The sequence below is a fragment of the Lissotriton helveticus genome, chromosome 1_1 (genome assembly GCF_964261635.1).
Source record: "Lissotriton helveticus chromosome 1_1, aLisHel1.1, whole genome shotgun sequence".
NCBI lineage: Eukaryota > Metazoa > Chordata > Amphibia > Caudata > Salamandridae > Lissotriton > Lissotriton helveticus.
In genome coordinates this window covers 588,632,186-588,704,274 of record NC_136057.1, presented here as the reverse complement: position 1 = coordinate 588,704,274, position 72,089 = coordinate 588,632,186, and positions in this window count along the sequence as shown.

Below are 72,089 nucleotides of genomic sequence, written 5' to 3'. Positions count from 1 at the left end.
GCGTTCTTTGTGTGTTTGATATAGATGCGGCCATGCCTGGTCGCGAGGAAGCCCGCTGCATCTCCAGCAGACCTAGCGCTCTGAAAACTCGGAAGCGCGGTGGAGCGGAAAAGCCGCTTGGAGGACGTATTATTGGAGCAGCGCATTGCAGATAATGTCATCCCTTGCCTACTTAGGATTTTATTTGGACTACTACATGCAGAAGATATCAGCACCCACAAGGGGAATACGATGGGGAACTACCGGCTCCAGCATGCACAGCAGCACTCAACAATGGAGGCGGAGCCAGGTAAACTTAAAAAGGTGTGTTCCCGATCAACTGCTGCCATATCTGCTCCCTGTGCCCGTGACCAAGAACACTTGTTGTTTGAAACGCGTTGGGCTTTTGAACTGAACCAGAGAGACAGTGTGTCTGTACTACGCTGCCACAATCCTGCAAATTAAAGGCTGTTAATTTTCGCTGAGGCTCCTCAAGCTGGCGTTCTTTGTGTGTTTGATATAGATGCGGCCATGCCTGGTCGCGAGGAAGCCCGCTGCATCTCCAGCAGACCTAGCGCTCTGAAAACTCGGAAGCGCGGTGGAGCGGAAAAGCCGCTTGGAGGACGTATTATTGGAGCAGCGCATTGCAGATAATGTCATCCCTTGCCTACTTAGGATTTTATTTGGACTACTACATGCAGAAGATATCAGCACCCACAAGGGGAATACGATGGGGAACTACCGGCTCCAGCATGCACAGCAGCACTCAACAATGGAGGCGGAGCCAGGTAAACTTAAAAAGGTGTGTTCCCGATCAACTGCTGCCATATCTGCTCCCTGTGCCCGTGACCAAGAACACTTGTTGTTTGAAACGCGTTGGGCTTTTGAACTGAACCAGAGAGACAGTGTGTCTGTACTACGCTGCCACAATCCTGCAAATTAAAGGCTGTTAATTTTCGCTGAGGCTCCTCAAGCTGGCGTTCTTTGTGTGTTTGATATAGATGCGGCCATGCCTGGTCGCGAGGAAGCCCGCTGCATCTCCAGCAGACCTAGCGCTCTGAAAACTCGGAAGCGCGGTGGAGCGGAAAAGCCGCTTGGAGGACGTATTATTGGAGCAGCGCATTGCAGATAATGTCATCCCTTGCCTACTTAGGATTTTATTTGGACTACTACATGCAGAAGATATCAGCACCCACAAGGGGAATACGATGGGGAACTACCGGCTCCAGCATGCACAGCAGCACTCAACAATGGAGGCGGAGCCAGGTAAACTTAAAAAGGTGTGTTCCCGATCAACTGCTGCCATATCTGCTCCCTGTGCCCGTGACCAAGAACACTTGTTGTTTGAAACGCGTTGGGCTTTTGAACTGAACCAGAGAGACAGTGTGTCTGTACTACGCTGCCACAATCCTGCAAATTAAAGGCTGTTAATTTTTGCTGAGGCTCCTCAAGCTGGCGTTCTTTGTGTGTTTGATATAGATGCGGCCATGCCTGGTCGCGAGGAAGCCCGCTGCATCTCCAGCAGACCTAGCGCTCTGAAAACTCGGAAGCGCGGTGGAGCGGAAAAGCCGCTTGGAGGACGTATTATTGGAGCAGCGCATTGCAGATAATGTCATCCCTTGCCTACTTAGGATTTTATTTGCACTACTACATGCAGAAGATATCAGCACCCACAAGGGGAATACGATGGGGAACTACCGGCTCCAGCATGCACAGCAGCACTCAACAATGGAGGCGGAGCCAGGTAAACTTAAAAAGGTGTGTTCCCAATCAACTGCTGCCAGATCTGCTCCCTGTGCCCGTGACCAAGAACACTTGTTGTTTGAAACGCGTTGGGCTTTTGAACTGAACCAGAGAGACAGTGTGTCTGTACTACGCTGCCACAATCCTGCAAATTAAAGGCTGTTAATTTTCGCTGAGGCTCCTCAAGCTGGCGTTCTTTGTGTGTTTGATATAGATGCGGCCATGCCTGGTCGCGAGGAAGCCCGCTGCATCTCCAGCAGACCTAGCGCTCTGAAAACTCGGAAGCGCGGTGGAGCGGAAAAGCCGCTTGGAGGACGTATTATTGGAGCAGCGCATTGCAGATAATGTCATCCCTTGCCTACTTAGGATTTTATTTGGACTACTACATGCAGAAGATATCAGCACCCACAAGGGGAATACGATGGGGAACTACCGGCTCCAGCATGCACAGCAGCACTCAACAATGGAGGCGGAGCCAGGTAAACTTAAAAAGGTGTGTTCCCGATCAACTGCTGCCATATCTGCTCCCTGTGCCCGTGACCAAGAACACTTGTTGTTTGAAACGCGTTGGGCTTTTGAACTGAACCAGAGAGACAGTGTGTCTGTACTACGCTGCCACAATCCTGCAAATTAAAGGCTGTTAATTTTCGCTGAGGCTCCTCAAGCTGGCGTACTTTGTGTGTTTGATATATATATATATATATATATATATATATATATATATATATATATATATATATATATATATATATATATATATATATATATTTATTTCGCTCCACTCCTTTTGTTTTCAAAAAGAAGATATCGCACTCCTGGGGTGATATTCAAAGGTTTATTTCGTGACCCACAACAGACGCGTTTCGGCGGAAATGCCTTTTTCGATGTTTCCTTAAACATTTCGTAAGCACTTTGCAACTCTCATGTCACATTTTTAGAATGTCGTTTTTAGTATTTCATCATTATTAACACATCGGGAGAACATTCATAATTTCATATATCATTTCAATTATCAAGATTCAGCTTCAATGCCCTTTATACAATTACTATTTACAATCACTTATTTCAGTAAAACAAGCAGCTGGATCTGCAGCTTGCCATCTCCGTAAACCAATTATATCTGTCAGACACCATATCATCAGCCTATGTGCACAGATACTTCTTCTCCACTGTTTAAACCTCGTGGATGTTTGGTGAGCAAATCTATTATATAACGCGACTCAAGTCTGCGCAACTTGTTGACTCTATCACCCCCCGCACACTCAAGGTGACGTGATCTAGACCATAGAACTGTAGCTGATTGCGGTCACTTTCATATGTCTCAGCAAAGTGATGCGCCACTGGGTACGGTTGATCAATTTTGTCAATGGCCCTCATATGCTCCGATATCCTGATTTTTAATTGGTTGACCGTACTGCCTATATAACGAAGCCTGCAAGGGCAGGTAAGGCAGTAAACTGCATAGGGCATACTACATGTGATGAATTTATTGATTTTTCTCATTCTGTCTATGTCTGGAATTGTGTATGATAGGACCCTCCTGCTATTGGCACATGCCTTGCATTTACTGCAGGGAGAAAAGCCCATCATTTGTTTCAGAGTGCTCACTGTTGGTGGTATTCTCTCTAAGTGACTTCTCACTAGCATGTCCCGAAGAGACCTATCCTTCTAAAAAGTCACCAATGGTGATTGAGGAATATCATCACTAATGCTAATGTCTGTTTTAAGAATATGCCAATTCTTCTTTAGCATATTCTTTAAATGGTTAGCTTCAGCAGAATAGGGAGTCACCATCCGGAACTTGCCCTTATCTACTTTGGATTTCTCTTTGTTAAGTAGCAATTGATTTCTCTGGATGCCTCTCACTTTCTGTAATGTGGCATTAGGTGCTATTGGATTATAGCCCCTTACAATAAAGCTGGCTATACTTTCGGAAGCAGCCGCTTCGAACTCTCCTTCCTTGGAACTGTTTCTTTTCAACCTAAGTAATTCGCCATAAGGAATACTCTGGACGAGTTTAGAGGGGTGACTACTGGTTGCAAAAATTATCGAATTGCCCACAGTAGATTTAAGGTACAGAGCTGTTTGCATTTTCCCCTCTTCCACATATACCCTCACGTCCAGGTAGTCCACTGCCACTGGACTCACTGTACCCGAAAATCTCAGATTTACTTCGTTATGGTTGAGGAGATCGATATATCTATGAGACGAATCCACCGTTCCCTGCCACACAATTAACAGGTCATCGATATATCGATACCACTCTATTACTTGGCCATGCGCAGTTCCACTTTGGTAAGATTTGGGCACCTGCTCCTCCCACCAGCCAACGAACAAGTTTGCATAGCAGGTGCCCATCGCTGTACCAGTCAACTGTTTGTAATGTTGATCCTCAAATAGAAAGATGTTATTTCTGAAACAGAATTCTATTAACATTTTGTTGTGTTCAGAATACGGCAATTGGCATTTTTCTAGGTAAAACCTTACTGCTTTGACCCCATCCTCATGGTTTATGCAGGTGTAGAAACTAGTGATGTCAAGGACCATTAATTGATAAGTGGGATCCCATTCCACGTACATGATCCTGTTAAAAAAATCTTTCGTGCCCCTTACACATGAATCCAGCTGTGCCACAAACAGAAACAAATAATGATCTTTTTTATGTGGAAACAAAGAGAGGACATATATCTATATCTATATCTATATCTTTATATATATATATATATATATATATATATATATATATATATATATATATATATATAGATAGATATATAGATATATCGATATATCTATCTATCTATCTATCTATCTATCTATCTATCTATCTAGCTATCTATCTATCTCCTCTTTCTCCAGGCAAACAAGTGTTGGATATATATATATATATACATATATATATATATATGAAACCAACAGTCCTGTTCCGACACTGAAAGTCGGAGTTCCTTCAGGTGCGGACCTCGCACAAACCTCATACAGCCAATCCAAAAGAAAGTTCAAATCCTCAAAAGTGTAGAAGAATAATGATTTATTTTTCAAGAAAATAAAGGACAAATGTCCATCCGATGACGCGTTTCACTCCTCAAGGGAGCTTGTTCACATGACGCGCTCAAAGGGAACAGACAATTGATAGTAAACATAATAGTGGGACTAATCAAGGAAGTGCACAATCACACAGTGAAAATAGCAAACATAAAAGACAGACCAATGCAAAACGTACGTTTGTGAAATACAAACAGACTCCATTGTTACATCACTATAAAAACCAAGAATTCAATTGATGTTTTCCAAAAACTAAATATGGAATTATAGGAGGCAACATATTTTAGGAAAAAATTAGATTAGAGGCAAAACAGTTAATAAATGAATAATAATATAAAGTGTTATGTAAACATGCTTGCAATGAATGAAAAATAATTGTAATGACGACATAGTGTCCTTATAAAATTCATAACTGCAAACACAAATACAATCCTTTGACAAATGTCTCTCAATAATATATACATATCAATAAGTTCATTATAACTGTCCTGCAATCTATAAACCTCCAGAGTTGCCTGTTATATATGTTAAGGTCATATTAATAGTACATTTTTATAGCCGTAATTCATTCGTAGGGTATGTCAGTATTAGTGCTCATAAAGTGCTAATTCAAAAAGAAAAAAATCTTTTTGACTGTTTAAAGTTAACACCCATAAGTGAAATTAAAATAATGCTCACAGCCGAGTGAACAGTAAGGACAGTTATGTAAAGCTTGCAGTTTTTTTTAAAAGAAAGAAAATAATATATATCAAACTATGAAAATATGATTATGTCAAAATAATGATCATCAGCCGATGACCCCAAATTGTGCAAATTCATTCCACAAAAAGAATGTGCAGATATCTTAGACAATAACTAAGACACTATTAAATCAGACAACTAACATGACAGGATTTACAAAAAGTTATTAAGGTCTTCCGTTAAATTTAACCCGTTAGGGGCCTTAGTATCCAATGCTAATATAAAGTGCGTTTCCTTTTGTCGTAACAGTTTTTCCCTATCCCCACCCCGTCCGGACTGGGGCACTGAACACAAGACAGTATATTCCAGATCTTTTAGCAATTTATTGTGAACAGATCGAAAATGTCTTGCCACAGGGTAATTTTCATCACTGTTGACAATTGCTCGTATGTGCTGCAGAATGCGTTTATGCACCGGAAGTTTCGTGCTGCCAATGCATTCGAGATTACAGGTACATCTTAGTTTATAGATCACATATTCAGACCTGCAAGTTAAATGTTCCCGAATTGGCACAGGGACCTCACTAAATGCAGTCATGTAGTGGGTAGTGTTTTTTGCAAACGTGCAAGCACGACAGGAAGTGCACTTAAAAAATCTTGTTTTATGGAACCAAGGTTTTTTTGGAAGAATCTCAGGCGATGGTTTGTCCAATGCATCACGCATGGAAGGAGCCCTCCTGAAAGTAATATCAGGGATGGCAGGTAGAATGGGACCCAGAATGATATCGGTCAAGACAATAGGCCATTCCTTGCAAATAATGCGCCTTATCTTGCGTTCTTGTACACAGAAGGTTGTAATTAATCTTACTGAGCATTCTGAAATGACATTATCAGAATTCCTCGGAGCAAGTAGGGATTTACGATCTAGTGACCTAGCTCTAATTAATGCTTGGTCCAAGATTTGTTCAGTGTAACCCCTATTCAAAAATCTGCGTTTGGACTCCATTAAACACTCATCAAGTGATGTAGCATCACTGCAAATTCTACAGATGTGAATGAATTCCCCATATGGGATACTTTTGATGGTGTGTCGGGGATGAGCGCTTCGGGCATGCAAGATCGAATTACCCGCTGTAGATTTGCGATGCAATCGGGTCTCTAATTTGGAATTTTTTATGTACAGCTGTACATCTAAAAATTCTGCCAAGTCTGAGGTGATGGAAGCAGTAAATCTGAGATTTAAAGTATTGGCATTGATATCAGATACAAACGATAACGCCTCATTAGCTGTCCCCCTCCAGATTATACAAACATCATCTATATAGCGCCAATAATTGACAATGTTACTTGACCAGTGCCCGTGCGTGGTTTTGAGCTCGTGCTCCTCCCACCAACCCACATTTAAACATGAGTAGCTGGGGGAAAAGCACGAGCCCATTGCCACACCACGCAGCTGTTGGTAGATGTCACCATGGAAGCGGAAAAAATTGGCAGTGAGGCATATTCTGATCATTTCCATCAACATTACATTATGATCACGGAAACATATATCACGCTTACTTAGATAGAAATTGCAAGCATTGATACCCTGCTGGTGATTAATAGATGTATATAAAGACTCAATGTCCATTACAAGAAATAGATAATTGTCACACCATTCTACATTTGCAATTTTTGCCAAGAAGTCTGTAGTGTCCTTTAGGTAAGATGTTAGGTTGATCATGTGAGGTTGCAAAAAAAAGTCTACATATTTGGACATGTTTTCGTTCATACTCCCAATCGCAGATATAATAGGGCGACCGGGAGTAGGCATCACCTGTTTGTGGATTTTAGGGAGGAAATATAAATTCGGAGTAATGGGATGGTCATTCATTAAAAATTTACTCTCATCTTTAGATAGCAAGCCAAGTCTTTTCCAATTGGAAATTTGTTTCCGGGTTTTTTCATGACTTTGAACCATGATGGACTGTGTAGATTTTGAATAACACGAAGTGTCAGATAAATGTCTCTCGGCCTCAGTCATGTAATCTTTTAGCTGCCATAAGACTGTATTTCCTCCCTTGTCCGCATTTTTTATTATCACATCCTTATTGTTTTGGAGTTTTTTTACAAGTAGATGGTATTGGTTATTATTATAATCTCGTTGTTTACTTTGAATCATGACCTGTCTGTTTAAACTTTTCAGTTCTGTGATGACTTTGTCACTGAACACATCTACCGCGTCTCTTGGCATCAGTGGTAGAAATGTGGATTTAGGACGAAAAGGACTAGTAACTGGACAATTCACAGTGATAGTTTGACTTACTCTCGGTGGAAGCTGTGAATCGTCATTAAATGCCAAATCATAGAGGTTTTGTAAGCCTGTGATATCTTGTACTTGAAGAACAGGTGTCGAGTCTTTACAAGTGGGCACATTGACTGTTTTTATTCGCTTGGATTCCAATTGGAAATGTTTAATCAATTTTATCTTGCGAATAAATTTAAAAACCTCAATTCTCGTTTGATTGTATGAAAACCTATTTGGCGGACAGTAAGATAGTCCTAATGAAAGTAATTGTTCCTCAGCTTTAGACAGGACAAGATCAGTGAGATTAATTACGGTGTTTTCCACTGTACTTGTTACTTTTTCCAAATCTTTTTTGCTTTTTTGTGAAAAGTATTTTTGTTTACAGATCCGCTTTCTTGCGCGCCTGCGTTGACTGCTTGATTTCCTTGCTTTAATAGAGGATTCCGGGAGCGCAGGGAATAACGTCGGTCCTCACTTACAAAATTTAGTTCCTCCACTAGAGAGTAATATATATATTCAATGAAAAAACAATAGGTTTTGGGAACATTAGTTAGTTGGACATTTCACTCATATAAAACCAGAGAAATGTATCTGTTATAGTTAGTAGAGCTATCTATAACTCGTGCCCCTGCAATGCACTGCTGATGACGTCACATACATCACTTATGACATGCTCAGTGACATCACTATGTTTTTTCAGTGAATTTCAAAGGTTTTTTAAATGCTAATTTCCAAGTATAACATAGCAGTGTCGTTTGCAGAGTGAAGGAGAAAGGTGAGTGTGGCCTCTGAACAACTTTTAGCAATTCCTCTGTGTGGGATTTACTGGAGGTAACAGGAGGGGTAGTTAGCCCCCCATGTCAACATCTTACCTCCAATATGTCCCACACAGCAGGATTTCTAATTTCTCATACCAGGCCATGCCGCTGCTTTCTCCATTGCTCTGCAAACGTGCCCCCTGGTGCATTGATAGTTGGGGAATTAATTCCACTTGAATATTGAGGGTCCCTGGGGCCAACTAGCCCACCAGATACCTCCAGTAAGAACCACTGAGCTAGATTGCAGAGTGGTGGTCCGAGGCCATGCCATGCCCCTTTTTACACCACTCTGCAAATGCGGCTCCTGAAGCACTGCTGCTCGAGGATGAAGCCCACTTGTGTCCTGAGGTCCTCAGGACACAAGAGGACCTCATCTCCCCACCAGCAGTAGAGGCGAGTTTGCAGAGTGGTGTAAAAAGGGTGGTGGTCTCTGGGGCAGTGTGGGGGAAGTAGGAGCCCTGCCACACTTCATTTCCTTTATTTTAAGCCCCAGGGAGGGGGTGGTCCCCAGGGCTGCAGGGGGGCCACGTGCCCCCGCATAAACTATTAAGCCCCGGGGAGGTGGTGGTCCCCAGGGCTGTGGGGACCCTGTGGGCCCCCACTACATAAATAAGCATTGCCCCTGGGACTTGGCCCACCCGGGGGACCTCCCTTTTCTCAGCCCCCCTTGACCAGTCACCCCGAATCTTTCAAAACAGGAGCTGACCTGAGTGAACAATTAGTTTTGAAAATTTCGTGAAGATTCGTCTAACAAGTCCAAAGTTACTGACAAATCAACGCTTTTCCTAAGGAAACTAGGTTCTCACTATAACTACCTACTAGCGACTGCAAGTAGGTAATATATATATTGGCGTACCATGGGGAAAAAAGAATGACAGAGTTTTAAAAAAAATTCGCATTTTCTTATAAATTGGAGGTAGTTCTAAAAAGAACTGTTTTTTTTATTCTTTTTGTTGTTTTATATTTTTTTATTGTTTTTTGAACATTTTTTACTTTTTTTGGCTTTTCTGAACAGTTTTATATTTTTTTGTATTTTTTATGGGGAGAAACAAAAAACAGGGAATTGTAAACGGCTCAACTGGAGCAAAAAAAAATCTGGAAAAAATTAAGGTTTCTTTGGGCACTTGTGGTTATCACCAGCAAGGTTGATGAGTGTAATACTTTGCTCACCATAGGTAATTGTTTTTCCACAAAATATAGAAACGATTTTGTATCTACCAAACTTGGTTTGTATGTTTGGGACCATCTCCCTTGCCTCTGGACCCGATGTAGTGGGTTCTTTGCTTGTTGAGGTTCTTGAAGAAGATTGGGGAAGGTTACTTTTGCCGCATTGACTTTCTTGTGGCCTCTCGGGAATTTAAAAAACTCCCACACAATGTGCTCTCTCGGTTTGTAAGGGGGATTGTCTTCAGGTAGGAAAGTCCTCCTCTCTTCCTCCTCCTCCTCTTCCTCCTCTTCTTCTTCACCACCAATGTGGTGTTGTGGTGGTCCTTTTGGTGGTGGTGGTGCAGATGCTCCTGCTACTGCTACTGTAGCCATTTCTCAATCAATGGAAACAGGTCTTCCTCACTCAAAGAACAAAGTGAGAATGAGGAAAAAAGGTGGGGGCTTTCATCATTTGGAAAACAAAACTGTCCTGAACCAATGAAAAGTGTTATTTTCAGGTCACATGACCCGGGCTTTCATCATTTGGAAACCAAAACTGTTCTGAACCAATGAAAAGTGATATTTTCAGGTCACATGACCCGACATGCTTACGCTACGCGCCCCGGGGCGCGCCCAGTTGCGCGCCCGGCTGCACGCCCGGGTACGCGCCCGGGGGCGCTTACGTAGCGCGTATGCGTTAGGGCGCTTCCGGATGCGCTTACGCCGTGCGTCATAAGACGCATCACGCGGCTACGCAATACGTCACGATGATGTTTTCGTTCGCGGCAATAGCGCTAATGGGACGCTCACCGGTACGCGCACCGGGGCGCGCCGCAACACTGCGCTTACCGGTGCGCTCACCGGTACGCGCACCGGGAGCGCACCAAGGCAAATAAAAAATAAAAAAAAATAAAATAAAAATAGTATTACATAAATATACAATATAGGATTCATTATAAAATAAAAATTAGCTATTAAAAAACCTATGAAATTCACTGAAAAACCCATAGGTTTCACACCAGTTATAGTTAGGAATTAGCATTTAAAAAACCTATTAAATTCACTGAAAAAAACATATATATATATATATATATATATATATATAAAAACAAACTTCTCCACAGAAAGAAGAACAGCAGCCACACGGGGGAATCCTTTGGAAGCAACTTTAATCACATTTCGATGGCGAATGCATTTCGGCAATTTTTGCCTTCATCAGCACCCAAGACGTGTTGCACGCGCTTCCAATCTTGCTGAATGTTCAAGCCAGCCGCCCCCTCTTGATAAAGCGAGCGGCCACGCCCCCTGATAGCATGTCACGCACCTGTTGCACTTCCTTGCATGCTACGGAACTGCAACTCCCATAATACAGTTCGGGATTCCAGGTAGGTAGCGTAGTAAAGTTTTAACACAGTGGTTTGGGGCATCAGTGTGACTGGCGAAAAAAGGGAACTTTGGAGTGCAGTCTTGGAAAAATTAAACAAAGTTCTCCCTCGGGTCTACACACGCCTCAGCCAGTCAGTCCAAGTGTTCATAGTCGCAGGGGCAAGTCTGTCAAACATCTCACCCGACGTCAGGTCCAATACCTGAACACTGCTCCATTTCGTCCTGGACGTCTTGACGGGCTACGGAGCAAACCAATACCTTGGATCAAAAACAATGTGCCGAAGCTTTTGCCAGTATCCTCCTAGCCACTTTGGAAGGCGGGGCCACTGTGATTGCATCTCTGGCTAACGCAAATTGAGTGAAAACAAACTTCGCCACAGAAAGAAGAACAGCAGCCACACGGGGGAATCCTTTGGAAGCAACTTTATTCACATTTCGATGGCGAATGCATTTCGGCAATTTGTGCCTTCATCAGCGCCCAAGATGTGTTGCACGCGCTTCCAATCTCGCTGAATGTTCAAGCCAGCTGCCCCCTCTTGATAAAGCGAGCGGCCATGCCCCCTGATAGCATGTCGCGCACCTGTTGCACTTCCTTGCATGCTACGGAACTGCAACTCCCAGAATACAGTTCGGGAATCCAGGTAGGTAGCGTAGTAAGGTTTTAACACATATATATATATATATTTATAGGGTGGGCGGAAGTCACATGCTTTCACTCTGTAGAATTTTGCAGAGTTACATAAAAAGTAGAGATTCTGAGATTCGAGATGAATTTACTGCTGCGCAAGTGGAAAATCCACTCAAGAAGCAGGCCTCTGACCACGACCACCTACGTTAGAGAATCTCTCTAGGGGACAACAAATCTTGCTCATACTCGCATCCTCCAAGTGTGGATGTTAGTGAAGGGAATGAGACAGAAATGAAGGGACAGAGGTCAAGAGCAGGAGAAAGTGTTCTATGTTAACAAAGCAACCTACATCTTGAAGAACGGACATATGGGGTATGGGTGAGCAGAAAACTCTGTCTCCCCTTTCTGAACATGGAGCAAACCTGGCATTGTAGCTTTAGCCTTCCCTGCAGAATAATGAAAGTATGGTATTTTGAGGATGGCTAGTCCGCCCTACAATATTGCACCTGGAGACAAAGAGAAAGACAGCTTCTTGATTTAGTCTTGTGAAATGCAGGAGAAATGGATGAAAATATAAAATGATTGTGAAGAGGTGTGGCGCAGGAGCCAGTGTACCTGAGTCCAGACCATGGGGTTCGTGGTTCGATCCCCGGTGCTGGCACGCAGGGTTGCCCTGCACCATGTGACTCTGGGCAATAGCTTGCGTAATCTTCCCGACGGACCCAGAGCCTTGACATCCTCGGGTAATTGTGAGCTTACAAATACTGGATTTCATTTAGTTTCATATCAAAAATCAAAATGAGTGTTTTAAAAACAGATGTTTAGTGCATTTCCCCCCAAGAATCATTTTAATCTGTGCAAGGATTTTATTTATTTTTTATTGATTTATAAAGTTTTATATAGCGCGAACAAGATCCCGAGGGATATCAGAGGGCTTTACAATAGGATGAGAGGACGGACATAGATGCAAAATCAACATCAAGTAGGAGTAGAAAACAGGAATGATCGCATATTCAGGGACAGTTGCACAAAAAAAGAACCATAACAAATGATAGTCCAATGGAAGTAAGAACAATGTCTTCGAGCAGGTGTGCCTAGCCCAATTAGGGATAAATTTAGTCATAAAGAATTTGATGTTGAAGCAGAATCCTCGGTTTTGTTTTTGTGGTCTAGAGGCATACGTGTTGTTAGTGCAGTGCCTACAACCTAAAAGCATAAACATTGTTAGTAAACAGTGAGCAGTGTAAAAGGACACATTTTGCAAAGTTTGATAAATTAACAAAGGTAGTTACTTAGGGCCAGATGTACCAATGGGTTTTACCCATTCTGTGTCTATGAATAAATAAATAAATATCCACATTTGTAAAGCGCACAATCACCCGTTAGGGTCTCTAGGCGCTGGGGGCCGTCAGGAAGATTAAGCAAGATATTGCCCAGAGTCACATGGTGCTGGGCTAATCTGCCGCCAGTGCCGGGGATCGAACTGTGATCCCCAGATTCCGGAGTCAGTCGCCCTGGCCGCGGCGCCACACCTCTTCCTATGGGAAAATGTGTTCTTACATATGGCCCATAGATACTAATGTATCCATTGTTGTGTAGCAGGAAGGTGTCTCACATATGCGCAGACATCACCAATATGTGTCACGTATGGACAGCGCTTTAAATGGAAATATAGAAGTGCAGGCACTTAATATTTAGAGTATCTGTTCGCTCCTGAGAAGGGCCGGTAATCTTCCATTAAATGTATTGCAGCAGTGCTTACGTGTTCAACATTATCACTGTTCCGCTGAGACAGCACAGCTCCAAGACCCCTCCCTCAGTCAACAGTATTGATAATAATAACATTCTGAGGGCCAAACCATTGTAGGGGGATGGTACTGCAAAAAGTTTTTTATACTGTTAAAACAATGTTGATGAATATCATCCCAAACAAATGTTTCTTACATTTTTTCAATAACTGTCTGATTTAAAATGTTTTGGTTGCAAAATCCTTAAACTATTGATTTAAATTCAGCATTCCTACAAAATATCTAACATCCTCCTTCAAGCAAGGAGATTTCAGTTTCAGTTTATTGGTTATTGTTATTAGTTAATAAAAACTGTTTAAACAGCAAGGAGATGGAACATCAATGTTGGCTTCCACTAATTCCTTCTTTGGAAAAATGCCCCTCTCTCTGATCTCATGTCCCAGAAAAGTTACTGAATTCAGAGCAAATTTACATTTCTTAAATTTTACAGTGAGGCCTTTAGCACTGAATATGTTTAGGACATTCTTTTGTCTGGATGTTCTCTAGGCTCTTGAACAATTGATACATCAAATGCTGAAAACAGTGCCAGCAAACGCCAGGCCAAATGGCATGCAAGTAAACTGAAAGCAACCATAAGGAGTGATAAATGTAGTAAGGCATTTACTATCAGGATGCAATGTAATCGGATGGTATGCCAATGCTGGGTCCTAGATGGTGACCCACTTAACTCCCTTCATCATGGTAAACATCTAACTAATTTTGAGAAGCAGAAACGCAGGGACCTCTATATCCAGTCACCTTTGTCCTTTTACTCCTAATCCCCTCCATTCAGCCTTATATTGCACCATCCTACTCCTGCGTACCACCATCCAAATTCCTAGAATGTCTTTTAATTATTCCACCTCTCAATTCCAACTTGTGTACTCTTACTCTGTTTCCCTTCATTCAAACTCAGTGTGCCCACTTATTCCTGTGCCTATCCAGCTCACCTCATATTGTGTCTTTTTACTCCTTTGCCCATCTATTCAAACCTATTGCGAGTCCTCTTACTTCTGTGCTGCTCCTGTCAACCTCATATTGCATCCTTGTGCCCCTCCATTCTAACTCACTGTGTCCTCTTAATCCTGTGCCTCTCCATCCAAACTTGTTGTGTCCTCTAAACAGTGTCCTCTTACTGCTCTGCCACTCCATTCAAACTTATTGTGTCTTCTTACTCCGGTGTCTCTCCTTCCAGTCTTATATTGTGTCCTCTTACAAACGTGTCTCTATTCAGTAAATATCTGCTTAATATTAAGCCTCTCTTCACGGGGATATTTTGTTCACCTAGCTCTGGATTCCCTCAAATCTATCTGAAGAAGTATCTTTTAGAACTGGGCAGACTTCTCCAGAACTGTACAGTGCTTCCGATCACAACAAACACAATGTGGCATTTGGAACATTATACCACAACTTTAGATATAGGCTCATGTTGTAACACAAGCCCACACCTTCGATGGGCACGCCTCTCACAATTAATGGTACCATCACTCTTGCACCCCCATGGCATACTCACAGGCCCTCCTGCGTCTCAAAGTGAAGTAAAAGGAAATGGGCAGCAGCGAAATGGCGAGCAGCCTAACAAGTAAAGGCCTGAGACTAGTGCAGGAAATGTCATTCAATGCTGGTGAATACAGACCAATGGAGTGCAATTGCTGACCTGGGACTGCAAGCCATGACTTGTGAGCTAGGAACGGCGGTGGAAACAATGGGAAGGAGTGTGTGGCTTGGACAGTGGAAAAATTGGACCCGCAACACTTGAGATTTGATTGGTGGGCTATGAAATGTGGTCAGTAAATATGCCATAGGTAATGCAGGCCTTGTGTGACGGGGAGTGTTCTACAACCAGTGGAATTGGGTGGCAGGAAGTGAAATGTGGTCTGGGCAATGTGAGCTGCATAGCATCAGCTGGAAATAATAATGTGCAACCCTGAGATGACCAAGGTGGGCTGTCCCAGCAGTGAATAACCACGGGCCTCATTTATGAGGCCTTGCGTCAGTTTTGCTCTTCCGATGAGTCCCTTTTTGTGACGCATCGGCGGCGTAAAACATACCTCCTGTTGCGCACTATTTACAAAGTGACGCATCTAAGCAGATGCGTCACTTTGTAAACCCCTGCGCTACATTATACCTGCATCAGGTATAAAGTATGCAGAGGGGGCGTTCCCCTGCAAAAAGCCTCGTAATAGTGACGCAGTGAAATCTATGAGATTTCACTGCGTCACTTTTAGGACGCTGTTGCGTCAAAATCTTGTGCCTGCCTCACAGCAGGCGTAAGACTGACGCAAGCCCTTTTACTTGGGGCTTTCCCCATGTGAAAGGACGCATTGCTGGAGTTGAGTCACTTTTGTGACACACTCCAGCAATGCGTCACTTTTGCGCTTACAGATAGGTCAGAAATTCTGACGTATCTGTAAGTCCTTGCGCAATGATGCGTCATATTGTAAATATGACGCATCATTGGGTTCGCAAGGAGGGTGCTATGAGAAGTGACGCATCGCTGTTTTCTCGCAGCGATGCGTCACTTTTCATAAATGAGGCCCCACCTATCTTGGGCAGAAGCACCCACTGAAGGAAATAGACACAGTGACAAGCATGGAGCCCGGCCAGGACGTTTGCTTTTAATTGGGCTCTTTCTTCTGGTAACAAAAGGCATTAGGTGTCCATAATGAGCTTTCGCCCTGCACTTCCATAATGAGTTTTTATGATGTGGATGAGACCAGGGCCCCTTGATGACTGGGAAAGACAGAGACAGTGTCCTGCTCCACTGGGACCATTTGTGGCCTGGTAGAAGTGTGCCTCTCAGCCGCAGAGCAGCAGTCATCAGACCTGCTCGCCTCACGCTCCTCTTCGTGGATGGTGCAAAGTGTCCTCTGTGCGGATTGTACTGCAGCAGAATTTACCGGATCTGGGCTGCATGGTAGGGGAGGCGGGCAATGCTCTGGGCTACCAGGTGTTGGGGGCTGGCTGAGCAGCTACCAATGCAGGAACCCGGACTGCGAATCAAACTGGGGTGGAGGTCACTCTGGTGCAATAGCTGTTTGGAAGAACCATGGAAAACAGTTCCACATCCTTTTTCAGTGATGATCCGGAAGAAGACAAAAGGAGAAGAGTGGGATTTGGTACAGTGTGCCCCCAGCCCAGAGAAGAACATATCACCATCCATGCTTATGGACCCCCTGGGCAGCAGGCATGGCTTTGATAAACATACAATTGGTTGACTATCAACATTGCCATCCACAGATGACAAAGACTGTTGGTGATATGCACTGGTTGTTTGACACGTAGGACTCAAGTCAGTCACCCCCTGCTCCTCAGAATGGCCAGGAGCACAGTCGTCAGGACGGCTGCTATTCATAAGACTGGGTTTTGGGATGTGTTCTGCATGAGGTGGGCTGCAGCTGGTTGCCTGGGTGCATTCAACTATGCACTCCTTTCTCTGAATGAGAGTGGTATATGTTGCGTCCATAAAGGGACGCTATTTAGGGCGAAGCTATCAATGATACAGCAGGTGCAGTGGCACCAAGGCCCATGGGTGTTAGGTGCCCTCTTACCTCCAGATATGCTTATCATCACCTAACCGTGGGGCAGAGGGGCATTTTCCTTGCTTGCATTAAGGCTCCTGGCTACCTTTCTACGTCACTGACCATATATATGCCAGTGAAATATCCGATCATCCAAAAAGGCCAAGGGCTTTGTTTCATCTTACTGAGACCGTATTGTGCGCTGACTGGTGGTTTTAAGCAGCCATGGAATTGTGCAACTGCTGCTACCGTATCTTCAACTGCTTTCTAAGGGAAAATCATTATTGACTGGTAAGTGACCCGCTTCAGTCCCAAGCAACATTCAGAGCAACGGCTGCTGGAATTAATTCAGCCAGAAAGTGCTGTATCTCACTCAGATTTAGTAGCCAAGACGGAAAGTCAATAATGTGCTGAAAAATTAATCTTTTCTCCTTCTATCGCTTTTAATTAGTTACACTCGGTGATGTGTCACTGAGAACGCCCTTCTGCGGGGGCCCGTGTAATTAAGCTTGTGTACCATAGCTGTTTGAGAATCCACTCTTACCACAGGGAGCTCTTGCACGCTTGCACATAATTGTGCAATTGCAATGGTTTCCCAGCCTTCGATTGTGAACCCAACGTGAGAAAGACCTCTGCAACCCTTTTGGCAGTAATGATGGAGGCATGTACGAGGGAAGCATTACAAAGTGATTACACATCTGAAAAAAAATGTGACTCATGTCTACAGAGGAAGTTATTATTTTTTTTATTTCAAATCATTTTTATTGAAAGGAAAATAAATTAAAGACATTGAGTCGACAAATACATAAATTGAATCACGTGTGCTGTCATACAAAACAGAAATAAAGCCAAAATACAATCTCATGGTGTTGCCTGGAATCAGAAATACATGCAAGTAAACAAAATATAAATAAATGTACAGTTACATACAAATACAAACCGAAAGTTAAAATACAAGTTATGTTATAATCATGAATGTCGAAGGCTCGGATTATAAAAGGGTAGCACACACGACATTGTGGTGTAAGCTTCTCAGTCGTCCTTAGCTCAGAGTTCCTTTAGGCTAAGATGCTTCTGATAGAGCAGAGGTAATACCTTTAATTTATTTACAAGTTCTGATTTAGATACTGCATCGTAAGAGCATGCAGATTGTTAGAAGTGGTTTTCTGATAACACAAAGTGGCTAATAAGTAGATGTGAAAACTGACATTTTAGTGCTATGTATACTTACGCTTAGGTAAACGTGATAAATAAACGATAATACAGAAAACTTTTATATGAGAATGAAATGTTTCCTTTAAAAAAAAAATTTTTTTTTATTAGTATCCAAATATTGCATTAACATAAATGTAAATTCCACGTAATATTTATCATAACTCATCCTACGAGTAATAAATATAGATATAAATACATATTTCATATTATGTAACTTAATAGATATTTGGGATATAACAACTTACAAAGCGCAGTTATCAACAAGGCACGTATGGGCACATGCATCAACATTGCAGTTTGCGATTCCTTAATTGCGAAAAATAAGGAATCGCAATGAAGGAATCGCAAACTGCAATGCATCAAGAAATCGCTTAATAAATTGCGATTTCTTAAAATTCCTTAATTGCGATTCTCAATTAGAGAATCACAATTAAGGAATCCCTTCCCATTCATTCCTATGGGCCTAGAGGCCCATAGGAATGAATGGGAAGAGGCCCATAGGAATGAATGGGAAGACATTCTCATTTTGCGATTCGCAATTAAGGAATCGCAAAATGAGAATGCAATTTCATGGGTGCAGGGGGGGTCCAAAGGACACCCTGTTGCACCCCTGAAATTTGCCATTGAGTACATTTTTCACACGCATGCCCCAAGGGCATGTGTGTGTGTAAAATGGAACTTTAAAAAATGCACTTTTGTGCATTTTTCAAAGTTTTCGCAAATTACCATGAAGGTCAACTTCATGGTAATTTGTACCCCTTATTTGCGAATTCGCAAATTTTAAAAGTTTGATGCATTGCATTTAAGGAATCTCAGTTTGAGATTCCTTAAATGCAACCGCAATTTACGAAATCACAATTTTGCATAGTGCATCCCAAAAATGTAAATTGCAATCGCAAACGGCAGAATTTTGCAATTCGCACCGTTTGCGACTGCAATTTCCTTTGATGCATGTGCCAGGTAGACTGTAAATACTATAAATGCAGTTGACTTAAAAGCAGATTAAAAATAGCTCATAAAGTGCTTAGCAACGAGAGGAGGGAGAAAAGCTCAAATCATTTAATCAAACTCTTTCAAACTAGTCCTACTTCTACAGATAGGACATATTGCCCCCCGAGTTTTTCAAATTTCTTCACTCCCCAGTTCATATTTCATATAGCTGTTCACTGGCTCTAACTCACCTAATTTTCTGTAGCCAGTCCTTCATTGTGGGGATCACCTGAGTTCACCAATTTTGAAGTAAATGGGACCGAACTACTGCTGTTGCTACATATGCAAATTGTATTCATCTGTTGGACAGGCCCAATGCCGGATCTTACCCCAAGACTCTCATCCAAGTTTTGAAGCCAAATTAACCCTCCATTCACATACAAAATATTGAAATATTTCCGCCCAGAATCCCATAATGGATGAGCAATGACTGATTACATGTGTCCAATTGGCCGGGGATTGACCAATACATTGAAACAGTTGCCTGGGAGAGTGGGATTATTTTGTGTTAAAAAAGCTGGAGTTCTGTATAGAAGCCATTTAGAAAAAAACGTTCAATGCCAAATAGACCCCCTCAGCACACTAAAGTTCAGTATATGAACTTCCTTCCACAACTTATTCGTCATTTTCATGCCTTCATAATTGTCCCATTTATGATCGCTTTTGGGTGAGGTCGGGCCTTTGATAAGGGAGAGTATTCTTTTGCATTTCCATAACTTTTCCAGTGCCCATCATCAATTATTGCAAAAATCACCTCTCTGCTGCTGAGGGTCTGGTCAAGATCTAGATCAAACAATATTTTGTTGAGTATTCTTTGCCAGCTATCCCCCAGCAGGAAGTCCGATATTTTCCAATATCTCACTTTTGAAAAATTTTGGGTTCAAGCTTCAGCCCGGTTCAATATTTACGATGGCCAGGGGTATCGCTGCATTGAGCTGGGGAATGGAATATCTCCCATAGAGATCCCCACGCTTTCAAAAGAATCACTTCAAGATCTTATAGCAAACTCTTTGGGGTAGCTTAACCAACTTTAGCATGTCCAGAATATGAACCTCTTTGAAAATAAACTAGAAAAAATGATTCACAAAAAAACCCCTGTGCAACTTTTAATTAAAAAGATTGGGGAGCGCCAACCCTCGATACTCCCACAGTTCATATAAAGTGCTTAGTGCAATTCTGCCTGATTCGTTTTGCCAGATAAATGATAAAAACATGGACTCTACAGATTTAAAAAAGAGGCAGATAAAACACACGGATAGCCTAGAAAAGGAAATTGAATAATGGAAGGACAGACATTTTAATCAGGGATGCTCTCCCTTAGATGCTCTCCCTTAGATAGTCAATGGGAGAGAATTCCACAGAGAAAATAGATTTTGAACAATGGAGACTATCAAGATCCTGGACTGGGGGCACGGGTGAAAAAATGGGAAGCCATTCTAAGGTCTCTGGCTTCACAACTACAACCCACTTTGATGCATCCACCCAACCCAACATGCTAAAAAAGAGCGGGGCAAGCTACAGCACGAGCATATCATACTGCCTTAGCCGAGTAATATTGAAGATGGCAAGAGGGCACAAGCGTCAATGAGAACCAGCATTTTGAAGAGGGGGCTTCGGATGCAGTCTCTATGAGCTCTATTCAGAGCATCGATAGCCCGGAATGTGTGTCAGTTCCACCCACTCAGACCTCAACACAAAACTCAGTGGAAGTTAACCCGGAACTGGAGGTTACTTTTCTAAAAGCTAAAGAAGTCATGAAATACCCTTTCTTTATGAAGGTGAGACTGGATCTGGGGACAGGTGTATGCTCCAGGGCTGATTTGCCTGAGAAGCCACAACCCCTGCAACCTCTGGGGCCCAGCAACCATCACCTGCTCTCTCCCCAGTGGGCAATTTGATGCTATTTCAACCCTTGGTGTCCCCTACTAAGTAAGTAATGGCCCTGGGTTAATTCAATGCCAAGCAGGAGGGCCTAGGGTGTGGAAAGATGCAACTGGACCTAGTTTTCCCAAGCAACTAGACACTGCAGGGGGCAATGGGATGCCAAGACTATGTTGAATTCCATCCTGGAGAAAATAAGGGACCTGAAAACCTCACAAACCACTAAATTTGGAGCTTTACATGCTCAACTCTCTAAGATCGAGGAGACAGTTGCCCAGATCCCGGAGAGGTTAAAAGAAGTAAACGTAAGGATCTCTCAGCTAGAGGATCAGGTATCTAGTCTGCAGGAGATGGTGGCAACCTTACAGAAACAGAAAAGCTCAATTGAGTATAAGTTGGAGGAACTGGAAAACCATTCGAGATAATATGTGCATTTTTGGGGTACTGGAAGGACTCAAGGCACAGCAAACACTTTATCAAAACATATGTTCTCCCTGAATATTCCAGAGATCTCACACTTACAAGAGCCCATTGAGTGCCAGCGCTTTAGCCCCCGAATTCAAAGTATCCTCGCACAATAATCGGGAATTTCGGAGACTATCGGGTGAAGGAGCTAGCACTATCCAATGCTGTCAGGCAGAAACAGTTCAGTACTCATGAAATTCCTCTCTGTTGCATATTCTCCGACATGTCTAGCTCAGCAGTTAAGCGGAGGAAAGAATTCATAAAGATGCTTTATCTTTTCAAAGTAGAGAGAGGAGGACAGGCAATGATTGCACAGCAGTCAAAATGGAAAGTGTTAGTAAAAGGGTGGTTTCACGTATTCTGCGATGTCTCTGATGCTCAGGAACTATTACAGCAAATATCAAATAAGCCATAATTAAATAGCGCACAATTACAAACCGGACGTCTGGCTATTCTGGCTAGGGCTTGTGATCATTACTTGTTGTTCTGTTCCTCTTTTGGCATCGAACGCTGACTCTCTGGGCCCTCCTTTCTATGTTTCTAATCACTATATAAATGTTAAATGAGCCTTAGCTAATCAGCTTTCGACCAGAGATGCAATGTCTGGTGGCTCTCAGGGTGAGCGCTTGTGCACTTTATTTTTATGTACCACTGTTTTTCTTGTAAGGGTCAGCACCCAGGTGTGGCAGGGGGGTTAGGGGTAGGCTGATCGATTTTGGCACAAGGTGAAGGTGCCAGACTCTTGGAAGTGGGGAACCATGTCAGGTGTGAGTGGGATGACACAGCTTAGGGGACAGTGGGCTGAGGGAGTTAGAATCAGGGGGGCAGAGCTAGGTGGAGGGTTGGGTTGAAAAGCTTGATAAAAATGGATCTAGGTATGCATTTGTTTGGTTTAAGCAGTAAGGGAGGTATAGTAGAATGTTAACCTTGTTTGAATGGAGGGTCAATCACCGAATGTTCCTCCTCATCAGCTTAATGCAAGATAAAGATGGGGCTAAAGGGTGGGAATGGGTCACTACCTGTGTGAAAGACTCCTATTTGGGCAGAGTAACTTTGGTCCGCAGATGTGGAAGGAGTGTTAGAAAGACAATGTGTTTTCTCAAAGCCTATTTTAGAGTAGACTATCAGTTTGAGTAACTCCCTGAAGGTAGTTTACTTTCATGCAAATGGCCTTAATAATGCTAAGAAACTATGGACATTAGGAAGTTGGATTCTAGCCGAATACCAAGCAGCAATTTTGGTTCAGGAGACTCATAACCTGGTTGGAAAGTTGACAGGATTTTCGATGTTTAAAAACTGATAAGCAGCAAGAGGTTTTTTGTCTTACCAAGCCGTCCACCACAGCAATTCTATTTATTTGTCAAAAGGGTTGGGCGCTGAAGTGGTCAATAGTGCCAGTGATAAAGAGGGTCATTGGTGCAGGATGAGCTGCTCAATATGGTCAAAGCTTATAACATTTGCTAGTTTTTATGTCCCAGTTGAAGATAATATCACCCCATACAAGGACCTGTTCCATTCGCTATTAAAAATTCCTGGTGAATTGATAATTGTGGAGGATTTTTATCTGCAGCAGGTTCCAAAAGTATATTCCTTGGTTAAGGCAAAAAAACAGACAAAACCGAAATCCTTACAAGTCATTAAGAACTTGCAGGAAATACTTGCTTTAGTCGACCCTTGGAGGGCAGCTTGCCCTACATAAATTACATGACCTGCTTTTCAGGGAGATTCAGCAGTTCTGTGGTGGTGAGCCTCAGCAAAACCTACCAGTGCTAGCGGTTCTCCCTTCTCTGCACAGAGTCCTCAGACCAATAGAAAGAAGTTGGCACAGAGCTGGAATAGAAAAGACAGCGTTTATTAAACCTCATGAGGTGGAACTACATTCACAAAACACCCTTCGGCAATGTAGGAAGTAGCACACTGACTGGAAGGAGCTTGGTCCTTTTATACCCACACAGGCGGTACAAGTACAGAATGCTGGTTTCAAATACATACAGGGTCATACAGAGAGTGTGATAGCAACAAGTGGGAGGGGCTGACAGTTAGCTAATTCTGGTGGACACATCCTGACAGTTGCAAGTTGAGGACAGCTGTAAGCTCAACTGAGCATGTGCGAAGCAGGAGGAGCTAAATATATCTCGTCTCTAGGCAGATTTCAAGAGTAGTTAACAGGAAGATAGGACAGAGCACATGGCGAGCACATGGCAAACAAAATGGCTGCCAGAAATATAAAATGGATTCCACACAACGGACAAGATAGTCTCTAAATACAAGATGTCTTCTGCTAATGCTTAACTTAATCGCTGCTAAATTACAACAGACAACCCTTTCAGCATTAGCTGAAGACATTCTTTTATCTGGGGTAGTCTAGATATGCATCCTGTACATTGATGCTCATCATCTCAGCTATTTCTTTATTTAACATTTGCTGTGCTTTTATATCTGCAATATTTCTTTTGGCAGGTGTACAAGCAGTGATGCACATGGAGCAAAGCATAGGACCACGTTGTATACAAGTACAGCATGTCAATAGTATCACCAGTAGTATACATAGAATAGTCAGTAGTTTCCAGCCCCAAGTAGCAATGCGTGTCCATATCCAGTTTGAAAATGTCCATGTACCAGTCTCTGTGTGAATTTCTGCAGCAATTTTATGCAATTTTGAGATTGCATCATATACTGAAGGTGAGTGATCGGGTATAAATACACAGCAACTGCTACCGATGAAGCGACAAGCACCACCTCGATCAGCTAAAACCACATCAAGCACCATTCTATTTTGGAGTGCTACAATCCTTGCAATTTGTAGTTCCTCTGTAATGTTCCCAAGTGCCATCGCTGTTTGATTGGTGACAGCTTCCACAACACGAGTCAATCGCCTGATCTTTCTACTATTTAATGCAGCACCCACAAAAAAGAACAAACCCAAATTGAAATCGACATATTGTTGCAAAGTGGTATCTGTCTGGTCAACTTCATCTGTACTTGTTGTTCGTTTATATCTATTCTTGGAAATGTAATTATACAACTTTAAATTCAGGTGATAAGATGGAGGGGCCAAGAACACAGGTGGTAACAAAAATGATATGTAACATACCCCGGACCACCCAACAGGCAATTGATAGTATCCTTTATTACCACATACAAAATATGAATTGTGTGAAGACGTAAAACTACTGTTGTTAGCTCCTTCAATAATCAATGTCAAAATACATTCACTCCGTCCTACGGGAATTCTCCCAACACTACTTATACACAGTTCTGCTTTAGCTCTGGTCACAGAAATTACAAAAGGTCCATTGTCTTTGATAGTCCTCATATTCGTGAAGACATATGGTGTCAAAATATTGTCCGGTTGGTATTCTTCCCATTCCCATTTAGTCCCTTTGGCTTGAGGATAACCATCTTTATCTTGATAGCATACTTTATTCAACCGAAAGACGATTCCACCTACTGAAGGCTTTCTGAAAGCAAACAAAAGAGCATACCAAGCTTGACAAGAACCATTATGGGAAAACAGTTGAGGAATAAAAGGTGTTCCTCCTTTCTTTTGGTGTGCAGGTATCATTCCACACACCCAACAGTTGGTAGTATTCGCGGCATTGTGTGTATGATGCAACATCTGGATGAATGTGTTATTTAGGTAGGATTGTCGATGTTTCTGCTCATGGTAGGGAAGTGTAAAATAGGTATGTTCCACTGAAGCTGGAGTAGTGGCAACAAGAAGCTGTCGAGCAGGAGCCACTTTCTCAACAAACCAGGTGATTATCACCATAACCACCAGATCAACAACAAACCCTACAGCACAAATTATTATTTTGTTATTCATTTCAGGAACAGCGATAATTCATCTTTCTGAAATTCATTAAAAACAATCGTTGGAGCTCTTATAACTTCGGCAGCCGCTGATTTCTTCACCACGGGCCAAGATGGGTGTCACTACACTAACGCAGGGCTGACCCCCCCCTTGCCACATTGGCTCTCCGTTTCGCTAACCCAGGGCGGTAGCTCAACCAGTCTTTTCCAACACTGCAGATTCTTTCCTCGGTCTCAAGTGGTATCGCGATGCTCCAGGAATCGTGTGGTCCGGGATGTCTTCCGCAGATTCGTCAGGTGAGATAGCTTGACCTTTCTTCGTCTCCAGAATCTCTCGATGGTCGGTCAGCACAGCAGGTTCCACTAAGGCAGGTGACACATGCTTACAGGGTTTGCTGTGGACCCAGTTCTTCTTGTTCGTCACTCGAACTGCTGTCCTTGTAGTCAGGAGAACCTGCTCCGGACCTCGCCACCTCGGTTCCAGGCTGTTCGATCTGCCGAAGACCTTGACCATCACATAGTCGCCAGGACGGAGTTTGTGGGCCTCACCTGTAGATCTGTCAGGAAGCACTTCTCGAACCTGTTGATGAATAGAGATCAAACTGTCGGCGAACTGTGCTAAATATTCATTCATCAGAACACAAGGAACATCATGTATGAGGCATGGCTTAGGAACTCCCCAAATATTCATCGGTCTCCCAAAGACCACTTTGTACGGGGTGAGACCAGATCGTGAATGTGGCACCAATCTTATGGACAACAATGCCAAGGGTAATGCATCTGGCCACTTTAAAGACGTAGAAGCCAGTATTTTCGCCAACTTCAATTTTAAAGTAGCATTGTACCTTTCCACTAATCCTGCTGATTGTGGGTGGAAGACTGTATGGAACTTCTTTTTGATCCCTAATCCTTTCAGGACATACTCAACAACTTGCCCAATAAAATTAGGTCCGTTGTCACTCCAAAAAAGTTTGCAAACACCATATCTAGGGAAAAACTCCTTCAGAAGCACCTTTGCTGTAGTAAGAGCAATATTATCCTTTGTAGGGTATGCCTCTATACATTTACTAAAAGCACATACCACCACTAGGACATATTTTAGATTATTGCAGCGTTCAAGTTGGATGTAATCCATCTGCAAGACTTCAAAAGGTGCGGTTGGTGTAGCAAACCCTCCTGTAGGAGTCTGTGTCCCTTTTCCAGGATTATACTGCCAAAAGATCAAACAAGACTGTACCACTCTTTTAGCTGTGCTGGCAATTTCAGGATTCTCCCAAACTTGCGTAAGCAATTTAGTTATTGCTAGAACTCCAACATGTGCCATCCCATGTGCCATTTGAACCATAGGTTGTAAATAGCCTGCAGGCAATTTCCATTTATTCATTTCTTTGTTACGCCAACAACCCTCATCGGCTAACATTCCTTCTTTAGACCATTGCTCAATCTCTTCCACAGAGGCAGATCTCGGTATATCCAATACTTCCTCTCTAGCATCATGCCAACGCTCAGCTTGTGATTTCACCACGTACATAGATGTAGTGCTTCGTTGCATCACAGTTTCACGAGCTACGCGATCTGCAAAGGCATTGCCTTGTCCTATTTTGTCAATGATTTTCTTGTGTGCGCTACACTTCATAATAGCAACTTTCTTTGGGTATGTAAGTGCAGTCAAGAGGTTATGCACTAATTCTCCGTGCATTATCTGCATCCCGTGGGATGTAAGAAAGCCTCTTTCCTTCCAGAGTAGGCCAAAATCATAAACCACTCCAAAAGCATAGCGGCTATCCGTGTAAATGTTCACACACAAGTCAGTGCTAAGTTCACACGCTCGTGTCAAAGCTATTAGTTCAGCTGCTTGAGCCGACTTCTGAGGTATGCAAGCTGTTTCCACTACTGTCTCAAGTGTGGTGATTGCATAAGCAGCTGAAGTCGTGCCATCTGGTAACTTCAGACAGGAGCTCACAGTTCCATCAACTCACAGTTCCCCATCTACATCTGGAAGGGGCGTATCTTGCAAATCGATGCAACCCTTTTTTTTAAACGTAGTTTTATTGGTTTTTGTACAAAACATGCAGACACCATTATATAAAAACTTCCATCGCATCCGCAGAGCATCAATCCAAAATCCCCCCAATAGTTTTACTATACATGGTATGGTTCCTTCATACATAATGCTCCGAATGCAGCAGAACCCCCGGTGCTATATCTTTTCCCTTTGGTTCTGCTAAAACAGTAACTTCCTTCCCCCCTCCCCAACTCCCCACCCTCGACGCAGGGGACCATGTCCATTCTCTTTTAATGTGTGTACTCAGGAGTGGCTATGTATTGGTCCGTACGATGTACCTGTCATATTTTGGGGTTGATCTCCCTTTGGTGAACCGCTCATCTTAACCATCGTGTGCCTCGTGTTCCCGTAGTGCCTGCACTAGTGTTTCCCACGCCGCTGCAGCTTCTAATGCTTTATCATCGTTTCTCCGGCATGCTAGCTGGAATCTAAGTGTACATTCACTAATGGCCCACTTCAAAAACTCATCCCTCCATCTTTTATCAGTGGGGCCCACTCTTGCCTTCTAGTTTTTCGTAATTTCTCGTTTGGCCAATATGAGTCCCATATCTATGAATTTACTGGTAATCGTGTTCTTGGATGTGTGGAGGAACCAGTGCAGTATACTGGTAGCCATATCAAACTCTAGCTGCCTCCCCGTTATCATGTTCAAGGTATCACCCACCTCCTTCCAATAGTGTCCTATTATCGAGCAGGACCATAGCATATGCTCTAATTCCACTCCAGCGCTCGTGCATCTGGGGCATGCTGCCGTATCTACTTTAAAATATCTCCTGATTTTGCCAGGTGTCAAGTATGCTCTGTGGAGTATGTAGAAATGCACAAGTTGGAACCGTACATTCCTCGTGCTCTTCCAGGCTCGTCGTATTTTCTGTGCCCAGATTGTCTCTGGAATGTCCGTTTCCCACTTTCCTTTCAATGCATCTAGGGGCTGCAGGTCTTCATTGAGCATTCTAGAATACAGGCACATCACCGCCTTAAAGGTCCCTGCCACCATCATGGTGTACTGGCAGGCCATCGACGTCTTGAGTTCCATCAGCCCTTCCTTCCAGTGCACCTGTATTGCTCTAGTTAACACTGCATGCAGCAAGAAATCACCTCTTGGCAAGCCAAATCTCTCTCGAAGAGTTTGGTAGGGCAGCATAGCACCATCTTCATACAGGTCTCCCAACATTTGCAACCCCGCTTCCTCCCAGATCTGTAATTGTGACCAGTCTCCGCCGTGCGGCAATGCCGTCACCATCCCAAGCGGTATCTCGGGTGCATATGGATGCAACACCCCCGCTCTCCATTGGGAACGATTCCAGTAGAGTCTGATTGTTTTTTTTTCCGTGAGGAGGTCCTTAAGGTCCAGCTTCTGCTGTAAAGCTATATATGAAAGTACGTGGCGCGGTGTTCCTCTCCCCCTCCTGTGTTCTGGTCCTCTGAATTCCCGTGCTATTTCTTGTGTATAGACCTGTAATTGAGCTGCTATATAGTATAATTCGAAGTCTGGGACCGCCAATCCACCCTCGGCCTTGGGTCGCATGAGCGTCGCCAGTGCGACTCTACGCCTACCTGTACCCCAGAGAAAGGACACAATTAACAATTGCAGTAGCTTGAAAGTGGAACCGGGTATCCCCACTGGCAGCGTCCTAAAATAATAAAGGAAGCGAGGTAGTGCCACCATTTTCAAGAGTGAGATGCGGCCCGCCACTGACAACGGCAGGGTGGCCCAAAAGGCCATGCTACCTTTCAGCACTCTCACGCCGCGGTTCACGTTCCCCTCCAGCATGTCCACCGCCGTGTGGTAGATGTGTACACTTAAGTACTTCAAACAGGTGGGTTCCCAGCGTACTGCTCGAGCTAAATTTGGTTTAATCTCTCCCTGCCTCACCGGGAACAGGCAAGTCTTGGACCAGTTAACCCTCAGGCCCGTGAGTTTTCCAAAGTCCGAGAGCAGTTGTTCCACCCCTGTCAGCGCTCTATCTGCATCCTCAAGAAAGAGCAACAGGTCATCCGCGTAAAGCTATATGTACTGCTGCCCGCTTCTGCTCCCTAGGCCCCCGTAGTGTCTCCTAGTGCGCTCCTCAACCACAAGGGGTTCTACTGCCAAGGCGAACAATAACGGGGACAGAGAACACCCCTGCCTTGTCCCTCGTTCTACCGGATATTGCGATGAAATCAGTGCCCCTATTCTTACTCTGGCCACCGCCGATGTGTACAGTACTCGTGTCCATTGTAGATAACCTTCTCCTAAACCAAATCGTCTCAACACTTTATATAAATATTCCCATTCTAAGCTATCGAAAGCTTTCTTGATATCAACTGATAATACCATTGGATTTTGCGTCTGTGGATGTTCTTGGACTAAGAGCCGCACCAGTCTTCTGATGTTCGTGGTCGTATTTCGCTTTGGTATGAAACCAGCTTGGTCTTCATCTACGAGCGTGGTCATGTGTTGCAGCAGTCGGGCTGCCAAGATACTGATCACTATCTTGTAGTCGGTGGTTAGCATCGACAATGGTCTATATGAGGCAGTGTTCTCACTCTCCCTCCCTGGTTTCAATAGGGGGATCACCAATGCTTCTCGCATCGATTGGGGCAACTGTACCGCCTCTCTTGCCTCTCTGTAGACTTCCTGGAGCCTTGGCGCCAACAGGTCAATATATTTCCCATAGAATTCTATGGGTAGGCCATCCTGTCCCGGCGTTTTGTTATGGGCCATACGTTTAATAGCCCCTCGAATTTCTCCGAGCTCTATATCTCTACCCAATTCTTTCGCCTGTTCTTGATCTCTTCCCAGCAAAACCAAGTCGTCCACGAAAGTATCGATGGCAGGGTCCCCAGCTTCTAGCTTACTTCTATAAAGTGCCTCATAATAGCGCTTGAAGCACTTCAATATTTCGTTTTGGGTATATGCTATGTCACCTCCCTCCGTTTGCAAAGCTAGAATGGGAGAACCTCTCTTCGTGGGGTTGACCAGCCAGGCCAATAAGGTCCCCGCCTTGTCTCCCTCTGCGTGCGTTCTCATCGTATATGCCTTATAGTCAAAGCAGCGCAAGCGTTCTACTTCAACTGCTACTGCCTCCCTAGCCGCTCTAACCTCCTCCTGTAGTTCAGGGTGGCTATGTCTTGCCTTCTCCACTTCCCGTAGTCAAGATTCAGCCGTTCTCAGATCATTAAGGAGAACCTTCCTTATCCCCACGTGTTTCCCTATACAGAGTCCCCTAACGACTAATTTAAAAGCGTCCCATTCTGTTGCCCTTGTCGCAGTTGTTCCAGCGTTTTCCGCGAAATACCGTGTTATCCTGTCTTCCAGTGCAGCATGGAAAAGTGGGTCGTCTAATAATTTCCAAGTAGGGACACACGAGAGCCCAGCCATCCAGTCCATAGTTATCAGCAGAGGGTTGTGATCTGATATCGTTCTCGTTAGGTATTCAGTTTGTTCAATAGTCGGCATTATTGTCGGGGAGCATAGCACCGCGTCCAATCTCACATGCAACTCATGCATACCAGAAAAGTATTAGTAGTCTCTATCTCTTGGGTGTTGCAAGCGCCAGGCATCTATCAGTCCCCAACGCGTCTGCCAATCCCACATTCCTTTAGTCAATCGATGTACTGGAGAATCTGCCAATGGCGGGTGAGATCTGTCCATGGAGACATCCATAACGGAGTTAAAGTCCCCTCCCATTACCAGAGGACCCACAAGATAATGCGCCAGAGCTCCAGATGCCTCTGCCAGGAAGCTCAACTGATCTACCTTGGGTGCGTATACACTACAAAGGCTATATCCCTTCCTCTTAGCTTCCCCTCAATAGCTACATATCTACCCTCGGGGTCAATTGTTTGCTTAGCCACCTGAAAAGGGACCCCCGCTCTGATCCAAATCAGTGCCCCCCTAGTGAATGCAGAATAAGTGGTGTTATATACTTGCCCCCTCCATCTTCGCTGCAACTCTACCCCTTCAGCCTTAGTTAAGTGTGTTTCTTGGAGAAGCGCAATGTGTATTCCCCTCCGGACTAGATATGCATGAACCTTGTGTTGTCTCGTCATATTATGAAGTCCCCTCACATTCCAGGTTATACATCTCAATTTATTGGTATCAACTATTTTCCCATAGCATCCTTCGTAGTTGTAAATAATCTCCTGGTTCTGCGTTGGTAGTGGTCCCTCCCCAACTCCCCCTCAACTGTCCCAAACCCCCCACCCTCCCAAGAACAGGACCTAGTAACTCCCATCTAGTTCCCATCCAAACCATGACATCTGTCAAACAACTGTTAAGCCCGACAGCAGACACTGTGGGCATGCCTTATGGGCAATGAAGGGGGACTGGAAACCAACGGGTAGCCACCACGGTGTCCCTAAATCGTAGTGCCTCTCTGCGCCCTCCAACGTTATATCTCTCTAATGACCCCCCCCCCCCCCCCTCAGCAGGCCAGGGCCAAGCTCTCCCGGAAGTTCACAACAGTTCGCATCCAGTAGTTTATGTCCGTGCCCAGTCTGTGGACCAGCTATTTCTCCATGCCAGTGCAACCTCTATCCCGCACATTCCCAGTCGCCTCCTGTAGCCTCCCTCTTCCCCACTCTCACATCAAACCTGCATTACTGAGTCCGGTAAGTTCAAGGCAGTCACCATAAACAGTCCTATGTCCGCCTCAACTCTCGTCCAGCATCCCATCGGCCGTGTCTGGCGTGACCTTCGGAAGGTGTGTACTATCTTCCTCAGATTGTTCAGCGTCTGTTTCTTCTTTATCTTTGTCAGAGTCTGTTCGTTCCTGGGATCGTTGGCCGTGAGGGCTCGACAGCGCCATCACCGCATTGAGTGCTTTTCGACATTCCACCTCTGTTTCTTGTGACAGCGGTCTCTGTGTACTCCTCTGATGACAGCGAAGCCTCTTCGATCTCCTGCGTTGCAGAAGTTCCGTGGTGCTCTGCGCATCGTGTCCCATACCATCTTTACCTGCTCTGTATAACTCCAGCCATGCACTTGCCTCCTCCGGTGTATCGTAGAAGTTCGTAGAACCATCCACAATCACTCGCAGTCTAGCCGGAAACAGAAGCGAATATTGGAGCCCTTCTTCCCTCAATTCCCTCTTAACTGCTAAAAAGGAGGATCCACGTCGCTATGTCTCATATGTGTAATCGGGAATAGGTTTACTTTGCTGTTTCCCACCTGGTATGGGCCCTGCGTTCTCGCTCTTTGAAGCAGGATGTCCCTGTCGCGGTAATGCAACAGTCTCGCTACCACTGGTCTCGGGGGTCGGCCCTGTTGAGGCGGTCGAGCAGGTACCCTGTGAGCTTCTCCAATGTATAGAAGGTCGACAAGCCCTCTGGAGCCACCACCGTCTTGAGCCATTCCTCCAGGTATTCCACCATGTCGTTTCCTTCTGTTTTTCTGGAAGTCCCACTATACGGATATTGTTTCGGCGATTGCGCCCTTCTGCCTCCTCTGCCCTTTTCTCCAGTGCTCTAACCCAGTCTAGAACATCGGACATGGTGGCCTTGAGGGCAGATTGTACTGGTCCCATGGTCTGGAGCGTGTTCTCCACCTCCGTAACTCTATCCACAAGCTTACCGTGATCCGCTCGTAGAAGACCCAGACCAGAGGCTACCTGCGCGATATCTTGCTGCAGCGTTGCTTTGGTGTCCCCTATCGCTTCCAAGATCTTGTCCAGTTGTTGTTGTAGGTGCGGGTCGCACGGGCGGTCTTGCTCTTCATGCTCGCCGTGTCCTGGTAATTCTGTGTCCGATTGCTGTTGTGTCCCTTCTTTCTTGCCTTTAGGTTTCCCCATGCTGGATCGTCGCTGGACAACCGTCCCCTCTCATACCTCTCTGGCCTGGAGGGTTCCTAGGATCGTATCATGTCAAACGGCACTCTCGTTCTCCACCACAGCCAAACAACGTGTCGTTCGCCCTCTCACAAGTTACAGTTCTGCCTTGTACAAGCGTTCCTCTTTTGTGTAGGACTCCCCGGGTCACCGGATCAGCTCCCTGTCGGCGTCTTCTCCGCCTCTCTTCCCCAGCGCCGTAAGCGATTAGGCCGGACGGCGTGCAGCGTCACCCAGGGCATTCAACACTCGTGTGGGTCTCCACCAGGGGGGGAACAGCAGCGCACCGCGGCCAACTCCCAGGTATGTAGCCGCTGCAGTGGGGTCAGAGCACGATGATATTATCTCCCATCAGCCCTCAAAGCCAATGCCCAGTGCTTAGGGTTTGCCTCCGGTAGCCCTCTGGTGTACAAGGCCTGTCAGGAAATGTCTTGAAGCTGTAAGGGCCCTTCGTGGAGTGGCTGGGGTTTATTTAGACTCCTCTACTTGGGGGAATCCTCATCCAGCAGCGCCCAGGCACAGCCCTCGCCACCCATTTCAGGCCATCTCCACAATCCACATTTGCGCCAGGCCTCAGGGCGCAGCCGGTCGTCCCCACAATAATATCTCCTCCTGGGCCTCGGCTCCACGCTACACCGCCGCCCGCCACTCCGCCACCTCCACTCCAATAGTCGCGATCTTATGCGCCCAGCCGATAGTACCTCCACAGACGTTGGGCACTGCAGGATGCGGACTACGGGCGGCGCGGGGGTCGGCACATGAGCAAAGCAGCCGATTCACGTGGCAGCCGCTGTCCCTGCTCAGCTCCGTCGCCGCTGCGCCTCAACCGGGCCGTCCCAGCTGCAATCTCCAATCGGGGCCAAAGTAGGGGGGCCAGCAATCATCAAGGGGCCGAGTCCCCCCTCAACCCATGCATCAGCACCCGATCTCCAGTCTCTCTGTCCTCCCAGGCCGTGCCGCTATTTCTGAGAAACGCTGAAGGTCCGGGTCTGCACAGACCGCAAGCATCTCGGCCTCAAGACACATAGGCTCAGAGCGCCCCGGTGTCAAACGTGCCAGCCAATCCACAGGGCTGCTCTCATACGACGTCCACCTCTATCCTCCTGCTGTCCCCTTGCTCGGGTCTTGCCCCCTCCTTGTCGCCGTCTTTCAAGCCGATCACAGAACCCGGGGAGGTGGAGGAGGGCTTGCTTTACGTTCCCTCTCTATTGGCGGCAGTAGCTCCTTACCGTGGTCCACAGGCCTCCTCAATCCGCCTACCATTGTACACCGCCGGGTGGTGATGCAGGAGCACCCCCGATTGCCTCTAGTTTCACTTTCCGTTTCAGGCTGTCATCTTGGGCCGCACCGGCCAAACTTCAAATGTGCATATCTCGGGTCGGCCGGCACAGTTCTGTACCCGGATCTCGTCGAGTGGTCCTGACCCCTGAGTGGGTCGGGGGGGCCGGGGAGTCTGTAAGGCAGGATATATACGGGCTTAGGGACGGAGTTCAGTATCTAGGCGGCCATCATCTGCGGCTCCAAGCCACGCCCCCATCATCGATGCGACCCTTTGTCTGTTCCTCAGTAAGAAATATACAATCGTGAGGTTCCTTCAACTGGAACTGAGTCGCAGGATATGGCAACAAAGTGGCTGAGTTCAGTGTCGCGCACATCTTCAAGGTAATATGAGGTGCTAACAGTGTCAATTCGTATCCTGTCAAGCGAGCACCAGTTAAGTGTTGTGTCTTGGTCTGATTCAAAAGGGCATCTACTGCATGGGGTACTAGCACCAACAGTTTGTGTGACAAAACTATCCCTTCACTCTGACGTATGGACACAACTGTCGCTGCAACTGAACGGAAGCATCCAGGCAACGCATGAGCAACATGATCAAGAACTGCAGAAAAATATGCACAAGGACGCTGCTTATCACCATGTGTCTGTACTAAAACTGACAATGCACACCCATCTTCCTCGTGTACATAGAGTGTAAAAGCCTTCGTGTAATCTGGTGTGCCTAACACTGGTGCAGAGCAGAGAGCTTGTCTTAACTGAAAAAAAGCGTTTTGGCATTCATCTGTCCATGGAAGGAGGGTCGGAGTGTTTTTAGTCAAAAGCGCTAACAGGGGTTTAACAATGTGTGAAAAGCCCAATATCCATTGCCTACAAAACGAAGTCAAACCAATGAACGCACGGACTTCTTTCTGTGTGGAAGGTACTGGGGTGTCTAAAATTGCTTGAATGCAATCTGGTGTAAGTGCACGGCCCTCCTTAGACAGAAGGTGATCTAAGTAGGTTACCTTCAGTCTACAATATTGCAATTTCTTTCGTGACACTTTATGATGGTGTGTAGCAAGAAAAGAAAGCAAAGACAAAGTACATTTTTCACACTGCTCAGACGTATCGGCTGCCAACAAGATTTCATCGACATATTGTATGAGAGCCACTCCTTCGGGTAAAGTAAAGGAATCATGCTGTCTCTTCAATGCTTGACTGTAAATACTAGGACTCTCAGTATGGCCATGAGGAACTCTACAAAATCTATACGATCGATTATTCAAAGTGCACCCGAACAAATATCGGCTATCAGGATGAATAGGGATCGAAAAGAAAGCGTTCTTCAAGTTTATAACAGAGAATGTAGTTGCTGTCGGAGGAACCAAAGTAAGTAGTGTTGTTATGTAAGAAACCACAGGGTACTGCGGTACTACAATCTTGTTTACTTCTCTCAAGTCAATGATAAATCTATAAATCTTAGTGTCAGTATCTTTTTTCAAAATGGGAAGAATCGGACTATTGCAAACATTGTAAGGAACTTCTTCCACAACCCCCACTTTAATCAAATCGTGAACAATGCGTGTAAGTGCTTCTTCTCCTTCTTTAGAAATTGTATACTGAGGCAGTCTTGGTAAAGAAGCGCCCTCCTTGACACTAATATGCACTGGCGGAATAACCATTTGCCCAACATTAGTGGCCGAAGTAGCCCACAAAGTACTAGGGAGTGAGGCTAGTGCACTGTCCTCTTTAACAATACAAGATCTCTCAATCACAGGGTAGTTGTCATTCAAAATAACCCGTGCTCCTTCCGGAGAACATCGTATCGTAGCCCTGAAATATTTAAGCATATCAAGACCCACAATATTGTCTGGTGTGTTTGGAGAAAGCAAAAACGGACATGGAGCAGTAAACTTATCAACATGAAATGCAAGTGGCTGTGACAATGGGCTAAGGGAAGGTGTTCCATCGAAACCTATCGATGTAATGGTTAAGCCAGACAGGGAGCCCTTGGAACCAATTGTTTAGACAAGGCGCTACGAGTAGCTCCTGTATCAACCAGAAACTGATCAGTAGAACCCAAAACATGTGCTGTAACATAGGGACCTCTCTGATCTACTGGAACGTCAACTGATTCCTAACCCCATCCTAGGCAATCCTATGCATAAGCAGAATCTTGTAAATCAAACGGCACATAGTCGGACATTTGATATTGGTTCCTTCTATCAAAAGTGTTAAACCCATCCTGCCCACGTGTATTCCTCTCGCAAACGCGCTGCGTCAATACGCACTTTAACCAAGCGTCTGATCGTGTCAGGCACCTTGGAAAAGACAAAAAGACCGTCACGTAATTGTTTACAATCAGCTGCTACATCATCGGGCTCCATTTCTACCGAATGTTTCCTAAATCGTTCAATAACCTCTGCAGCAAATACCTCAGTAAAATATATCTGCTCCCTTTCCTGCCAACTTTTTATACTATCTAGAAGTTCAGAAGCAGTAATAGTACTACGAACGGCTTTACGCGCAGCAGATCTAATCTGAGACGCACGTTCAGCAGATAACATTGAGCGAGTTTCTCTAGCTTTGTCCTGGTCTGTAGAAGAGTCCTCATCTGACTCATAAGGAGCAGAAGGAAGAGTATACAGAGGTGGAAAACGATCTAATAAGAGGGAGTCATCTTGGGGTTTATTAAGAATAGGATAAAAAGGTCTACGAACAGCGTATTGGCCATTTACCTGTAAATGACGCTCCCTATCTTCCCTCTCTTTAATTTCTTTAATTTCCCTATTTTTCATTTCCATTGCTTTCGCATGGATACTTTTTCGCTGTTCTTTTTCAATCAAGGCTTGCTCACGCCTCATTCGTTTATGCACTTCTTTCTCCCACATTGGTGCACAGTCAAACATATCTTACCTAGCCTTTTGCTTAAACATCCGTTGCTCCACATACTGGATCTTTTGCAAATCAAATGATCCATGCATAGGCCAATGCAACTCAGGATCTTTACTAGTAGATTTATTCCATAATGTGCTGTACATTATGGAAGAAATACGATACTTAACATACATGTGCCTATTTGGCGTCCCCTCCGGGGGGGGGGGGGGCGGTTGTGCTTCGTCGAGTCTCAAATTGGTACCACTACAAAAACAACACATCCTACGAAGTGTGCTGGAAACAGGCATGGCAAAAATAGTGCAGAATATGCAGTATTATGATCAAAGTAGCGCTTAAAGTACTCTTCGTACGTTGCGCCGTTCAAACAAAGTTAAATAGAGAAAAATCTCCTCATTACCTGCCTATATGACTTGCAATACATATATATTGTCAAACAGATTTCAATATTGGCCAATCATACAAACAAAGCAGCAGTAAGTGTTACTAAACTACCTTACCAATCAAAGGCGTCAAACCAACAGCAAGTGCAGCAAAACGGCTCTTACCAATCAAATGGTGTCCATTTTCCAACTGCCAAGTTCTCAAATCGACCAAATGGTCACTGCACGGCAAATCAACAGAAGAGATCTCAGTCGAGGACCGGCGCCACCTGGATGGTCAGATCAGAAAGAAAGGAAAAACGCAGTGGGTGCCAAGATTTGGGTCTCCTCAGGCAGCGATCGCGTCCAAAGCGAGATTTTAATCCTTCATCGTGACCAGTCCTTCGGGCATCCGAGTCGCCGATGAGCCCCACGTTGTAAGCGCCAATTTGTGGTGGTGTGCCTCAGCAAGGCCTACCATTGCTAGGGGTTCTCCCTTCTCTGCACAGAGTCCTCAGACCAATAGAAAAAGTTGGCACAGAAGCTGGAATAGAAAAGACAGAGTTTATTAAACCTCATGAGATGGAACTACATTCACACAACACCCTTCGGCAATGTATGAAGTAGCACACTGACTGGAAGGAGCTTGGTCCTTTTATACCCACACAGGGGCTCAAATGAAGGCGGTACAAGTACAGAATGCTGGTTTCAAATACATACAAGGTCATACACAGAGTGTGCTGGCAACAAGTGGGAGGGGCTGACAGTTAGCTAATTCTGGTGGACACATCCTGACAGTTACAAGCTGAGGACAGCTGTAAGCTCAACGCAGCATGTGTGAAGCAGGAGAAGCTAAATATATCTCGTCTCTAGGCAGATTTCAAGAGTAGTTAACAGGAAGGTAGGACAGAGCACATGGTGAGCACATGGCAAACAAAATGGCTGCCAGAAATACAAAATGGATTCCTCACAATGGACAAGATAGTCTCTAAATACAAGATGTCTTCTGCTAATGCTTAACCTAATCGCTGCTAAATTACAACAGTTCTTCATGTATATACTTTTCTTTAATCTCCTGAGCCTTTAACTATAAAACTCAAACCCCTATACCTAATTGGTTCTCAGACTACGCAATGATTATTCTCGAGTTAGAAGTGGGTAAGCCCCCTATGTGCCCTATATGCTTTGTGCTCAATAAAAAATATCTATAGGAGGCTGGATGGGAGCATAAGACCGCTGCATTGGGCATTGTATGGGATGCTATGAAGGCATTCATTAGAAGGAGAGTAATAAGCAAGGATGCGGAAAATTGTTTAAACGCTAAAAAACAAAAACTAATTTTAGAACAAAAGGTACAGTAGAGCTATGACAGCTTTCTGAAGAATTCATCTAGGGCTATTAAAAAAGCACGCAGCATCGCCAGACAGCAATGAGCGAAGCATATTACTCAAAATGCACCATGTTGAGTCGGGCCCATTCTCAAAAAGTATATGAAGAAAGCAACTTCACTGGAAAAATTCATAGCCTGGCAGGCACGTGAACAAGCAGCCAAGAATAGGATAAATGCTTTGAAATGCCCAACCTCAGAAACTACGAGTAGAGAATCAGAGAAGGTGGGAGAAATCATGTTAGATCATTATCGATAGATATATACACAAACTCAGATGATTTACATACTCTCCCTGGGTAGATTTTTAGCACAAACTCAGATGATGGACTTACTCTCCCTGGGTAGATTTTTAGCAGAGCGCAACATCCCAACTTTAACTAGCGAAGAGGGGGCCAACATGTCTCAAACCTTCTCTAAAGAGAAATTGATAGAGGTTATTAAGAATCTTCCAAATGGTAAAGCTTGCGGCCCAGATGGATTCCTGTGGTCTTTTTAAAATCTTTTTTCAGATATCTTTTATCGCTTGGTAATATATTGCTACTAGGGGGGCGATATACTACCTTCCTTTTTTTTCCTCAAAATTCTTTTTATTAAGCATCAATACCAAAGAATCACAATGACATCAGAAGTACAGGAAGGCTCGCAGGCCCCAGGGTTGCAGAACAGTCCGCTATGTGAGTCTCAGTTTCAGATGGCCCACGGTTCAAATCACACTCCCTTGTCAAAGTCTAAGATGCTCGATTGAAATATCAAAAACCCCGAAGGAAGATCTTTAAACAAGAGCCTAACCTCAGCATAACGCCCCCCCCATAAACCCCTCCCTTCCCCCCGTCCGGTGGTGATGGTGGTGCACAATGAAACAATATTAAGCAAAAAGCGCTGACAGTGCAAATTAAACAATACAGTGTTCCCTCAATACAAACATCTGGGGTTTACCCCGTCACATGCCGGCCTTGAGTTGTTCAGACCTGGAAGAGATGCATAGCCCTTACGGAGGGCGGACATACTGCAGAGGGTAACCCTTGGGATAAATATGCAACTATGGGACCCCACTTATGTTCAAATGCCTTGTAGTTGTCCCTAAAAATGTTAGCCAGACGCTCCACGGAGAGAATTCTCCACAAGCGGGAATGCCACAGCGACACTGCTGGTGTGTCATTCTTTTTCCATGCAGCCGCTATGGTGAGTTTCGCCACCCCTAAACAGGTCCATATGATTGCCTTGTCTGCTTTCATTTGGTGCTCCAAGGCCGGATCCCTGATACCCAACAGAGTCCCCTCTATGCTAGTTGGAATCGGGTAGCCCAACATATCTTTGAGGTGGAAGAGGATTTCTTCCCAAAAGGGTCGAATTCCCGGGCAGTCCCACCAAATGTGGCAAATATCCCCCTGGAGGCCACCCCCCGCCAGCAGAGATCAGAGGTATCAGGGAAGATTTGTCGCAATTTAGTAGGATATCGGTACCAGTCAAGTAGTGTCTTATAATGGGCTTCTTGTAGGACCACGGATTTGTTGTGTTTAATGATGTCGCCCCAAACATGTTTCCATTCTTCCTCGGTGATGCCTATGCACAAGACCCGTTCCCAAAAGGACATGTATCACACCTGAGGAATGTGCAAGGTAGTCAATGAAGTGAAGACATGACTTCCCTCGTGGTGCCTGCTTTGCGTATGACCAGCCGCTCCACCTCTGGGAGCTCTCTAGTGGCCGTCTCTCTAACGGGGGAGTGTCGCCCAATGTTTAAGCTGAAGGTAGTGAAAGTGTTCACTGTGGGGAATCAGAAATTCTCTTTTGCAATGTTCAAACATGAGAATATTGTAGTTGTAAAACAGATCTGAAAGTTTTAGACAACCTCCCTCCTTCCAGCAGTCGAAGGGTCCCTCACGTAGGGCGGGTGGGAAAGCCGGGTTGAAATGGATTGGAGAGTAAGAGGAAGGAAACGAGGTCCAGCCCTCTTTCCTAGTGACCTGATCCCAGACTGTCAGGGTGGTGTGTGTGGGGGTGCTAATATAAGCATTTGCGGGTCGGTCTCTTTTAGGCTTCCAACGGATATCCCAAATGGATCTCCCCACCACAGTGCTATCCATATGTAGCCAATGTTTATCGGACTCTCGCACGGCCCATTCTGTTACCACTCTCAACTGTGCGGCCTGGTAATATAGTGCAAAGTCAGGTAGGGCCAGTCCCCCTTTGCACCTTGGTTGACGCAGCACATGAAAAGGAAGGCAAGCTCTCCCTCCCTGCAAGATGAATTTGGCAATTAAAGAGAGCAAGTGCGGCAGTAATCCCCGGTCAAGGTCAATGGGCAGGGCCTGGAATAAATGTAAAAATGTTGGTAAAATCAACATTTTAATAACGTTGATTCGCCCTAGCCAGGTGGTGTAAAGGGGAGTCTATCTCTTAAAATCTTGTATTTGTGCCACCAGAGCTGGATAATTTGCCTTGTAGAGATCTCCATTACTGGCAGTAAGGTGGACACCTTAATACAGTAGTAAGCGTTTGGCCCATTGTAGAGCCGTCTGAGTCCGCAACCTATTTGCCTCAGCAGTGGGAAGTGTTAGATTAAGTATAGATGATTTAGACAAGTTTACTTTAAAGCCGGCCACCTGTTCAAAGTGCTTCAACTCTCCCTGAACCGCTCGGAGTGAAGAGATGAGATCCGTAAGTGTGAGTAGGATGTCATCAGCAAAGAGTGATGCATAGTGTTCCATACCTCTGAACTGGTTGTCCCGTATCTCGTCGTTGGCCCGGTATTTGCAGCTAAGGGTTCAATACTGAGACCGAATAAGAGGGGTGAGAGGGGACATCCCTGATGCATCCCTGGGCAAAGGGAAGGGAAGGGTAGCCATTGACTGTACCCCGTGAGTTGGGGAGATGATAGTTGGCCTTAATCATGCTGAGAAAGGCCTGCCCAAAACCGTACTTCCGCATAGCTAAAAAAAGGAATGACCATTCCACCCTGTTTAAGGCCTTTTCCGCATCTAGGCCTCCCAGGATTGCTGGAATCTAGAATTTAGACACCTTCTCGATTCAATGTAGTGTGCGCCTAATATTATTGTGCATTTGCCTTTCTTTTATAAAGCCGGACTGGTCTGAGTGGACCAGATTTGGCATCAAATTTTCTAATCTTGCCGCTAGGATTGCGTAATAGAGCTTCGCATCAAGAATGAGAAGGGCTATGGGTCTATACGAGCCATAAAGTTGGGGGTCCTTCCCGGGCTTGGGAATTACCGATATCACCGCCTCAGCCATAGAGACAGACACCCGAGCGTCTTTCGCTATTGCCTAAAATAAGAAGGTGAGGAATGAGTTCGGCGGCATAACACTTAAAATTTTTAGCCGTGAGACCGTCAGGTCCTAGGACTTTGTGCAGTGTAACCCAAACCCTGAGATAGCTTCCTCCGAGGTGATAGGGAGATCTAAGGAGTCAGCGGCCGAGGGAGTGTCGCGGAATCAAGATAGTTCTGTTGCAGGTCCACAGTGGGGGTAGTGCCGCGGTAGAGCTTCCCGAAGAAATCACCAAAATGTTGCCTTTCATAGAGTCCTCGTGGATGAGGGGGCCCTGTTGGTCCAATATGCCCCCAATAAATGTGCACTCCCTTTGCTCCCTAAGCTTCCTTGCTAAGTGATGACCCACTTTGTCGCCTTGGCTTAAGGATGTCTGTCACATCTTCAAAGGAGTGTATTTCGCGCGATTATTGTAGATGGAGCGTAATTTCCCCCTGATTGCAGTGAGTTGTCGCTGCAGCGTGCACATCGGTGTAGCTTTGTGTGCTTGTTCAAAAGTCTCTAGCTCCTGTTCAAGAGCAGCGCGTTCCTTCGCCCTTTGCTTGCTTAGTGTTGAGTTGAGCTGGATGCATTTACCCTGCAGCACAGCCTTGAAGGCATCCCAGTTATTCTGCTGGGAGGTGTCTTGCAGATTGTTAAGTGCAAAGAAGTCAGTTCCTCCCGCATTACCTTGTCCCCTGTGAGCGCCGTCGGGAAATACTGCCTGGACCTTCCCGACTTAGGTCCACTCCAGGCAAAGCCAATGGTGATTAGACTATGGTCAAAGATCGAGATCGGCAAGATCTGCGCTGTTTGTAGCGTCCCTATCAGGGCCTGACTGACGAATAAGTAATCAATCCTGGAGTATGTCTGGTGTACATGAGAATAAAATGTGTAGTCTTTGGCGGTGGGATAGAGGGATCACCAGGCATCACATAGGCCAAGTGTCTGCATTTTCTGTTTAAGCCCTTTAGAGAAGGTGCCGGTAGGCATTCGAGTTGAGTGGCAGCTGTCCTCTATTCCATGCCAAGTCACCCAGAAGCATTACAGGCCCTTCCGCAAATCCGCCATCAAATCAAGAGCTTTAGAAAGGAATGTGGACTGACCCGAGTTGGGGGCGTAAAGAGAGATGAAGGTGATGAGTGTGCCTTTCAGCCTCCCCTTAACCATTATGAGCCTCCCGTCCTGGTCGGATTTAGTGGCTTCAGGCTGAAATTTAGCTGCGCTATGGCAAAGAAGAGCCACTCCATTGTGTTTGGTGCTGGATGAGGATTTATATATTAAGTGATACACTTTGTGCCGGAGTCTAGTATCCTCAGATTTTTTAAGGCGAGTCTCTTTGAGGGTTACCACGTCAAACTGGTAGTCCATGAGGTACTTCCAAATTGTCTGGCACTTCTGTGGGGAGTTCAGTCCCCTAACGTTCCAAGATACAACTGAGACCATTACCACAGCCAACCCCGCCCCCTCCCCATGTGGACCATCTCTATCTCAAGTGTGTAGATAAGGCTGACCCCAGCAGAGCAGAACCAACTATGCCAGCAAAAGTAGGGAACAAATTTTCTTCTCAAGCAGCGCTGTTGAAGTCCAAAAAAATCCAGTAAAGCAAATCTCACACCGCTTGGGACACCACCGGGACCCCCCTCCCCAACCAACAAGAAGAACTCCAACAGTTCCCCAAACTGAGAGCCAAAAGACCAATGGGTCTGAGGCTCAGGATTCTTCCAAAAAATAAGAAGAATAGTGAGTATCATGGGCAAGGCTCAAACCCCCATTTGCCTGTTCTCAATATCTAGAGAGCAAAACCATACGAATGAAAATAAAAACCTCAGTGTCCATAGCAATCAAATGAAGTGTCCAGTGCACCAGCTTTGCTAACCCTGTGCACCGGGTTCTTGTTGTCGCTGTGCAAAATCATCTCTGGGGACAGTGATGAGACCAGAAGCATTGGAGATCAGGATGGTCACTGAGGCCCTTTTTCTGTAGAAGTACCGTTCAGGAATCTTAGGATTTTCGTGATTGTATGCCAGGCTCTGGAGCCCCTCCTGGGCAGACCCACCTGATTAGGAGAGACAGATGCGGAGGCCTCATCTGGGAGCCGGAGGCTCAGGATGCGTAAACCATCAGAGAGGCCTGTTACAAGATGCAGCTTGTTGTGATATTCGAACGAAAGGCCAAAGGGAAAAGTCCAGAGGTAGTGGACATCCTCGTCTCACAGCTTGGAGGTGACTTGGCAAAGCTCCTGACATCGAGCCAAAGTGAAAGGAGCCTGTCCTGATAGAGGGAGCATTTAAAGCCTTGGAAGGACACGTCTTTCTTTTTCCTTGCCGTAGTCAATACAGCCTCCTTTGTGGTGAAAGAGTGAAATTTGACATCACAGGGCCTTCTACGCTCCCTGGTTTGCAGGGTTCCCACACGGTGTACCCGGTCCAATTTAAGCTTCAGGTGTTGAGGGGCCAAGAGCTCTGCAAAGAGGACTGTCACAAACGCCTCCAGATCCGGCCATCCGCCCCTTTTCCTAATCCCGGAGCTGTACGTTCTCCCACCGAGTCCTGTTTTCCAGGTCCTTCGCTTTCAGTGTGACCTGTTGAAGGTAGGCCTGGAAGGTTAGGTGGGAGTCCTGCATCTTGGTGACACGCGTTGCAAGGTCTTGGTTCTGCTTCTCCACCTCAATCACCCTGGTGCCTATGGCGTCCACATTATGGAGCAGAGTCGTCATTTGTTTCATAAGGTCAGCTTTCAATTGATACATGGAGGATCGCAAGTCCTGTTTGAGTTCCTGGCATAATTCTGTCTTAAAGTCCCATAGGGTAGCCAACAGCTCCTCTCTCGTAAGAGACATGTTCTGTGGGCGGACTGCCTCTGCTGGAGGAAGAGCCTTTTTGGATGCAGCAAAATAGCAAGAAACCTTGTGTGCGGGTTTCTTTGGAGGAATAAGGGCAAGGTCCTGCACGGCGAGCGATCCAATAGTGCAGGTTAAGGGTAGGTCCAGGCTCCAGACGAGAAATAGTGAATAGCAAGCACATGAATGCCCCACAGGGTGATAGCAAACTTCCACTGAATGGCGGGTTCAGGACGCCATGTTGGAACCAGGCAAAGCTAGGCACACCTTAGAGGAAAAAAGCAGTCATGATCCAGAATACACAAAAGTCACTCCACCCAGGGGGACAGCTATTCTCTGGTTGAGGGTGGCTTCCCAGGCTCTGCACAAAACTTGAGACACATCACAATGTTTCCCGCTACTTCGCCGCCATCTTAGGGTCAGGCTGCAGTCTTGTAGATTGTTGTCTCCCAGGCCCTCCGTGTGTGAGTAAATGGGGAAGAGACCAACCTGCTCACGGCACTCGGGGCAGACTGCTCCACAGCCGACCGCTAGTGCTGCTTCAGGGTGTACTTTGCTCTGTAGCTCTTCCGCTGCACCATGTGGCCGCCAACCAGGTCCCCGTCGTATCCCCAAACCCAGCATGACCGCTGGATGCGGTAAGTGGCGCCGAGGCTTCCCTACAGGGTGGCAGTATTGGGGAATCACAGTGCAGTCACCGATGAGCTGAAATCCACAGGCTCCGCTGGGGCAGAGCAGCCTGCAGGGTATACGTATCGTGCCACTATGCCCTTTTAAGTGCAGGCGTTAAGCTCAGTCGCAGCGGGAGCGGGGTGAGCTACTCGGCTCAGCTTCGTCATTCCCGCATTGTCCAGATGCCTGGTGATTCCCTGGACACCGCAGTTAGGAGCATAAAAAGTAAAGCTCACCACATGCTGTGGAAGTTCATGAAGCAATTGTGGGTCCGGAGCTGAAGCGGGTCACGTCTGCTGAGCTATCTTACTTGACCACGCCCCCTACCTTCCTTTTTTAAAGAGAATGTTGTAAGTTTCTTGAAGAAAGGTAAAGATGCTGAGGATTTCACATTAGTAAATACAGATTATAAAATTATCACAAAGTCAAGAGATTCAACTCAATAGCCGCCGGATTGATCCATTCAGATCAAACGGGTTCATAGTAGGCCGGCAGTTAGGGACAAATACTCTATCTGGTGGAAGCTCTGGATTACTTTGTGGTGAATAACATACATGCTTTGGTGTTTCTGCTAGATGTGGAAAAAGCTTTCGACCTTGTGGTCTGGCAATCTTTATTTAATATCTTAGACCAGATTTGGCAATCCATCATGAATCATCGGGCTTATATATAATATGTACTGTAAAGCTGAAGCTGGTATCATTATCAACTCAGTAGAAGTGGGGCAAATAAAGTGCTGTGCGGTACATGGCAGGGGTGACTCTTATCCCCTATTTTATTTGCCTTTTTTATTGAGCCTCTAGCTAGAGCGATCTGAGGAAATAACAGGATCCAGCCCCCTCTTCCACAGATGGATAAGATAAAACTATTTGTCGATGATATCATGCTAATCTTGGATAGTAGGAAGGAGGCTCAACAAAAGGCTTTTGAGATTATTGCTCAATATGAGGAGCTGGGAGGGTATAAAATGAATAAGATAAAGACAGAAATAATACTGTGTGGTTGTAATCCCCATGTTTTACACTCAGACATGGTTGCATGTGTCAACTCCCATCCGAAGCGATATCTAGGTATAAGGTTCTCATATAAGATTGAGTATTTGCATGACCTAATTTCTCTCCCCTCCTTTAAAGAGAATAAAATGTTTCATGTGTTGGAAAATGGATACGACTGTTAGAATGTACAAACATGAGCACTGACATTGACAAGAAAAGTAGATGGTACATAAGGTTATGTTATGATTGTCTCTCATAAAGTTTATCAATGCCGTCTTTAAACCTTGTATTCGGTAATAACATCTACAGTGCAAAAGAGATTTACAGAATTATATGTGAAACGATGGTGAATTAAACATATTTTTAGGGGTGCCTTATACTTAGTTAACTAATAGCAATTTATAATGCAGTAATATTAACATGCCTAATTGAAGAAATTACTGCACAATGCTAACTAATGATAATACTCAATTCATATTTTAGCCCAAATTCATCGTACATAAGTTGTATTTCATAGAGGCCTCAAACTTTGCTTCCTTTCCTAGTATGAACTTATGAACTGAATAGTCTGAAGCCTATGGTATCTTTTTGTGAAGTTGCCACTTGTGTTTTAACACTCAATTGCCTTCTCTGACGTTTGTAGCTTGCTTGACTAGACTTGCAACAAAAGTGTTACTTCCTAGAGCAATGATTGAGAAATGGGCAGAGAAGGGATGAAAGCATGAACTCGCCTACTTTCTAAATGCAACAATTAATCGAATGGCTAAACCACAGGGCCTCTAAGTAAATGGCGAGTAATGGATTACTTAATTCTTCCAAATCTGTATACTTTTACCTGCTACATCATCTCATCCTATTGTGAGCAACCAATGGGATAAAGTGGTCTGACAAATTTGGTGAGGTCAATGGGTGTAAACCTGGAATTGATGGAGTATAGTTACCTACATTTTGTACTAAGGGGCATCCCCCCTACCCAGCTTGCGATACAGAGACTGAAAATTGGGATTTCCAGAAACAACGTGTACCGTGAAGAAATACTGCAGTTTGCTGCTGACTTATATGCTAACATAGGGGAACCTTTTCCACTGAAAGGGTTCTTGTCAGAGCAGCTGTGGCATTGAAATGGCAGTGTGGACAGAGGCAGGCAATTCTGTCCATGAAATGGAATTGATCACTTGGAAAACACTGAATTTTCCTAATAGGGTTAGTATGAGAGACATCTGATTTCACTACTAGTTCATTTTCCTTAGGATAAATCTCTCTCAGCTGAGGAATATTAGTTCCTTCATATTTGGATTTCACAGAGCTTGCTTATTAAATCTGATCTATTTTATGCCTAGGTCATGTTATAATTAAAAAAAAATCTAAATAGAATATACAATATAAAGATAAATCTCTCTGCTGATTCTGTCCCATTATTTGTTTGTGGCTAAGTTCAATTTGATTTGGTGGTTAACAAAATTGGAGGTGGGATTATTTGGGAGTTTATAGCATACCCCCCAAATCTATTTTGCAATGGTCTTACTCCAGGTCCTCATATGATAATTGTTTAATTGCTCACCCCCTACGTATTATGGTCCCTTTCAGCACAGAACAAGATCCTAGGAGGATGGTAGCTGAGGTTAATTAGGGATAGGAGATCAATAAACTAAATAAAATAGCCCTCGAGGCCCAACAAGTTTATCACTACAATTTTTCTGGTAGCGGGTCAGATGGTTTACTGTGTGACAAAACTGGAAATAAAGGGGATGTATATTAAGGTCACTAAAGGTTTATCAAGCTCAAAGTTCAGTGGCAATTGACCAAGTGCTAGTTCTGAAGATGACGGAATGACCAGACAAGTAGTGTGAGTATCAATAGTGCTGTGTGATATTGTTGATTAAATATGTCACTAAATAGGAATTGGCAGAGAAATGTTTTTGAGTTTTGTGTAAAACAGGGTATTGTTGTATGAGGTTGTTATCAGGTCTGAAGTGGCCTAAGATCCCGGGATATACATCTAAGGGTGGTCTCAGTTTGTCTGTTGTTTTAAAGGTGCTGTATAAGAGATGTTATCGGCAGTACCACCAGAGAAGGGAACTTTGTGTGTGGTGTAGTTCCTATATTCCCAATAGTTTCTGCGAATCGGAATAATATATCCTATAGAATTGACGTGGGCCTTAGGTCGACTAGGTCTCTATCGAATATATTAGACTTCAGAGGTCACTAGAAACTTTCTCGAATAAACAAAAAGAGATTAGTTTCTGACAACGGCATAAACATGACAACTTTGTTTCCCCAAGATAAAACTGATCTTCAGAGTCGTGGAAATAATAGATAGATATTTCACTCAGTCAATTGTGCATGCTTTTTTTCACCAAAGGTGCAGAGAAATAGAGAGACGGCGTTTTCAATAAAAGTATTTATTGAACAGTCTTCTTTCTCATGGAGAAGAAATTAACTGCTACAATCGTAATACTAGCTGTAAAGTATAATGGGTACAGCAAGAAGAGTATTATAAAATAATATTGTAAAAGCATGGTATGGTTTCTAAGCCATAAAATACATATAATACATACATTAAATAAATAAGGACTAAAAGTACTCAACTGGTGCTTCTAAAATACGCCTACCCCGATGTACCTAACCTAAGTCTAGTACGAGGGAAGAAGTAAGTGTGGTGTAGCATAAGTTTAGTTTCTTTTTGCCAAGAATCTATCCAAGATTTCTCTTAGGTTCTAATCAGCTCCGTAACTTGGTTTAGAATGAAGGAGGTCTGGTATCTCTCTGTCTCAGGACTCGATTTCCCAACAACCTGCAAGGGTAGCCTTGAAACACTGGAGCTGGATTTCTCGGCAAGAGAAAAGACAGCGTCTCTCTCAGTGCGTCTGCTGGAGGGTTGGCTTCCTTCGGCACTTGCTGCAGCGAGATGCGTCGGGCAAGTAGATAGTCGAACTGCTCCAAACCAGTGTGTGTTTGCTTGGACAAGTGTGGGCATATTTATACCTTGAAGGTGCCGAGTTTGACGTAAGGTTGGATATAATAACGTCATCAAAGAGTCTCAGTTTTTTTAAAACTCCTTGAGTTCTTGGATAAATCAATATTCAAGCAAGGGGTAGTCCCTAGCTGCTGAAGGTGAGTTTTCCAAGAAATCATTGTGGATTTTCGGAACTAGTGGAAGTAGCGATGCTGTATTTGGACTGCATGAGCTATGTCTAAATACGGTTATGATTTCTATGCCTATATAAGGATAGGGTGAGTTATACCTATATAAGGGCATGAATCAGGAAATTTACACTAGGGTCCTAAAATGCTATACAACATGTGAGAGTGTGAAAGAATTTAAAATTGTATTTTTCTCAAGAGCACAGAGATTAATCGTAAGGATTTTTAGGTAAAGTTGAGCTGGTTGAGATTTTGCTTACTCGTTGAATGAATACATTCGGGTTGAATGTAGATCTATTATTTATTTTAGTGGAGCAGACAAAAATCTATTTGTGTTTAGTGGGTTTTTAAGATTGGAGTTGGATAAGCAGGATTGTAAAGGAGAACTCAGTTGCTGTGAGGAGTTAGCTTGATGTCGTAAAAGCATCCCGCTGTGATAGGACAGTTGGTGTAAAGCTGCGCTGGAATTGGCCGAGAGTGTCAGAGAAAGCTGCACATTGATTGAGAGCTAGAACAAGAATAAGGAAGTGTATTTCTCCGGAAATACGAGTGAAATGATTGTAAAGGACAACATGTATTATTCAGAAATCATGAAAACTTTAAGAGATTAAAGACATTGATACATGGAGATGTGCCTGTACCCACTAGAGAAGGAGTACTGATAGCATCTGAAGGCACGCCTGCTTTGTCTGTGACTTTAGAGAAAGAATATCATACATGGTTAGAGAATTGGATGAAGTATACTTAGAAAGATCAACCTTTGGCTATTTGGTATATTTTTAATGTACGAATTCTTGAAAATTTAAGGAGAAATGTAAATGATATTAAGCCACCGCCAAGACCTATGCAATTTGAAACTCTTGGAGAATTGGAACATGTGTCTCATCAGAAAGAGAAAAAAATATTAGGGAAGATGTAAGAACAATTTAAATAAAATATGTAGAGGCTACGTGGGATGCTCAATGGAAAATGTGGAGATGCGATATTGCAGAGGGAGTGCAAATGTATCCTGTATTAGTTGCAGAAAAGAATGAGGGAGACAAATGCAAAGAAAAGAAAAACATCTTGAAAATTCTCAAGCTCTTACGTTAACTGATGAGAATGGTGATGAGATCGATGATGAATTTTTGAGTGAATTATTGATGAATTGACCTCCACCATATAATGAATAACAGTCACAGACAGGGTAAAATCCATTTGTGGGAATTCAACCAGATGCACCCACATTGACAAATAGTTTAAATCCTGTCAACACTTTTATGATTAAAGAGCAAACACCCAGAGGAGTAGGATGTAATAACCCCATCATATGGAATGTTCCAGATGCTCTTTCAGTAATAGTAACCATAAGACCTGTGGTACCTTTGTATCTATCAGGTATAAGAGGACAGCAAATACATGCTTTAATGGTTCCCACTGGATTGGGGGGAGAAAATACAGTTTCACAGAGATTGAGTAGATATAAAATAAATTCCAATTTCTCAAGTGTAAATACTTCACAACAAGGAAACAAATCCCATAATCAAGTGAGAACAACCCCATTATCTGTCACTGTAGAAGGAATCACAGAAACTCCTAATGGAGGATCACAGACTATGGCACGAAAACCTTTACAAATGGGAACTCGAGGTTCTGAAACCATGGTCACCCGATGGGTAGAGGGAGCCACTGGGGGATCTCAAGAGAATTCATTAAATCAGACAGTATGGTCTACCCTACAGGAACTCAATGACTGAATTAAGGACATGGCTCCTTTTGCTTTTGATTAAGGTGTGGAAGAACAGGGAACTACTGGGATGAGATATTCAAGTGAGAATCTACTTGATGTAGCTAAACCTAAGGTGGAATTAGAAGAAATTAGTTAGAGAACCATTAGCCCAGGAAGGATTGTTAGCTATTGGGATGATGAATTATTTTGTGCATGTAAGGACATCAATAGAAGAGCTAAAAATACTCATGGGAAATTGCTCAGAATTATGGGATAGACATACAGAAATCAAAAACATTGCAAAATAATTATCGATTGGATTTCAGTGACAAAGATCTTGAGAGTCTAAAACCATCAGGAAAAAGATTACAGATTAAAGAGGTACTTTCAACACTTAGGAAATGGGGTGAATTAGAAAGATGGGAAGGCAGATAGGCTAAAAAGAAGGCATCCAAAAAGGCGACAATGCCAATGTATCCAATGTTTGAAGGGGAAACAAAAATATTTCCAGTGAGGGAAGTACCAGGAGGATGGTATGTTAATGTTCCATGGACTACACTGGATATTTTCTCAAATGATTTCCTAAAATTGAGAGAAAAGCCAGTTGGATGGTATAGACAAGATGAGAGATTTTTGAAGGTTTCAAAGGTTTTATTAAAGGATTTAGACACCTTGTTTGACATTGTGATCCCAAGTGATCTTTGGACCGAATGCAAGATTGCAGTAGATTGGCCAGAAACAGAACATGTGAGAGATTCAAAGACTGGTGCACCATTACCTGAAGTACTTGAAGTAATGAAAAAATACAATCAGGTCATTACATATTTAATTTTCTCCTAAGGAAACTGATTGGGTAAAGATTGACAGTATTACACAAGAATTGAAGGAGAGAGTACATGCATATTATTAGATTCTTCTGCAAGCATTTAAGCAGACTAGTGGAATGGAAAACGTGTCAGGGAAAGACATTGGACATTTTGTATTGCAATGTGTGTATGGATGACTCCCCAAAATAAGTGCAATGATACAGCAGCATTTGATTTGTTGGCAAAGCAAGCCTACAGATATGAAGTGGATTCTAATCATAAGAGGTTGAAGGAAAAGTTGATGTTGGCTCAGATGAAGGCTATGTGGGAGTTGGTGCCGATTGTTCTGTTTTGGTACAGGGAAATGGTCAAACAAATACTAGAAAGCAAGAAGTAGCAGGAGGTCAGCAACAAAATATGACAACTCAAAGCTGAGGAAGAGGGGCATCAATAGAGATTTTGAAACAATTTAACCCATGCCATATTTGCCTCAAGTGAAGGCATTGGAAGCGCGAGTGTAGGTTTAACCACTGAATCAGATGAATGGGCTGGTAATGCAGAGTAAACCTATACAGGCCCAAGCAGGTGATATGATGCAAAACATACTCAAAATCAGAAAAATTTAAATTTGGCTATGCCTCAAGCTCCTATGCCCCACCTGAATGGCCAGGTTAAAAATATAACACAAGCATGTGATTCTATACTAATGATTAAGTTGATGCAAACCCGAAGGTAACCCAACAATACTTGCTACAGATTGATGACAGTGATTCTGATTTATTCCAATGACTGTGCCTGAGAGGGGAGAAGGAATGTGTGCTTGGGGCATCCTTAGAGGTACACCAGAGTGGTTCATATGTTAATGGCAAGGTAAATGGAACACCTATTTTGTTCCTTGTCGACACTGGTGCTACCCGTTCCACTGTGAGAACAGCTGAACTTTCCAACCTACCCCTCTTGGAGTAAGAACCCAAGTTGTAGGAATCTCTAATCAATTAATGTCAACCCCTGTAACCGAGCCTGTTAAGGTACAAATTGTATCATTTGATGATTTGCACAAATAAGTGAACTGTGATTCCAGTTGTGTGATTCTTTTTGGTCGACACCTGTTGTGCAAATTAAATTGTTCCATCTATTGTATTCCAAAAGGAATAGAGTTTCATACCAATGATGAAGATGTTGTAATCAAAATGGCAAAACAAAAGACTGAGATTGAAGGGTAATTTCCTTTATTAACAAGTGATGATTTACCCTTAGAATTGATAGTCACTTCATTACCCGAAGTTTGGGATTTCACAGGAAAATATATTGGGATGATCAAAGGAGTGGCTCCAAAACAGATCACTTTGGGCCACATGCATCAACGTATTTAGGAAGTGCAAACGGTGCGAATCGGTAAATTCGGCCGTTTGCACTTCCTAAATATGTGTTTGGGATGCATCAAGCTTTTTTGAGTAATTGGTTATTTTTACCGAATTCCAAAAATGCGATTGCTTTTAAGGAATTGCAAATTTGCAATTCCTTAAAAGCAATGCATCATTTAATAAAAAATTGCGAAAATTCAAATTGGAAGTGCAAATTACCACGAGGTTCAACCTCGTGGTAATTTGCGAAATTGTTTAAAAATGCTTGAAAATGAATTTTTTAAACTGTCCAGTTACAGACACACATGTCCTTAGGACATGTGTGTATGTAACTTGTACTGAAATGTACATTTCAGGGGTGCAGGGGGGGGTCCTTTGGACCCCCCCCTGCACCCATGAAATGTTCAAAGTGCCACTCGCAATTTGAGACTGCCTTCCAATTGACTACATTGATTCCTATGGGCCTCTAGACCCATAGGAATCAATGTAATGCCATTCCTTAATTGCACTTCGCAATTAAGGAATCGCAATTTCCGAAAATTAAGAAATCCTAAAAACTTTTAGGATTTCTTGATGCATAGCATTTTGCATTTCCTAAATAGCGATTCCTTATTTTTCGCTATTTAAGAAATGCAAAATCCTAGATTGATGCATGTGGGCCTTTGAAACCAAATGCAGAATTTCCTCAAATTCCGCCATATATTCTGAGCCTGAGACCTTTGCAGGTATAACAACTCTGATTGAATCATTGAGTGAACAAGGAATTTTAAGGGAGATTTTAGGAAGCACATGTAATTCACCTATTATGGGAATACAGAAACCGAACGGAAAGTATCAGATCTTGCAGGATTTGCACAAGGTTAATCAGATAGTAATACCATGTTGTCCACTTGTGCCAAATCCAGCCGTGATACTATATCAGATTCCACGTGAAGCTGAATCGTTTTCTGTCATTGATGTGTTTCAAACATTCTTCTCCATTCTCTTACACTCAGATAGCCAATATTTATGGGCTTTCCGGTTCGGCAACCATGTCTTGGCATGGTGCCAAGTCACACGAGTGTATACAGAGAGTCCTTGCCTTCTCAATCAAATATTGAAAAAGAACTTGGAATCACTGGTAATGACAAATCACTCAGTTTTGGTACAGTGCATTGACGACTCGTTGGTAACGTCAAGTACTCAGGAAGCTTGTATATGTGAAACCATTGCATTACTGAATCATCTTGCTCTGAGTGGGCATAAAGTGTCACCAACAAAGTTACAGTTTTGCCAGAGACAGATCCTTTATGTAGTACATCACATCGAAAAGGGAGCATGAAAGGTGTCACAGGATTGGATTGCTGCCATTCTGCAGATGAATCCGCCGAACACGCAAAAAGAAGTTTGCATGTTTCGGGGAATAGTTGGCTAATTCCGCCAATGCATTCCAAATGTCTCATTGACAGCCGTCACTAAAGAGTCTTACACACAAGGATGTGTCAGATCCAGTTCCATGGAATGGTGAATGCATGCCCTTTTTTAGTGAACTGCAAGAGAGTTTGTGTCCATCTCCAGCATTGGAAATGTCTGACATTAACAAAAGCTTCAGTCTGTTCTGCAGTCAGTGTGAAGGCTGTGCATTATCAGTATTAACGCAGATGCATAGAACTGCACACAGATCTAGTGCATATTTCCCAGTTATATTAGATTCTATAACTGCTGCATTGCATGGATGTCTAAAAGCAGTTGCTGCCACATATGTGAGTTTGAAACAGCATGAGAGCATTGTGATGGGTCACTCACTGAAAGTTGATGTACCACATTCTATTGAGATTTTGCTTACTTGTACTCGAACGCAACATCCCCCAAGTAACCGTTTAACTAAATATGAACAGGTGATTCTGGGTGCTGAGAATGTGCTATCGGTGAGATGCACAAGTTTAAATCTGGCTATATTGATGCCTTTACAAGGAAATTAAGTTGTGATTGTTGAAGCATATCATGACTGCTTGGATATGACTGAGTGGTGCACCAAGCCCCGACTGGACACTCTGAATGTTCCACTACCTGAGTCAGATCATGTGTTGTTTGTGGATGGATCATGTTTGAGAGGTGCAGGAGGAAACTAGATAGCTGCATATGCCACTTGTACGGTTGTGGGAGTGCTGGAAGCTTCATGGTTGCAAGGAGTGTATATAGCCCAGGTGTCTGGATTGATTGCTCTGACCAGGGCTTGCAGCATTACTGAACAATTGAGAGTTACCATTTTCACAAACAGCCAATATGGTTTTGGGGTTGTTCATGATTTTGGGCAATTGTGGTCTCAGCATGGGGTCATGACCTCTTCGGGTTCACCCAACCAAAAAGGAGAAAGCGTGAAAAATCTACTCCTGTGATTTAATTGCCCTCTAAATTGCAGTGGTAAAATGTCCAGCTCATCGACAGGGAAATGATTATGTGACGGCGGCAACCGCTATGCGGATGAGACTGCACACTATTGTGCCCTAAATTCTTACATCTTCAGTAGGTACCCCTTAAAAGAACAACCTGATGTGACAGAATGCAGACTGATGTGGACGCATGGTATTAAATGAAAGTATTACAAGATGAAGTGTCGGAAACAGAAAGACAGAGATGGATCAAAGTAGGTTGCGTACAAATGTAGGAATATGAGGTGTGTGGGTATAGACACAGACAGAAGACCAATCTTACCTGATAGTTTGTTGTCACCAATGGCAAGAAACTACCATAGTCCTGCACATATTGGGAGAGATTCTATGATGTGTCTTTTTTGGCAAGCATTATTTAATCCCTGATTCTGAACTGTTGCAGACGTGCTGTGCTAGAGGTGTGTATTACGCCAACAACAAAATGTGGGAAAGAAAAAACTAGTCACCACGAGTCGTGTAGGAAGACCTGGAGGACCCTTTGATAGGATGCAGCTCGAGGTTATAGAGATGCCCCCCTGCAATGCACTGAAATATGTGTTAGTGAATTTTTTTGTTTGTTCTCACGTTGGGTAGATGCTTATCTAACTAGGCATATTGACAGTTTAACAGTAGCTAAATTACTCCTTAGAGGGCTTATACCAAGGTTTAGATTTCCGACATCTTTGGAATCATATAGAGGGGCTAATTTTAACAATGAGGTAATTCAAATGCTTTGTGCAGTATTACAAATCCAGCAGAAGTTACAGTGTGCATACTGACCAATGGTGTCTTGAGTGGTTGAGCAGGTTAATGGAACTCTAAAGTCCCATCTGGCAAAGGTGTGTGTGTCCACGTCTCTGAAATGGCCTGATGATTTGCCCTTGGGGCTGATTAGTTTGAGAAGTACCCCAGATGGAAGAACTGGACTGTCCCCATACAAAATCATAATGAGGAGTGTAATACAACAACCGACAGTCCCAGCCAATTGGCTAGTAAATATAACTGATGATTTCGTACTCGATTACTGTAGAGGATTGGCTGATATGGTCCATTCTGTGTCTCAACATGTTGAGGTAGCTGCCACCTTACCACAATAGGAGCAGTGCCATGACCTTTGTCCCGGTGACTGGGTACTGATGAAGAAAATCGTGTTTGGTGCTTTGTTGGCATGAGCTACATCAAGTGATTCTTGTTACCACAACGGCTGTCAAATATGGTGGTCAGCCTAATTGGGTACATGCTGCCCTACTTGCCGAGTCCCATGTCCCCTTGAAAATACAGTACCTGTAGTAGGGGTGGGCCGAGTAAGTGGAGTTCCAATATGTGAAAATACTGCGAAGTTGCAAAAAACTCTACTGCGCTATGTGACTATCCTCGTTCGGGTGGTGTTTTCCGGCATGCCTGTCCAAGGTGCTTTCAGAACGTGGAGTGTGAATTGCGTGGGAATGGCACTATGCAGTCCTAAAGTGTGCTTGCAGTCTAAATTACGTACAGACAGCATCATGCGGTCTACATGGGCCTAGCCATCTTGTTTTTCTGCTCTCTGTTATGGTGCTGGGCCTAATTTTTAATCTCTTGTTAATCTTTGTCACCCTCCTCCTTTTTTGACTTTGCTTATTTCCCTTTCTTTCCTTATTTCTTTCTTCTTTATTTCCCTTCCTTTCCCTTCTTAGCTTATTATTTTCCCACCTTGATCCATGGCAGAAGGGTGACTTCGATGCGGGTGGTGCCATAGCCCAGGTGTGCAGCCACGGGTGATCTTTGGGGAGGAGGACTTGGCAGTAGTTTCTTTATGCAGTGCCACCTCCCCTCTATGCTGGCAAAAGGCGGCAGGCCTGGTAGCAGCTACTCCCTGCGGAAGTGTCGGCGGCATTAGGGGTGGGATACCGTGCGCTGGGCCGTGCGCCTCCACAGCGAGGTTCGTCGCACTGCCCAGCAGCTGAGGCACCGCTGGGCCGACATTCTTGACAGGGAGCAGGACGTGCTCGACCTGCTACGCGTTGGGATTCTGGGGATCAGTTAGTATTAATTATTTATTGTGTTTGTGATCTACAATGCTTAAAAAAAAATCTGGATAGCTTCCTGCTCACACTCAGAGGTAAATTATGTGTCGGTAAAGTTTACGCTGCTATATTTTTGTGTGATCCACTTTCTAGTTTCTGCTAGGCAGGTGCCACTACCTAATCGGATTCATCAGACGCTTGTTTTGGCTGATTAATTAAGAAGCCATTGCAGACTGTTTCCTCTGTCACTATAGTGAATTACTGAGTAGCGCGTTCTCTCTGTGACTTTGTTTATGTAGCTCATGCAGTTCCTAGTTATTTATTTAATTGAATTCACAGTGATAATGTGAAGTATGCATCTAGGTATTGAAAAAAAGGAGACTGAGTTGGCTCATCAAGGGTGTTGAGAAACGGAAATACTGAAAGAACATTAACTGCAATATGTAGTTTTTGTTAAGGAGAGTTGGAATATGGATTTAACAGCAGTCAATAGACTTGAGTCGAAAGAAACCAGTAGTACTATAAGTGATCTATTTATAGACTGCATTTGCTTTTCATAAAACATTTTGTCGAGATTAGCACCCAATAGGGACGATTACACAAGACCGGGGCAAGCTAGTCAGCCAAATCTGACCACCAGCACCTCTGCTGAGGTCTCTGCAGATCCCAGTAAGTCCTTTGTTATAATCTACTTATGGCATATTCATATGCATGCCTCTATCCACTTCATGCTGTCTAGTGGAATGCCTCTGGAAAGCCTCTGCACTGTGATTCTACTGTGTTTCATCATGGAATGTTGGGTGGAGGTTGTGAGAAAGACAGTTATGATGGGGTTGAGCTGCCTGCTGGCTGCTCCTGGTGGGGCTTGAATTGGTCTTGTTCTTGACTTATTCTTGATAACTTAACATCTCAATAAATACTTCTTGAAATACCTCAACTCGATTCTGTGATTCTACTGTGTTTCATCATGGAATGTTGGGTGGAGGTTGTGAGAAAGACAGTTATGATGGGGCTGAGCTGCCTGCTGGCTGCTCCTGGTGGGGCTTGAATTGGTCTTGTTCTTGACTTATTCTTGATAACTTAACATCTCAATAAATACTTCTTGAATTACCTCAACTCGGCTGGACTAAGTTACAACATCCTTTTATGATTGTTGTGGACTTCTTAGGGTAGAACCGTAGAATCTTGGGGTTAAATGTCTATTGGGATGTTGGTGCTATCTAGGATCATGATTCATGAAGATTCAGATAGCAGACCCATGTAAGCTAGTATTTTAAATATTGCAATTCACCATGTATGTTTGTTCAGAACTCAGAAGGCTATCCTTTTTCTGCTTATGCCTTGCTCCAACACAGTTCAGTTCACGAGACAGGGGCCATGGTCATCATGGACCACCCCGCCCCCTCAGTGTGCTGCAGACCCATTCATTTATGGTTACAGTAGCTCACCAGTTTCCAAAGACAATGCAGAAAGGCTGGAAAAAAGTATGAGGTCCCACTTGCATTACATTTGCCACTCAACCCCATATATTTTTCATTGAGCGTTATACCATGCCTGGCTTGTCTAACTTAGTGAACCGACCAATCAAATGCCCAGAGTGATATTTGGAAGATACGTTTTAACTGAGCTGTAGTGCTGCATTGCTGTTGTACTTGTGGTTGTGTATCTGGAATCTAAATTATGTGTAATGGTTTATATTCTAGCCACTCAGAACTATGGTGTTGCCTGCTCCAGTGCCACTGAAGGAGGAGATGGCGATGGCTCAGTTGCAGGGGGAGAACTGGCAGCAGGCATGGGCACTGGTAAGTCACATATTTCTTGCAATTACTATGCTCACTAGCTATTGCCATGGCGTCACTCGTTGTAGTCATAAAAAATGACTATGAAGTGAACTTCTTGCCCCTCCCCAGCTTTACCAGCCACAGCGGTGGTTGAGTTATTAGGACTCTTCTATCTGCAAATACAGCAAATTCTCACATTATGCGCTTTGATGGCTTTAGGGAGACATGAAAGAACAAAAGTCAACTTAAAAGAAAGGAAATGGTATATGAGTGAAAGGGCGGGGGGCCATTCTCTGCATGTGCCACATTTAATCATGCCACACCCATGCAAAGTGATTTCAGAACATATGGCATGGTTTCTCATAACAGATTAATTTACCCTTTAAAATGTTTCCCTTGTGAACAGAACTGTGACTCAATAAGCCAAAGATGATGAATCGATGATCAGTGCAGTGGCCCCTCTATTATATATAAAAAAGCTCTACCCTATTTGTCAAATCCCTCTACACTACCCCCTGCAGTAGAAAAAAGCAAGTTTTCTCCCCTTGTTTCTTGCCCAGCAAATGAATTTGTTGGAAAACGTGGGGGCGGGCGAGGCCATAGAGTAAAGTGGAAGTAAGTGCATGATTTGATATCAAGTTTGGCATATGGGATACACAGTGACTAATGTGCCAAATAAAATCTATTTAATCTGTTCTTTTACCTCTAGTGCAGTCCATTAGATTCATTTTCCTCAATGTCTAACTATGGCACACAGTATAATATATTATTATCCGCATTTCATATATAAGGTATGTGATCGGCATAGTATCTTATTTATTATTCATCATCCTCTTTGGCGACAGGTTAAAAAGAGAACTGTATTTGGTGAAGAGCAGGGCCATTGGAATTAGGTAATTGTCAACTACAGCTGCAGCCAGTAGCAGAGACGCTGGCTAACAATGAGCATGGCTTTATTATTTTAGCACCACACAGAACCAGTACTCCATAATAGTGCATAATTCCGTACTCATCAATGAGAAGTCATTTATTTTTCAACTCAAAGTATCTGACTGTTTATTATAGTTACTTGAAAAGCCTATAGAAGAAAAAAAATCCAATCACTGTTTTTTAATCCTGTGATGGTATTCTCTGCCAGTCTGCCTGTTACTTTTCTGCCACACAGTCACTGCTTTTTAGGTCGAGCCCTGAGCCATCATGCAAGCGCTGCTCTGTGGTTGATCTGGGGTTGTTCAGTACGGGAAAGAAGCCCCGCCAACTACACAACCCATATTTTTCATTGGCTTGAGTGTTTGTCCTTCTAAATGCTGTCTTCTGTTTGATTATGAGGATTGTTAGTCCCTCCTTAGTACATCCATGTCATCATTTAATTCCTCCCATGCCTTCTGGCCCCTTTACTTGGTTGTTGCAATGGACCTATTTTATTTTCTTTAATGAGTTTCTCCAAACTCAAGCACAACGACGTGCTTCATTCAGCTGCCACGCCCACTTTCACTTTCGAGGCAGCAGGACAATGGCAGCCGTTTCCTTTCCGACCTCCCCACCACTCGCTTTTCTTCTTACTAAATATCACATGAGTAAGAGAGCTTAATTTGTGGCCTTGTTTTAATTTCCTTTGTTCTCGCACCCCTCCCATTGTCTGTGTTCTCCATCCTCCTGCCCCCCTCCGTGGAATTGAATGTAAGGATACATTCCTGCCCACACTTTTAGTAGTATCCTGTCGGGTTTTGACGGCAGCAACGCAGCTCAGAACGGCGCTGCTTCTGTCTGCTAAAGCCGAGCTTGGCCCCAGACAGGTTAGCCCTCCCCTTCAGTGGCTAGTGCATTCGTCCGAGCTGTCCATTAGGCAGACTTCCGAAAATTTCCGTAGAGCAGGGGCACACTATCCAGAGGCGGTGCCAAATCATTTTCTAAAAGTACAATATTAAATTTGCGGCTCAATTTAGATACTTAAAACATTGAAATAATATACACACATTTTGCGTCTCAATTTAGGACCAGAGCATTTTACAAAAAAGTGCAGACTTCTACAACCATTTAGCCAGTTCTTATGAACAGCTCTAGTAACGAGAAATTCAGTGTAATGATCACACAATCGTATTTCAACAGCACTTCGTTCGCTTTCACTGTCAAGCTGCCCGGGAAAATGGCGGCCGAGGTCTCGCATTTAGAAGAGTTTGAGATATTGCCATTGTAAATGACTATAGCTTAAACACTTGTAAATGCGAGATCTATTGTATTGCCAAGGCTTGTGCTCATATACTTCCATTCTTTGTGACACCCCCCGTCTTCCTGAAGGTAAACAGGCAAAGCTGGCTTGCTGAAGTCTTACATTTGTCCATGAATCGCTTTTCCTGTTTGCTTAAAAACGCAATTAAGAATGTCCTGAACATGTCTGTTTTAGTTGTTGGGTGATGGACTGGTGGCTGCATCACCTTGTCACTTCAGCCTCCGGGCCTGGTCGCAGAATGCCTTGCTGTATTTGTGTCCTTGAAATTAAATGATGCTATGACAAGAAGATATATTAATCTCATTCTTGGCAAGGTCCGGCAGTAGCTTCCGTGGTTCTGAAAATCGCTTCAACGGGCTGCCAGTGAGTCTTTTCATGCCTTCTTTGGCATCCTGTCAATACGACTTATGCTGACTCTGCTGTCCTGGTGCTGACTCTGCTGTCCTGTGCCCATATATCTTCTTCTCACTTCTCCTTGAAAACTAAACATTTTCGAGGGGCACACACAAGAGACACTCACAGTCTCAGATCACTCACTCACCCTGGTCCTGAAGAAAGCCCATCTGACCTATAGAGGCAAATCAAGGACTGAAACATGTCGACCATTTTAAAAGACTCTTAAAAGTGCGGGAGATCCATAACCCAATCTCAGAATGCACATAACTCTATCTTTTAACCCATATCTCGAATCCAGAGTTATTAAATCAATTCCTGGCTGCACGAATATTTTCAAAACCACACCTGACCCCTAGAAATCACTGATCACTACTGCACTAACCAGGGGTTCACCTCCCGGTGGAGGAAGCATGAGCACTAACCCCATGATGATGCTGTCACGTGATTAAGAGGCGGAGAATGAAGATATACCGCCAAACCCATCTTTTCACCTGATTGAGGGTTTTTTATTGGGACATTGAACACAAGGAACCGCTAACCCAGGTTATGCAGGACAAGTGATCCATTCCCCACTTGATTTTGTAAGTTAAATTACATCCATACTAGTTGTCGTACCTGAATATACATGCAATAATAACAGGGAAGCATCACAACAAAAAAAAGTCCCACTTCCAGGTTAACCCAGGCGAGATCCAACTGTAGAATTGCACTGAATGATTGATTGATAATTATCCATCGGAGGCAAATAAATAAATGGAAGTAGAAAGACTGAGCAAGTGGGTATATACACACACATATATATATATATATATATATATTTTTTTTTTTTGTTGCAAAAGTAAATACGCCGCACTCTGGAATTGCAATTTAACTCATATTTATTCGGCAAACTCCATCGTCAGTCTATCACACCGACGCGTTTCGGGCATACGCCCTTTCTCACGGTAGGTGGCACTACTTTTCCCACAGATTTAAGGCTATGCATTTCGAACCCGTCCCATTGCATTCTGGGATTGGTAGTTTTTCTAATTAATATACAACGGAAAAAACACCTTAAGTGACAGAGAGTGTTGTTCCTATAGTAAATTTGAAGACATTTGAATAAAAATACTATTGCAATGAAGTGTTTGAGAGGTCATAATAATCAATAGTGACCAGTTAACTAATGACAAAAATAAAAGGTATAGTACCCAATCATATGAACCATATTTTCAACATCTTCATGTTTTCAATAGTTGAAACTGTTTGATAGCTATTCTCAATTCAAAATTGTTATATACATATATACAATTATTGGGTATAGTACCTTTCAATTCAAACCTTCTTATATACATAGCTGTCTCTCGATTTCATATCAACTCATATGTTAGAGCAAATAATCTATATTATGTTGATAACCTGAGCAAACCTTGTACCACACTAGTTATAGTCTTGCTGTTCTCATGCAGTGATTATACAGTGATCATATTTACAAATGTACATAAAGTTCCTCATCCAAATTCATCCCCCTCGGGATTTTTGTCTTCATTCGGATGATGTATTTGGATTCTAGTTGACGGAGTTTGAGTTTTCTATCCCCCATTCTCTCATTGTGTTCAACATTTCCGATTCCAAAAAACTGCATTTTTCTCCAATCTCCTCCCTGACATTCAAGCATATGTTTGGCCGTGGCGTAAGTCATGTCTCTGTTCTTAACGGCCCTTATATGTTCAAGCATTCTCTTTTTCATGGTACAGATTGTGCTCCCTATGTACATTTGTGCACAGTCACACTGAATTATATACACTACGTATTGCGTAGTACATGTGATTTTTGTCTTGATTGTAATTAGTCTGCCTTCTGGATCTCTGAAAGATTTGATGTTTTTCCCAATTTTGCACGCTTTGCAATGTCCACATCTAATGAACCCATTTTGTTGTGATTCCAGCCAGTTTGCAGGTTTTTTACTTGCACTTTCAAAATGACTTCTCACCAGCATATCTTTTAACGAGGGTACTCTCCAGAATGATAGCTTTGGCGCACTCCCTAAGACTTTCTTTAGGTCAGGATCTTGGTGTAGTAGAGGCCAGTATTTCTGGACACACCCCCGTATTTTATGCGCTTCTTTGCTATAATTAAAAATTAATCTTGGGGGTTCATTAGTGATTGTATCGATTTGTGGTTTTTTGACTAAAATCTCTGATCTAGATTTTTGCTTGATTCTTTCAACACTTTTATCAAGGTCTCTCTTCCTGTATCCTCTTGCTTCCAGTCTTGATGCACATTTTTGAATTTGGGCATTAGCTTCCTCTTCCATTGAACAGTTCCTTTTCATTCGTACAAATTCTCCAAACGGTATGTTTTTTAGTACTGATTTTTGATGAAAACTTTTAGCATGCAGAATACTATTCGTTGCCGTGCTTTTCCTGTAAAGTGTAGTATTGATTTGATCATTTTCTATATAGATGGTGATATCTAGATAGTCAATTCTGCTTTTACTTGTGTTGCATGTGAATGAGAGTCCCACTTGATTATTGTTCAGTTTGGAGAAATATTGCATGAATTCTGTTTTGGTTCCCTTCCATATGAGGAAGAGGTCGTCTATATATCTAGACCATGACATCACTTTTCCAATTCTTCCTGATGTTCTGGACCCCATGCAATCTCCTTCTCCCACCATCCCATTGTTAAATTTGCATAATTGGGGGAGAAGGAGACGCCCATAGCACATCCGCAAAGTTGTTGATATATGTCATGGTTAAAAAGGAAGATGTTGTTATTCAGACATGTATCGATCATGGTTAGCAACATAGCTGAATGTTCCAACTGAGATATATTCCTTTGTTTGAGGAAGTATGCACATGCCTGCAATCCTATAGTATGTTCAATGGAGGTATACAAGGATACCGCATCTATTGTAACTAATAGAACTGAGGGGTCCCAGGTAATGTTTGATAGTATGCGTAGGAAATCTCCTGTATCATGGACGTATGAAGCTAGAGTTTTGACCATTGGGGCCAGGTATTGATCCACGTAAGATGATATATTCTCATACATAGAATCGCACGAGGATACTATTGGCCTCCCCGGTGGGTCAATTAAGGTCTTGTGAACCTTCGGTAAGAAGTAAATTGTTGGTATTGTTGGATTCTCTTTCCAAAGGTATTTCACTTCTTCATCATTCAATATTTTTGTTCATGCCATTCATCCAGCATACTTTTCAATTTGATGTGCATACTGCTGATCGGGTTGGACATCAGTTTCTTGTATTTTGATCCATCCTCTAACCGACGTAGAGCTTCTTTCACATAGTCTGTGGTATTTAGAATGACGATATTCCCGCCCTTGTCTGTGGGTTTTATTGTTATTTCCTTGTTTTGTGCTAATGCTTGTATTGCAGCATGTTCATTTTTGGTAATGTTTTCCGCTTTAACATTTCTTACTTTTTCCAGTTTTTCCAATTCCGTCATTACAGCTTCTGAGAACATATCTACTTTGTTCCCTGGATATAGTTGTGGGCAGTAAGTTGATTTCGCCCTTAAATTGCTAGTTTGATGCATTCCAGTCGCCAGTCCCATTTCTTGTAGCATTGATATTTCAGATATTTCGTCATTATCATACTCATTGGCCAGATCATATAGAACCTTTAGATGCGGTATTAAGTCAATTGTCAGTTCTGATTGAGACATATTTGTAGCAATTTCAGATTCCTCATGTAGTTCTGTCATACCTTTTGCTCTTTCCCCATTGTTAGCATGGATTTTTGCCAGTTTAATCTTGCGTATAAACCTATACATATCAATTTTCGTGTCCGTATAATTGAAATGTTTTTGTGGACAGAAACTCAACCCTTTATTCAGCACTTGATTTTCCACTGGTGTCAAAATATGTTTCGATAAGTTTATTATCAGGTTTTCTTTGCCTATTGGTTCTTGTTTCTGTTCCGTAGTGGGTATGTTCTTGTGGTTGCCGTAGTTGCTTTTTGACCTTCTGGTTCTGCGGCGACTCTTGAAGACTTTATAATATTTCTTCCAAAGCCTCTGCCTCTGCCTCTTCCCCTCGACTGGCCCTGTGTTCTTGACAGATTTTGATCGAGGTTCACTAGGCACATCTCCTCTAAAAAAGACAAGTTGGTTTGAAGTTTGGGACCTTTCGGGGTGAATCCTTCCGCCATACTTACATCTGATTCACTACCTGAACCACTTATCGATAAGTGTGTTTGTTTTCCCATATTAGATTTTAGGGTATCGAAGCGCCTGGCAAATGTCAGAATTCGTCCATACTTGTAATCCGCTTCGTCTCTTTGGAATTTTCTCTGTTTCCTTTGTTGTACTTCGTCCTCATATTTTTCTAAGCGGTCCTCCATTTCCTTTCGCATTTTTTCTACTTCCTTCTTGTCTTTTAGTGAGATTTTGCTCTCTAATTCTTTAATTATATCATGTGTCTCTTCAAGGTCTTTATCCGCAAATTTAATGAGAATGCGCATCATATTTTTGCTACATTGCATGTTGTTCTCACAACCATATATATATATATATATATATATATATATATATATATATATATATATATATATATATATATATATATATATATATATATATATATATATATATAAATATATATATATATATATTTTGTCAAAAAACAGAGACCTAACATATGCTACAGAATAACACCTTCTGAAATGCTAAAGTGGAAACTGGCTCAACATGAGTTTCTTTGCGATTGATACCATTGAAAGTAATGAGAGACTAGGAGAACAAAAGAAAAAATTGCGACAACTGGAAACGAAATATATCATCCGGATGAGAACAAAACAGCCAAGAGGAATGAATTTCGATGAAGAACTTTATGTCCATCTACAATTAACAAAATCTGAAAGAAAAACTTATGAACTCGTGCAAACACAGACTCCTGTATACCCACAATCTTTTCTTTAATTGGTGTGAATTTCAAATCCTCAAGTAGTTTATTTAATACATTGATCCTCATTACCTGCACCTCTAGCTCCTATAACGGTACTATACCCTCAATCGACGTGAGCATTTATCACATGGAATTATGTTACACATAAAACGTGCATGTGAAAAACTAATAATGTACATCTCAACTAAAACATTACTACTAAAATGTTTTTTCTCATTGGGGATGTGAAATCAAGCAATTACAAAATTTAATTTTTGTTTTGAATTTACAAAGGTTGAAAATGCACTGAAAAATGTTATTAATTTGTAAATACAATGTCTGCATTGTGGTTGAACTGTGCAAAAAACATTGAGAACTACATGTCCCAGAATTCATGGGCATGTTTGACAGGAAATGACACATAAAACAGTTGCTTAAAGTATTACCAATTACCGTGACCAAGGCCGTCAGGCTGAAACGCGTTGGTGTGCAGACTGGGCTCTGTTAAATAAATCTTGAAAGAAATTCAAGTTACTGAGTGCGGCGATACATATATATATATATATATGTTATTCAAAAGCCCTTGCGCCTCAGATATGCACTCAACAATGCTCGGACCACTTGGCCAGTGTTAGCCTCGATGCAGCTCGCTTCCCCACAGTCCAAAATTAAATTCTGATACTCGACGTGTTTCGAGGCCAACACCTCTTCATCATGAGTTCACAGATGCCCAGAAAACTCGCCTGTTTGGTTTGCTCTTAATTTATTACAAGAGACTGCCCATAGTAGGTGTGGCTTATAGTAAGTGTCTCCCTTTGCATGCTGCTACTTGCAGTTATTCAGGTAAGTTCTAGTATTACTCCTTTGTAGGTTCCAGGCATCTGTGTGCATTCAAACTTATACGTGACTGCCTTTAGTAGGTAAGGACTTCAGGGGCTGCGCGCTATCCTGCGCAAAAGAACATTGTGCTCCAGAAATACTGCCTTCCCCAGCCTTTCTGTCTGAAATGGTGCAACACTTCTTACCGCGGCTCGGGCAGCGGCGTATTTCATGTTATTCAAAAGCCCTTGCGCCTCAGATATGCACTCAAGGATGTTCGGACCACTTGGCCAGTGTTAGCCTCGATGCAGCTCGCTTCCCCACAGTACAAAATTAAATTCTGATACTCGACGCGTTTCGAGGCCAACGTCTCTTCATCATGAGTTCACAGATGCCCAGAAAACTTGCCTGTTTGGTTTGCTCTTAATTTATTACAAGAGACTGCCCATAGTAGGTGTGGCTTATAGTAAGTGTCTCCCTTTGCATGCTGGTACTTGCAGTTATTCAGGTAAGTTCTAGTATTAATCCTATGTAGGTTCCAGGCCAGGCATCTGTGTGCATTCAAACTTATACGTGACAGCCTTTAGTAGGTAAGGACTTCAGGGGCTGCGCGCTATCCTGCGCAAAAGAACATCGTGCTCTGGAAAGGAATACTGCCTTCCCCAGCCTTTCTGTCCAAAATGGTGCAACACTTCTTACCGCGGCTCGGGCAGCCGCGTATTTCATGTTATTCAAAAGCCCTTGCACCTCAGATATGCACTCAACGATGCTCGGTCCACTTGGCCAGTGTTAGCCTCGATGCAGCTCGCTTCCCCACGGTCCAAAATAAAATTCTGATACTCGACACGTTTCGAGGCCAACGCCTCTTCATCATGAGTTCACAGATGCCCAGAAAACTCGCCTGTTTGGTTTTCTCTTAATTTATTACAAGAGACTGCCCATAGTAGGTGTGGCTTATAGTAAGTGTCTCCCTTTGCATGCTGGTACTTGCAGTTATTCAGGTAAGTTCTAGTATTAATCCTTTGTAGGTTCCAGGCATCTGTGTGCATTCAAACTTATACGTGACAGCCTTTAGTAGGTAAGGACTTCAGGGGCTGCGCGCTATCTTACGCAAAAGAACATCGTGCTCTGGAAACGAATACTGCCTTCCCCAGCCTTTCTGTCCGAAATGGTGCAACACTTCTTACCGCGGCTCGGGCAGCCGCGTATTTCATGTTATTCAAAAGCCCTTGCGCCTCAGATATGCACTCAACGATGCTCGGACCACTTGGCTAGTGTTAGCCTCTATGCAGCTCGCTTCCCCACAGTCCAAAATGTAATTCTGATACTCGACACGTTTCGAGGCCAACGCCTCTTCATCATGAGTTCACAGATGCCCAGAAAACTCACCTGTTTGGTTTGCTCTTAATTTATTACAAGAGACTGCCCATAGTAGGTGTGGCTTATAGTAAGTGTCTCCCTTTGCATGCTGGTACTTGCAGTTATTCAGGTAAGTTCTAGTATTAATCCTTTGTAGGTTCCAGGCATCTGTGTGCATTCAAACTTATACGTGACAGCCTTTAGTAGGTAAGGACTTCAGGGGCTGTGGTCTATCCTGCGCAAAAGAACATCGTTCTTGCTGTTGTTGCCAGTGTTCTGGTTGATGGTGTTGTTGGTTGCTGTGAGACAAGACTGCCCTCTGTGGAATTGGAAGGTGGAACCCCAGATCTGCAGGGTGGGACCAGCTGTTCTTCTTCCAAGTCTCTGTCTTGCTCTACAATCCACCTCTTGTATTTTAATACATCCCCTTAAGAAAAAGGGATGAAAGTGGGCATAATTGTTTTGTACCGTGGATCAAGTAGTGTGGCACATATGTCCTCTTTGGACTCGATGATGTCACATTGCAGCTTTATATCAGAACCCAAGCACAGGACTAAGCTCTCAACTAAGGCATGTGATTCTGTGTTTTCATTCAAACCTGCAGGTGCAAACTTTTCAGACGCCTTCTTTACCTGGTCTTGTACGAGATGCAGCAATGGGATAGTTTGGATCACGTGAAAAACTTAAAAGGGAATAGCATCTGTGTCAGGCATTCGACTTGGTGCCATTTGTCTCCATCCATGCTCATAGCTTTCTAAACTCTATCCCCCTCTATGAATGCCATAGTCATTGATCTGTTTGTACTGCTCAACAGACATTGCAGCGTGTAAAAGGTGGAGTTCTAATGTGTTGGCACCTCCTGTATCAGGGTTTTAACTGGCGCTCTAATATTACACTGAATAATCCGCAGCTGCTTCCGGGCTTAAACATAAAGACTGAAATGGGTTCAGAATCTTCTGCATGTGGTCAGTATGTTACTGAGTATGTCTTCCTTTTTGAGGAAGTCTTGCACCACCAGGTTGAGGCAATGGGCTAAACACAGGACCATGAAATAGCCTCCATCTGACATGACCTTGTCTATGTTACTGACATTTTCCAAGGCAACAAATCCACTTCTAAGACCTCTGGGTCACAGCCATTCCTACACCATACTGCTAAATTCCTCCAAGATGTTTACAGCTGTATGTGATTTCTCCATGGTGAACATGGCCATAGTTACATGCCGCCTAATGCTTTTTAAACTTTCTTCAGGGCCAAGACCTGAAGATATCTTTTGCTTTACCCCTGCAAAAGAGAGCCAGTGTGGAATGATGCATATGTATTCAGTCACCTGACAACTGGTCCACATGTCTGTCGTCAGGTGGATGCTGTGAACAACATTTTGCTGCAAAGTTTGCTCAACCAACTGCAGCACATCGTGATGCAGTGCTGAAACAGCCACTCTGGCAAAATAGGGCCTTCTTGGTACCTTCTATTTTGGGCAGATAGCTGCCACAAATTCTAAAAATCCCACTCCTTCCACAAATGAAAAAGGGAGGAGGTCCAGCGCAACATTTTTGCTTGCTTCCCATTGTACAAACGTGCGGTTGAGTGGTTTTGTTCATGAATGAATGAATGAATGAGGTAGTTTTATAAAGCCTGCATTACCTGAGGGTGTCTAAGCACTCGTAGGGCCCCTCCTGCCTAAACATGCCTGTAATAGTAGCCTGATTTTCTTCTTTTCTTGAGGCACTGGCACAGGCGTCTTTTGAGAAGTAGATGCTAATGGTAGACTCAATGTGTGTTGTGGTGGTTGGGCAGTGACTGTATGCCACAGTGTCTCCATCACCTCACTCTGAGTCTTCTTGTGCCATTGTGAAGTTGCTGAGATGGGTGATTCTGCTGGTGCACTGACGGGGACAGGGATGCTTTGCATGAAGATGTCACCCTCCTCTTCCTCATCATCACCTTCTGCTGTGATTGGACTTGTAGCTGATGTTCCCTGGCTCTCCCCACCACAAAAACCATGTTCAGCAATTTTTTTAAGGTGCTACTTGCACTTGATTGTATGGTATTTTTCATATAGGTCGTCTGGCCACCAGTTCCATAATGTGTACAAGGCTTACCGCAACGAACATTTGCGTGGTAAATGGTGCATACTGCAATGTGTTCGTCCTATTTACAAACATAAAAAAGTCTCAAACTGGAGAGGACTACTTTTTAAACTGGCAACTGCCAATGCCTTAAGATGAACTGGAGGTAGG